Raw genomic sequence first — 72,089 nt, 5'->3', positions numbered from 1 at the left:
AAAATGATAGAAAAAGGGAGAAAAAAGAAATGAGAAAATGATTGAAGCAGAGAATGACAGGAAAGAGAAAGAGAGAGAGAAGTGACTCTTGGTGATGACATATGACGTCATCGGGTGGGAAAAACCGTGGTATAGAAAAAAAACCACGGAGTATTTTTTAATTAATATTTTTTGAAAAACCGTGGTATAGCGTTTCGCGAAGTTTGAACCCGCGAAAATCGAGGGATCACTGTACAGTATACTGCTTTTATACGTGATAAGCCACCCCAAGTCTTCGAAGAGGGGTGGCATATAAATTATTATTATTATTATTATTATTATTATTATTATTATTATCATTATCATCATTAATATTAATATTAATATTAATATTAATATTAATATTAATTAATAATAATAATAATAATTAATTAATAATAATTAATAATAATAATAATAATAATAATAATAATAATAATAATAATAATAATAATAATAATACCTGTCTGGGAAAATCTTGTATGTGAATTACCAGAGAATTCAATGAGGAAGTTACCAGTGGTTGGGAGAAGAGATGCAAGGCAAAAAGGTTAAAACCCAGGGAAGTTAAATTAGTCTGTTTGCTCTGCAAATGCAGTTTTTTCCCCAAATCACCCAGTTTTTGCATTTCATTTCAGACCCAAGCAAAGGTTCTTTGCCAAGGTAGATGCCATCTCAGGGCAGGGTCTTTCTGCTCACCTTTCTGCCTTCCCTTTCTTTCATTTTCTTCCTCTCTTCTCTCCTCCCTCCCTCCCCTCCCTTCCATTCTCATCTCTCTCTCCTCCTGTCACCTCCCATCTCTTTCCATTCTTTTCTCCTTCCTTTCCTTTTTCTTTTTTTGATTCATCTTTTCTTTCCCCTTTCCCTTTCTCCTTCTCAACTGTCTCCTTACGCTTTTCTTTTCCCTCTTTCATTTCCTTTGTTTTACATATTTTTTCCTTTTCTTTCTAATATATCCTGTTGTTTCCACTCCATTTCTCTTACCCCATTTAAGTGAAGAAATCCAAGATTTAAGGGAGCAAAATCTGGACTTTGTGGGTAGACCCACAAAGTGGCCCTGGCCCACCTAGCCTAGGCAGGCAATTCCCCTGTGTGTGTGTATAGGGGGCAATGTTGAACTGGTCATATCCACCCAGCTACAATCACCTGGCCACTATGAGTCATCATATGTCTTACATGTAACTGGCCCTTTGAGGGCAACCATAATGCTGATGAAACTGAGTTTGATACTCCTATTTTAGAAAGTCATTGAGGTCACCTGGAAGTTTATCTGTCTTCAGGGTCACCTGAGTGGTTAAAATGGCTGTGGAGCATTCTTGGAACTGTTGGAAGGACTGTATTGTAGTCTGGAGATATATGATATTGCATCCCTCCCCCTCTGTTGAGACAGGGCTATTCAGTTTTGACTAGATTGCCGTTTCGACCCCCTCTTTCAAACCAGCGGTCCTCTCTGTCCAAAATGTGGCCTTTGCCGTCTTCCAAAGAATGGACTTTGTCTTTTAAATGTGAATGGACTGCTGAATTTTGCCATGATGAGTTTGTTCTCCTATGTCATGCCATGCATTTATGCATTTATGGCACAACATAGGGAGAAAAATGGGATGAGAAGTGAAAGGTCTTCAAATGAAAGCCAGAAAGTCCAGTTGCCCCCTGAAAAAGCACCTGTGGGATATTTTGTTTGTTTGTTTGTGAAACATGTACAGGAAAGTAGTTTGTGTAAACATAAGGGGCGTGTATAAGTGCACTAATGTGCCTTCCAACCCCTGTCCTATTGTCTCTCCTATATCTTCTCTTCTATATCTATATCTTTTCATCTATTCTCCAATTGATATACTGTATTTTTTATTCCTATACTCTCTCCTCTTTTTCAGTAACTGAATTTAAACATGCCTGGGATGATTACTATATATATACTGTATATACTATATATATATTTACTTGAAGGTATCCTCTATTACCTACATTGTGTATTATTGTGTATTATTGTGTATTGGACAAAATAAATAAATAAAATAAAAAGTAATGAGGACAGTAGGACAGGGATGGTAGCACAGTTCCCTCTAAGCTGAGCAGTGAGCTCACTTAAAAATCATCATCAACTCAGAGTTTTCCAAACCTGTCCAGAAGCCGAGAGGGAAAAAGTGAGAGGGAAGGAGACAGAGAGGAAGAGAGGAAGAGAGAGAAACAGATAGAAAAAAGAGAGGAAGGAAAAGAGGGGAAAAAATGGGAGTAAGGAAGAGAGAAAGAAAATCAAAATCTAGTTTGAAACTAGCTCAACTATTTAAGTGGCATTTTGATATTGATAGAGTTGCCCTATTATGAGCTCACTGTTATAGACACACAGTACAGTATTTTATTTTGAAATTCTCTGAGGCAAAACAGGGTGGTTTTTTTTTTGTTTATTTATTTATTTGTTTATTTATTTATTTATTATTTCTGTGCCGCCCAGTCCTGAAGGGACTGCCGCTCAGACACTATACTTTTCTCCCCGCCCCCCCCCCCAAAAAAAAATTAGACGGAACACTGGATGGTAGGCACAATGGTACACTTATGCATGCCCCTTACAGACCTCTTAGAAACCTGGAGAGGTCGATTGTAGACAATCGAAACATAGAAACGTAGAAGATTGACGGCAGAAAAAGACCTCATGGTCCATCTAGTCTGCCCTTATACTATTTCCTGTCGAAGGTTGAAGATTTTGGGTTTTGGGAAGAAACCACAGAGTCAGGTAGCGCGTGTCAGGTAGTGCATATAGATAGGACCTTTCGGATAAAGCTACGTCTATGAAACGAGCTGTCAGAAACTTAGACACGGCCTTTGTGAGCATGCCCGGCTACCAAACGGGCGCCTCTGCCACTTCCATCGGGCTCTGGCGCTCCCGTTTGCGGCAGCGTCGGCAGCCGAACTGGGCGTCGCTCGTGGGTGGGGACGTGTTTGTGTGTGGGCTCTGGGGCGTGGTCTGGGCTTGGCCTTCTCTGCCCAGCAGCACCCTCGTGCAGGAGCCCAGGGCAAAGGAGGGGGCACCGAGAGGTGGGGGGAGGGGAAGGCGTCCCCGGCCGCAGCCCAGGAATTGCTCCGCTAGACACCCAGGCGAGCCATCATGGGGCTGGAGAAAGAGAAAGCGGACACCAAAATCTTCATGGATGAAGACGGCTTCAATCGGAACCATAGCCCCGCGCCGTCGGAGACTGACAATAACCCGGAGAAAGCGCCCGACCGGGATCCGCGCGGGCTTAACAGCCACCTGAAGGTGAGGGCGCCCCGATTCCCCGTGCAGGCTCCTCACATTTTTTGAAAGTCGCCTTCGAGCCCCCTTTGAGGAAGTGGAGCGTTATCTCTTTATGCCATTTAAGGCGAATTTCAGCGCGTGGGATTCCTCCCCCCTCCCCGTCCCGATTCCAGCCCGGTCTGTCATTTGGGGTGCCGGTTTCCCCGCTCGCTCCTTCCCTCCCTTTGCTCCTCGGGAAAGGAAAACCCCTTTATTTAGGCTCAAGAGTAGTTTCTGAGGTTCTCGGTTGTCCTCTTGAATCCACCAACTTCTAACTCAGGTCTTCAAACTTGGCAATTTTAAGACTTGTGGACTTCAATTCCCAGAATTCTCCAGCCAGCTATGCTGGCTGGAGAATTCTGGGAGTTGAAGTCCACAAGTCTTAAAGTTGCCAAGTTTTGAGGACCCCTGTTCTAACCTTCCATGCTAATCAGCCGGAGTCTTTCAAAACAATAACAAAAGCAAACCAGTTGTTACCGCTGCCTGTTGTCAGGCGCTTTCCCCCTCCCCGTGAAGACCTCACTCTGCATTTCAGAAGAGGAGCTGTGTTTTTGCGGTGCTCATGCTTGTTTCCCTCTGTTCCAGCTGGGGTTTGAGGACGTGATAGCGGAGCCTTCGTCCACTCACTCTTTCGATAAAGTCTGGGTCTGCAGCCATGCTCTCTTTGAGCTCAGCAAGTACCTGATGTATAAGCTCCTGACCCTTGTCCTTGCCATTCCCTTGGCCCTGATTGCAGGGATTCTCTTTGCTGTGCTCAGTTGCCTACACATCTGGTAAGAATTTCTACTGAAATCTTAAGAGTTTCCCCTTGCAAGTAATGTGAAAGATGTAATCAGTCATCTCTGGTGATCCCAAATATTGCAAACAGTAATGTTAGAGTGATTTATTTGAAAGGTAGCAGGCTTACAATCTATGTCAGGGGTCCCCAAACTTGGCAACTTAAAGACTTGTGGACTCAAAACTCCCAGAAGTCTATGCTATGCTGGCTGGAGAATTTTGGGAATTGAAGTCCACAAGTTTTAAAGTTGCAAAGTTTGGACCTCTGATCTAGGCATTTGCATTGCATTTACTGCAGATAAAATCTACTGAGTTGGCATGCTTAATTTATATAATGAATGTCAATTAGGTGGAATTTAGCATTACAGGGTGCCAACTTACCCTGTACCCAGCTGGCTGCAGATTGGAAGGCTAAAAAAGAAGACCCCAGACCTGGAGGACTGGGGAGAGAGATTGCATCTATTTCCTGACTGACTGTTGGTTGGTTGGTTTCCTTTTCTCTTTAAAACAAAGACATCTTTATCTTCCTCTGCTTACAATGAGAATATTTTTAGAACAGGTCTCATATCATTCTCTGGCCAAACATATGGAATAATGGCAGGATTGCTTAATTCCCAAAGTATCCTTTGGGAAGGGGTTTTTTTTTTTGAGGATGGGATTTCCCAACCTCAAAAATGTTAATGACTCAACAATTTAAAAAAAAATCTGCAGTAGATCTAAACATGGGACATCAACCCATATTGAATTTTTCATCCAGCAAAATAGTCGGTGCTCTTTTTCTCACTGTAGAGAGGTTCTCAGATCAGTTCTGTAGTATCTCAGGACCAGTGCAGCTTTGATTTGCAAAATGCTTTAAAGTAATTCTTTATGACATTATTGTAGCTGGGGTTTAATTTAGGACATGTTCATACATGCCTGTCCCATTTTTGCTTTTCCTTCCAATGGTTGATGTTTGAATGTGGATATGTGCACTATTATGAAACATTGTATTTGAGATATCATTGAGGGTGGCATTCATTTGCACATGCACATTCTTTCAACTACAGTCATGGGGAATATACACATGTGGAGCAGAAATTGTTTTAAGCAATATTGGGGCCCTGTTTCCCAGAAAGCTTAATTGAACCCTGACTCCCAAGGATCCCTTATTTATTTATCAATGTACTTAAGGTACATATTTACTTAACAATATGTGTAGAACACCCTACCTTCTTAAGGAATGACACAATTTTTCCATATTCACATATGTGTCCAGGGTAAAGAGACATCTTGCCATAATCCATAAGGCAAGCTGATTGTGGCATGAGTTTGTTAACTGTGAACCTCCAACTTTTCAGTCTGTATGTATGTGAAAGATACAGAAAGTGTAGGTATGTTATTTGTTGCAAGATGCACAACAATGACAATACTGTCAGAAGGAATTATTGATAAATGCTTTTAGTGAGTATTGAACCCCTGCATTTCAAAGTAGGCTGTAAATATCTCACTGAAAATGTATCTCCTTATTAGGCATTACTATGGCACAAGTATAGGAACGTAGGTTTCTGCATTTGTGAGCAGAAACCCTTCCAAGACTGCATTCAGGATATTAACTATTTCAGAAGGGATGTGTTCATTAAACCAGAAAGTGGAAATATTTCATTAATGAGGTTTATAACATCTACTCTTACTTAGGGCTTTTTATGCTATGGTTTAACTATAATTCATTTATAGATTCTATACTATCAAGCAAGTTGATTTGCTATGGTTGATAATTTCAAAAATTCTCTGATCACTGAAGAAAGGTGATACTTGGCACATTGCATAAGTTCTTGGCCAATTGCTAATCCATCCCATCAAGTTTATCAAGTTTTTTATTATGGTTTTTGGAATTGCATTATCTTTCTTTGTTTTATGGAACCTAAAAACAGAACTGCCTTATTCTAATTAAAATAGTGATATTTTACCCTGGAACCTGTTGAACATTCTTCATGATTTGCAGTCAACATTGTTCAAATTCATAAATCATAGCCAAAATCTACGTTGTATTTTTGAAGTAGATTTTTAAATAAGGCTTTCTGAGGCAATTTTTCAGTAAATGTAAGAAATATCCAATATTACCTCTTCCCCGAAATTGATCTGCATTGCTGTGGACTATACATGGTCAGCCTTGAAGATTGGTCAAAGTGATAAAAAGACAGAATACGCAGGAATTCATCTTTGTGTTTTATGCTTATGCAGGAGCAAAAAGACATCTGCGTCAATTGTAGAGATTGCTAATAGGAACAATGAAGATAATATTCTTTCTATAAGACTCTGTCAGTAGCATTATAAAATACAGGTGGCCTTGACTTATGATTGGTCCCTCAGCAACTACTCCACCTTCCCAGAGCTCCTTACCAGTTTTGAAGTTCTGTCAGCTGGTGCTACCTGCAGTCATGTGATTGTATTTTGAGCACTTGACAACTGGTCCACATTTATGGTCAATTATACATCCCACAGTTATTTGACTATGATTTATGGGGATTTTTTTTCATGAAGCTGGAATTTACTTCTGGTTTTCTGGCAAAAGGTGTCCATTGATTACAATGGGCTCACTTAAGAATTAAGATGCTCATTTAACAACTGCAATATTGACTTAACAGCAGACCCCCCCCAAAAGGTTATAAAATAGGGCACCTGCTTAATGACTTATCAGGACTTAATTACAGTCATTAGTAGAGAACTGCATCTATAGGGAAATTTATTTTATTTATTTATTTATTTTATTCATTCAATTTTTATGCCATCCTCCTTAGACTCAGGGCGGCTTACAACACGTTAACAATAGCACTTTTTAACAGAGCCAGCATATTGCCCCCACAATCCGGCTCCTCACTTTACCCACCTCGGAAGGATGGAAGGCTGAGTCAGCCTTGAGCCGGTGATGAGATTTGAACTGCTGACCTGCAGATCTAGCAGTCAGCTTCAGTGGCCTGCAGTACTGCAATCTACCTGCTGCGCCACGCCGGCTCAATCACCAGTGTGTGTGTGTATGTGTATATCACACACACACACACACACACACATACACACACACAAATGGCATACTGACAAATCTCAAAAGTGTTGGTGATATTATGGAGGCCACTTTGGAGAGGAAAATTCGTAAGTGGGGTATTACCATTGAGAAGCTCCTTCTGTAATAAAACAGTAAGATCCTCCCCTTTAAGTTGTCCCAATCTAGGTCCTGTTTTAGTATTAAAAAATAAGAGAATCCAATGTAGGTTTCATAACTGAATTCCCCTGGGAAAGTGAAAAGGCTGTATCAAGCAAGTCTGCTTTTATAGCCCCTACCCATAGAAATAGAGCATTTAAGGTCATTCACTGTTTAATAGGACTTTTTAGGACTCCCCAAAGGGTGATTTCCAATTCCAGTAAGACTTGCCCAAAAATCTGAAGGCTGAATCAGGTGAACAGACACGTGAGGCCATTGTTCTGTCTTCCTGTGGAATCCCTTTGGTTAAGGAGTGTGCAACTGTTGCTTGTTTTGAGGGCAGGGTAGTGAATTCTTCTCAAATGCTCCCAATGTCCTTTGGGAAAGAGCCAAAGTAACTCCAAATTGTGGATAATTAGATTAGAATCACAGATGCACAACACACAGAGAGACAGTCAAAAATACACACCTTGCTTCATGCAATTTCATGAGGGACTGCAATTCTAGCTCCACGTTTTGTTTTTTCACCTTCAAAACAGGGGTTTTATTATTTACCCACTTTAAGACAATAGCTGTTGAAGGTTGAATACCACCATGGGTAGAGAAGCAATTTCGAAACCATCACTCAGAAAGCATTGCTGACATGCCAACAGAGAGGAGTTGTTACACTGTTAGCCTGCCAAAAATTTAAAGAAGAACTTGACCTCGCATTCTTTCTGCACCCAGAACGCACCCTGAGTGGAGAAACAATTACACACCCACATTGGAGGACAGAGTTTCACCTCTCTATGAACTGAATTAAGAGCATGCACAAAAAAATAATTTCATCAGGCTTGGAGGATAATTGAAGGGTTTTCTAAAATGAATCGTAATTATGAGAATACAGTACAGGGGCACCTCTACTTAAGAACTTAATTCGTTCCGTGACCAGGTTCTTAAGTAGAAACGTTCTTAAGTAGAAGCAATTTTTCCCATAGGAATCAATGTAAAAGCAAATAATGTGTGTAAACCCATTAGGAAAGAAATAAAAACTTGGAATTTGGGTGGGAGGAGGAGTAAGAAGAGGAGGAGGACAGTCGCTGCTGAAGGAAGAAGGTGAGGAGAGGGGAATCAAAAAAATCTAAAACTTTAAGGCTTAAAAAAAAAAGAGGGACTCTGAGGCAGTTCCCAGAGAAAGGAAAACGCTCCGTTCGCTCTGCGCTGCCCAGAGCAAAGGGAGCGTTTCTTTTCTCTGGGCGCTGGCAGAGGTTTATTCCCTCTCCAGGCTCCCAGAGAAAGGGAAATTCTTTGTTCGCTCTAGACTGCCAAAGCCTACTTAAGCTTCACCGAAAGGCTCCTCTGGCAGCCCAGAAAAGCCCGAGATGGCCAGGATTAAAGGAGGAATGGCAGGAAACTGCTTTCAAATTTCCTGGGAAATTTTTCCGGGCTCGGGTTCTTAAATAGAAAATGGTTCTTAAGTAGAGGCAAAAAATCTTGAATACCCGGTTCTTATCTAGAAAATTCGTTCTTAAGTAGAGGTACCACTGTAATTTGTTTTTTTTAAAGCTATGGTTGCTATTTGAATTTAATTTGGACCTTTAACTTATTGTACCGTTTTGTAGGTTTTGTTATACAGGTAGCCATAGCTACATTATCTGTTAAGCCTAAAATAATAATCTGAACCTGTGCCAATACCAAACACTTTGAGCTATTTGCAAGCATGATCTAGAAAAGTTGCCACTCTGCATTCTTCTGTTGCCTACATAGGTCTTTCTCCTTTCCTTTGGCTGCAGATTTAAATTGAGGAAGAAATGTCAACAAGTACATTGGAAGTCCTGTATGACTATTTACATATTCTTTAAAATAGATCTTTGTGGTATATGCTTGGTGGTAATTATGTGATCTATTGATTCATTATCAATGTTTCCAGTAAAAGATGCCAAATTATGTCTGTAATTATAGGAATAAGATGGAAACCTAAACTATTAAAATGAAAACAAGAATTTTAATATATGCAATTCACTGCAGATTTATTATTTTCTTTTTGTTTCCCGGGAGGATTGAATGACATTTCCTAGATCTTTCTCACTTGTATGGATTGCTATTGTAACCAAGGCAAAGGTAAATCATATTTGTGATTAGTTGCTTGCCTGTTTGGATTCCATTAAAGGACCTAAGCAGAAGTTAAAAAAGAAAATTCTGTTTTTAAATGAAAAGCCCCAATTAACTGACATCAATATGTAAATGGAAATAGCAAGCAAGATGCTCTATGGAAAACTCCAATATTAGCAGAATTTATTTGTTATTTATAGATATGGTTTAAGAACAAGAATGGGCAGGGCCAAGCAGGCATCAGGCTCCAATTGTAGATACAAAACCGGGGGACGTTTTTGCCCTTCCCAGGCTCCGAAGGCTTTCCTCAAGGGCAAGAACGACCTCCCTAGGTTATGTAGGCCAGTAAGGAGCCCATTTCTGGACTTCCCAAACTTCTGGTAGGCCCATTTTTTGCCCTGTCCAAGCCTCCAAAATTAGTGAAATACATTAAGCATAACATGATGTGGGTCTTCCTACAGCTTGCCCTTAGCAGATTAGCATTGAGTACAGTGCAGGGAGAAAAGGTAAGACAGTGTAAGGATAAGGAATTTTTTTTAAAAAATAGCACAGTGGCATGGCTCAGGAAGGTAGAGTGAAAACCAAGAAAAAAGACTAGAACAGTGGTTCTCAACCTGAAGGTCGGGACTCTTTGGGGGGGTCAAATAACTGTTTCATAGGGGTCACCTAAGACCATGGGGGAAAAACAAATTTCCCATGGTGTTAGGAACTAAAGCTTCTATTCTGGCGCCTTGGAACATATTTTTACAATCCAACCAATCAGGTGTTTACAGTAGAGGTGTCCCTCTGCTCTTTCTGCCAATCAGGTTAAAGTTCTGTTGGGAGAATTGGCATTAGAGTCTTTGGAGAGGGGTGGCATACAAATCTAATTAATTATTATTATTATTGTTGTTGTTGTTGTTGTTATGGTTGGGGGTCACCACAACAAGAGGAAGTGTATTAAGTGGTCACAGCATTAGAAAGATTGAGAACCACTAGACTAGAGGTTCCCCCAAATACGGATTTACCTATCAAGTCCCAATCCTAATAGTATCAGTGCTGCTTTTATTGAGCATAATAAGCTTGAACATATCCAGGTTTTTAGTAGTTGCAAGAAAGTTGTATGAATGTGTAGAACATAGCAAGATGATATCTAGCATCTGCTATGATATGAAAATAACTTTATCATGCAAACAGGGAACCTTGGAGCAGAAAGAACTTTCTCTTGGGCCCTTGTTCTGTAGGTAGAAAAAAAGTGGGGGTGGGCATTTCTTTATTAGTTCTTCAATAACTGAGACAGTAATAATGTTATTTGAAATCTAACTAGAATTGATTGACCTATCAGATTAGGGCAGGGCTTGGCTACTGCCCGGACGACAGGGTGGGGGGGATGCAGTGAGGTAGTGAAAATGAAGCTCCACCCCAGAGCACCCAATTTGCACTGAAAGATTTTGAAAGAAAATACAGGACATCCTGCATAAACCAAGTCCACAGTGTGATAGTAACAATTTTGGTAGACTTTCACTGGATTAGGGCTACACAAATGTAAATAACTATGAACTGGGAGGAAAAAATACAGAAAACTCTTTTCTACCATTTAGTGATTAGCAGATTTTTGGAGCATCACTTACGGGAGAACTGAATGCAGGAGAACTTTTTTCTCCCTTTTTAATGTGATTAGAAAAGACTGTTTCACTTTCATACAACCAAAGAGCAAATGACAAAATAATTAAATATTACTCAAAAGCAAAGTAAGTTAACACAATTCTGTACATATTTATTAAAATAGAGACGCAGAATGTTCTATGGTGTTCATTCAAATTATGTGTTAGTATGATTGCAGGCTAAAATCAAACAATATCCAGATTTATTGATCATGCCATTGTGATTTTAATTCATGACTTATTGAGTAAAACATAGTACAGTTCCAAGATCCACATATCATATTCAGAGGTGGATTCTACTTACCTTCCCCACCAGTACACATTGTGATGGAAGTGCACATTTCCCGGAAATTACCGTCTGCACATGCACAGTTCTCAAAAAAAAGCTTCTGCCCATGTGCAGAAGCAAAAAACAAGATGGCACCACCTACGGTGCCACAGAGAGAACCGGCTTGGGACATGGCAGGCCTGGATTGCTGCCAATTGCAGCGACCCAGACCACTCCATTACTAATGGTTCTATAGAACCGCCCACTTCTGATCATACTACATGGTAAACCAAGTTTCGTAAAAGCTAAAAAATGAAACTAATTAGATAATTGTTGAACATAATGAGTGAATCTGGCCAGTGTCCTTTCCATAACTTGTCATACTTATAAAAATATGTTAATCTTTATTACATCAAGGTGCACATGTGAATAAAACCTATTTTGACTATAAACATCATGAGATTGTCAGTACTTTATCAGACCCATTTAATGTAATAAGGCTTGAGTAAATATTATGTAGATTAAGGTGGATGTACTCTCTTCCTGCTTGGGTTTGTACTGTGTTTTTAATTTTAATCGTTTTAATGTTGATTTTTCTTTTTTATTTTTAAATGTATGTTTTTATACATGTATTGTTCTTTACCAATTATTGTACAACACCCAAAATCACTTTTCATGAGATGGGTAGTTATATAAATTTAATTAATAAATAAAGAGATATTAATTGTACCAAATTGCAACACAGATGCTTCTATGCTAATTTAAAAAAAATTGTAGGCATCTATAACTTACAGTAAGACCAATTCTATCCTGCTACTTATGTACTAAAATTATGTCTTATGCAGGATGTTTCAGATCTAGTCATCTTCATTGCAAAGGTAATGAAATTTAAGAAATTATTACTAACAAGTCTCTTTTTTTGACCAGGATTGTGATGCCATTCATAAGGTCTATCCTTTTGATCTTGCCATCCGTGCAATCTGTATGGAAGAGCTTGACAGATGTTTTCATTGCACCAGTGTGTCACAGCATGGGGCAGAGCTTTTCAGCAATCAACATACGTCTTGACCAAGAGTGAACAATTTGGATCCAATGCTATTTTAGTCTTAAGTGCTATTAAAGTCTCCTTATTGGTAAAATATGGAGAAACATAAGCATTCATTCCAAAGCTACTGCCATTTAAAGGGATGACATTTCCGCCCTTCAGCTGGGTTGCACTTTTTATGAGGAGAAAAGCTTGCATTGGGGACAGGGAAAATACCTATATTGTAACTAAAAGATAACAAGTGACATTTAATAATGTTAAGGTAATGGTACTTTTAATTCTTGGTTTCCATACATATGTTGTGGATAACTAAGGGAGATCCTCTTGAGGTATATTAATCAAATTTACATCTACTGTATTACTCAAATTTCCTAGAAATCATTCTACAAATAGATTTGGCCTATTTATTGATGTTAGGCTATACAGCTGTTAGAAATAAGAATAGAATGAAGAGTTTTCTTATCTTGAAATATGCTGCGAAGCATTTCTAGCTAGCTCTGTTTGTATATAGATTGTATAATCTATCAGCTTCTTGAACTGTAGAACCAGTGAAGGGCTACCAAAATTTTTACTACCACATTGTGGGCGTGGCTTATGCAGGATGCCCTGCATTTTCTTTCAACATTTTTCAGTGCAAATTGGGTGTTCTGGGGCGGAGCTCCATTTTCACTACCCCACTGCATTCCCCCCCCCCATCCGAGCAGCAGCCCACCCCTGTGTATAACCTCTTAGTATACAGGTAGTCCTCAACTTACGACCATGATGGAGCCCAAAATTGCTGTTGCTAAATAAAACATTTCTTAATTTTGCCATGTTTTGCAATCTTTCTTGCCATAGTTGTTAAATGAATCACTGAGTTGTTAAATTAGTGACACGATTGTTAAGTGAATCTGGCTTCTCCATTGACTTTGTTGTTAGAAGGTCACAAAAGGTCAGGACACTGCAGATATCATAAATATGACTCAGTTGCCAAGAATCTTACTTTCGATCACATGACTATGGGGATGTTGCAACGGTCACAAGTGTGAAAAATGATCGTAAGTCACTTTTTTCAGTGCCATTATAACTTTGAACAATCACTAAGTGAGTGACTGAGTCACTATGTCGAGGACTACCTGTAATTCATATTTCAAGTGAAATTTTTATGATTGCTTAGAGAGCAACAGGTCAGAATTGTGTATAATACAGCACAAGCCAAAACAGGTAAATGCTTATGTGGGCACAGTCATTTGAGAAGTTTAATATGGTATTGCCTGCAAGTCATTGAGGCCTTTCTCCCCATTTTTATGCTTTAAAATATTTTGGAATATATATACACATATCATTGGATCACTGATTAGTTCCAACCTCACATAATGAAATCCCCATTTCCAAAGTTGACAGTGAGTGCTCAGCTGTCCAATGTGCTCCAAGTGCAATTTCCAAATAACAGAAGAATTTGTGCAATCAATTTATTTTTCATTTGTATGAATGTCTATAGGAAAGCTCTTGCAGGATTTCAGTGAATTAGATTAGCATGTAAGGACTCCAAGCTGGGTAACCAACTACATGCCTCATGAGAGGAGGGAGGCTATAAGATATATCTTTTAACAGGATTTGAGGGTTTCCAAAATTCTGTAAAAGTTGTGAATTGAAAAGAGATGTATAGCAAGTAGACACAAAGCTTAATAGATAAAGGATATAGGCTGAATACTTTTTGTATTGCCCTCTGTGCATATTCCTAAGTATCAAAAGAAAAAAAAACTTTCCAAATTCACTCTTTAAAATGAGGTGTTGATCTGAGAGGAGAGAAAATATTTATGCTATATTTAATTAAACTTTTGACTTTTTTGTATATATTGTGTTTTGTATGTAAATTACAAAATAAAATGTTATCTTGAAGTATTATTTCTTATGATCTTGCCAGTTATTCTAAAAACATGGACTACTTCAGTCAATGGTCTGCTCTAAAGACCTGCCTTGCATGGAAAGACAATTTAATGCATGCAAGATAGAAAGAGCAGGCTGTCCAATGAGATTGAATTCTATACAAAGAACCAAGCACAGCACTTACTAGGCCTGGGAACTAGGCATCTGACATGGAAGTAAGAAATTTGTAGATAGTCCTTTCTACCCCAGGATGTGCAGCTGTGCTCTTATTTTGTGCAATAGTTATATATATATTAAACACACAAGTGTTCAATTAGCTGTATTAATCAAAGAGCCTTTGATTAAGTTATATAAAACTTCCATTGAAATGCACAGGCTCAATTCAAAACATACACAAGACCTCCTTTAATGCTAGACAACAATTCTATAATATGTATTTTGAAGATTATTTTTATTAAAGTGGTTGATACAACATTTGATTTTTTCTCTTTATGATTGAATATAAATACTGTACTTATAATAAATATATTACTGATCTAGAGTTAGAAGGATGTTCTCTTGCAAATAATATTTATTTGGTTAAAGTTGATTATAGTCATAGACAAAGATTGCAGAAATATGTATGTCAATACAATTGCCAAGTGGACTCATTTTTAACAAAGTCAATAGGCAATATAATGTCCACGACCACCTTTATTATCAGTAGAATGCTGGGCGTCTGCCAGGAACCTTTTTACATCTGACTTAGAACAAAACAAAAAAGTGAATGGCTGGGAGAAAAAGACAAAATTTATGAAATTTTATTTTAATGTATACTGATTAGTGTACATTCAAAGTGACAATAAGGTGACTAAGTCTAAGACAGTGAGGTATGGTATGACAGGCCAGTCCATGCCCACGTAGCATATATTAGCACAAGGATGTAGATATCCAGACAGTCAGGTTTCATGCTTGCAACATGGATTGTTCATTCTTTTAGGCACTTCAGTGTCCTGGACAATCTTGTCCAGTCCTAGGTTATAGTTATAGTTGTTATAGTTATAATTCCTTTTACTGTCACTTGACATCTACTTTGCCTGTGTCACATTGAATTAGCTGACTGTTGATAAAAGCACAGTATAGGCCAGTGATGGTGAACCTATGGCACGGGTGCCACAGGTGGCATGCAGAGCTATATCTGCTGGCACTTGAGTTGTTGCCCTAGCTCAGCTCCAACATGCATGTGTACGCTGACCAGATGGTTTTTGGCTCATACAGAGGCTCTGGGAGGACATTTTTGGCTTCCAGAGAGCCTCCAGGGATAGGGGAGGGCATTTTTACCCTCCCCCAGCTCCAGATAAGCCTTTAGAGCCTGGAAAGGATGAAACAAGAGCCTACTGGGCCCATCAGAAGTTGGGAAACAGGTCATTTCCAGACTCCAAAGGACTTCCAGGGGCCAGGGAAAGCTGTTTTTGCCCTCTCCAGACATTTAATTATGGGTGTGGACACTCATGCATATGTGATAACATGTGTCCATGCTCTTTCAGCACCTGAGGAAAAAAAGGTTCACCATTACTGGTATAGGCCAAAGGCACCTTGTTATGTAAATGCTCACAGATACCCGCATTTATACCTGCATTTACTAATCAAACTCTTGGCACTGAAATCATTTTAAGATCTTTTAGCACCTGAATCTCCAAGTACCACTCCTTAAGAATAAATAATAATAATACAGGAAATGGATGAGGTATATAGGTTACATATCAATTATGCCCGTAGGCATAAATTTCCCAGGGAAGTTCATATAAGGTTTATTTAAAAAACAAAACAAAAGATAAAAGATTAAAGAGACAATATCTCAAGGGAGAGCTCACTTACTTTTAAAAGGAAAGAAATAATCATTCTTAGACAGATCCCTTGGAGAATAAGAAATAAAAGAAGAGCATATAATATTTTGTCCTCACAACTAATAAGATAGAAAATAACATTCAGGTGTCAATTCCTGAGGGGCTGTTGATCTCGCACCGGGTGTATGGGAGGTGTGAGCTCCTCCTTGCTGCCTCAGAGTCCCTCTTTTAAAAAAAAAAAACTTTAAAGTTTTGGATTTTTTTGATTCACCTCACCTCACCTTCCTTTGGCAGCGACAGTCTTCCTCCTCTTCTTCCTCCTCTGTTCTGCCAGCTCCCGGCACGAGCCCCCAATTAATTGCAAAGGTAGACAAAGCAGACACATACACGTGAAAAGGCAAGAACACTGTCTTTATCCAAAGCAAAGTAGCAAAACACCCTTTTGGTAGTCAAAGGGCTCACCTTCAAAATAACAGACTTGAATGTGGTGAAAAACAATAAACAAACACAAAGCAATTAACAAGTAGCTGTGAAGACATCACAGCCACTCTCCTTCAAACGTTTTCAAACTCACACGTTTGACTGGTTTAGGTTCAGAGTCCTGGTATCAAAGCAAAGAGAGTCCTTGGAGAATCCTGAGACAAAAACCACTTCCATTGTCACTGAATGGATAAACTTCCACACTCTGAAGCCAAAACGCTGCCAATTTAATGGCAGTCCCAATTAGTTGAACCACACCCAACCACAGGTGAAACTCTCTTATCTCCTGAAGTATTTCCGCAGCTGCTCTTTCTTAGTCATTGCCCTGCGGCTGCGTACATCAATGAATGCTTCTTCATCTGAGTCCAGCAAAGATAAGGAGGAGGATGAATTGCTCCCTAATTGGCTGTCTGCCATGACTCCCTCTGAGGGTCCCATTTCACAGTCACTCCCTGCTTCTGACACTTCGCTGACCAAAGCAGTCGGCAATAAAACAGGCCTCTGACACTGGGAGGATTCACCCACATCCACCCCCACAGTCCTTGGGGCAGGAGCTGGCCCAGAGCCAACCACAATATCCTCCCACCCAAGTTCCGAGCTTTTATTTCTTTCCTAATGGGTTTGCACACATTATTTGCTTTTACATTGATTCCTATGGGAAAAATTGCTTCTACTTACAAACTTTTCGACTTAAGAACCTGGTCACAGAATGAATTAAGTTCTTAAGTAGAGGTACCACTGTATATGAATCCATCTGCCAAATTTTAGTAAATAAGGACCTAAAAGAAAAGATAAATATAATGAAAGGAGTATTCCAAGGATGTCCCCTCCCCCCCCACCATTTATACTAGCATTAGAAACACTGTTAAGATATAATCAAGACATAAAAGGTTTAAAAATAAGGAAGGAGGAATATAAAGTGCAGGTTTTTGCCCACAAGGTGGCATACATTAAATTTCAGGTTATTGGATAGGGCCCATTATTCAAGTCTGCCAATTTTTTTTAATTTTGTTATCCTGAGCTTGTCTTCTGGGGTGTTGGCTATTCCTGCCAGCTTAGTGTCATCTGCCAATTTCATGAGTTCCTATTGTATAGTGTATGTGTGTATGTGTAGAGTTTCCCCGAAAATAAGACCCCGTTATATTTTTTTTTAAATAAGCACTTGGCCTTATTGCCATGCACTCAAAAACCTGATTGGGCTTATTATTAGGGGATGTTTTATTTGGGGGAAAACAGAGTGTATATATAAACTTATTAAGTGATTTACCCTTGCCTTTCATGGCACATTAAATTGGTGTTTGAGCAAGAATAATTGGGCAAAAGGACTATGATTCTAGAAAAAAACAATTTGTGTGGATATCACAAAGCAGTGTATCACAAGATCTGCTTTGTTCATACACTGCCAAACCCCAGCACCACCTATACAGAACATTTTAAAAGGCTTTAGAAAATCAATCAGTTTGTATTTGATCTCCAGTTCTAGTATAGCTGTGAAATGTGGAGTAATTTTGTTTTCAGAATCCTTGTAATAAGAATATAAAGTTCTCATTAACTGCAAAAGAAGGTTTTATTTTGTGTTTGACAAAGCAGACACCAAGTGAAGTTACATTTTTAACACAGGACATTTATATCCTATGCATACTCTCTATGTGTTTGAATAATGTATATCACCTTCTTTGGTTTCTGGGATAATAATTTGGGAAATTATGGCATGTCTTCAGAATCATCCCTTTTTGTCAAACTAATCTCTGTCATACAATGATATAAAAGGAGACATAACCCCTTTAGGAAAAGTCAAATTGAAAAAAATACATTTTTAAAAAAATCAGTTGTTGGCATCATTTCTACTTATAGCCCTCTGAATGCTGCTGAATTACAGTTCTACAACCCCAGCTAGCAAAGACTACAGTAGGGAATTGAGGGAGATGTTGTTTACCCATCTCAGGATAGTTTTACATTCTCCAATCCTTTGAAGCCCTAAAATATCACTAAGAGTGACACTTTCCTACAGCATGGTGGCAGTGTAAAGAGATCTGGAGAAATATGGGCATCTGGTATAACAAGTTGTCTCCAGGCCATGAGAGGTACAAAATATATTAGTGTAAATTTGCTATTTCAACAATGCTGACAGGTTGCAGAGGCTGGATATCATTCAGTTGAAGCAAGAGGACACTTTCACTTAGCCAATGTTGCTGGCCTCTTCCTGTCCACCATCTACTAATGCACTTGCCAACATGCCACATACGCAGTGTTCCCTCTAATTTTTTTGGGGGGTGGGCAGAAAAGTATAGTATCTGAGCGGCAGTCCGTTTGGGACAGGGCGGCACAGAAATAATAAATAAACAAACAAATAAATAAATAAACAAACAAACAAATAAAAAACCCACCCTGTTTTGCCTCAGAGAATTTCAAAATAAAATACTGTACTGTGTGTCTATAACAGGGAGCTCATAATAGGGCAACTCTATCAATATCAAAATGCCACTTAAATAGTTGAGCTAGTTTCAAACTAGATTTTGATTTTCTTTCTCTCTTCCTTACTCCCATTCTTTTTCTTTCTCTTTTCCTTCCTCTCTTTTTTCTATCTGTTTCTCTCTCTTCCTCTCTTCCTCTCTCTCTCCTTCCCTCTCACTCTTTCCCTCTCGGCTTCTGGGCAGGTTTGGAAAACTCTGAGTTGATGATGATTTTTAAGTGAGCGATTGCTCACTGCTCAGCTTAGAGGGAACTATGCACATACGGAATCTAATATTGTAGCTTCCTTCCAAATCTTCTATGTAACTAGTTGACTTGATAGAGTTTCTGAATCTCAGTAAGGTATGCTTTAACAATATCAAGTGAAAGTGAAGTTAATTTCTGTATTTAGATCTGTATTTATTTATTTCTGTGTTTCTGTGTTTGCTTGCTCGCTTGCTTCAAATAGAATAACTGGATTAGCTATGAAAGCATCCTGCAGCAGACAGAATGGAAATGAAGGGCAATTGCATCCTTACCACCATTCCCTTCATAAGGCTTTTTTCTTATTTGAAACTCTTCATTTAATTACTAGCTGGATCCAGTGTTTTCTCTGTTCTAATTTAGTATTATTTTACTAGCCATACCTGTCTGTTGAAAGAATGATATTCATCAGAGAAGAGAAAAGTTGGGGGGGGGGGACGACCTGTAAGTGATTTGTTACAGTCTTTTTCTAGAAAATTATTTGCACTCCAGTCTACTTTATTCTCCTGATACTTCTTGTTGCTCTCCCATCCAGCATAACCAGTGCTAATTGTGCTATCTCCAAAGCCCAGATTGGATAATCCAGAATCTGTTACATGTTGCAGCTTTATTTAATAGTCAGTGCTATTAGGACTTTATTAAGATCATGACCAAAAATGTTTGCCACACCACCTCTACAAGATTCCTAGGCCCAAATCACTGTTACTGGACTATCTTCTAAGTGAATGGTGATGTAGAAATGTGATAAACAAACAAACAAATATGGTACCTCATGACTCTATTGTGCTCTCTAGTAAAACAATTCTGTTAACTGCGTCTCACAACTCTGTGCAACATACAGAAAAGGGCCCCAGATATGGACTTACTATATTGTAGAAATTGTTTGACTTTGTTGGTTCCAAAGAAGCTGACACACAGTTTATTAAAAAAAAGAACAGTCCATACTCTTAGTCATATTTTATTCTCTTTTCAAGGACATGTTATATATCTAATATTTTTCCTTCAGTAAATAATTGCTAGAAAAGAATGGAGGCATTTTCATAAAGGTAGCTTTACAGGCTGTCAGTTCAGAGGCATTCCACCCATTGTATTTGGACATAAATTGAAATTTGGTCCAGTAAGCATTCTGTTGGACAGTGATACATGCAAGCTAAATTCATATTATGGTGTCTGCTCTGCTCCATAAATAAGGAAGCTGAAAGGTATCATTTATTTCAGAAGGGAATCTGCTCTGCTTCCTAGATATAAAAATGTTGGTTAGTTCAACTATAACTGCAAATTCCAGCTCCAGTGGTCCTTGGAAGAAGCCAATTATCTAGGCCCTAAGCAGTCGGGATTCAGAGCCAGCTAAAGTACAGAAACTGCTTTGGTCGCGCTGATGGAGGATCTCTGGCGGGCCTGGGACAGGGGCTTGTCCTCTGTCCTGGTGCTTCTTGACCTCTCAGCGGCTTTTGATACCATCGATCATGGTATCCTTCTATGACGAGTGGAGGGGTTGGGAGTGGGAGGCACTGTTTTACGGTGGTTCTCCTACTACCTCTCTGGTCGGTGTTAGCGGGGGGTCAGAGATCGACTCCGAGGTCCCTACCTTGTGGTGTTCCTCAGGGGTCAGTCCTCTCCTCCCTGCGGTCTAATATCTACATGAAACCGTTGGGTGAGATCATCCAAGGGCACAAGAGATGGTAACAAGAGTTATCATCAGTATGCTGACGATACTCAGCTGTACATCTCCACCCCATGTCCACTCAGTGAAGCAGTGGAAGTGATGTACTAGTGTCTGGAGGCTGTCAGGGTCTGGATGGGCGCCAACAGGCTCAGGCTCAATTCAGACAAGACGGAGTGGTTGTGGGTACTGCCTCCCAAGGATACGTCCATCTGTCCGTCCATTATCCTGGGGGGGGAAACTATTGACCCCCTCAGAGAGGGTTCGCAACTTGGGCGTCCTCCACGATCCACAGCTGACTTTAGAACATCATCTTTCAGCTGTAGCGAGGGGGACGTTTGCCCAAGTCCGCCTGATGCACCAGTTGCATCCCTATTTAGACAGGGAGTCTTTGCTCATGGTCACTCATGCCCTTATCACCTCGAGGTTTGACTACTGCAATGGTCTCTACATGGGGCTACCTTTGAAGACTGTTGGAAACTTCAGATCATCCAAAATGCAGCCGCGCGAGTGGTTTTGGGCCTCTCAAGACATGCCCATATCTCGTCATCACTCCGTGGACTGCATTGGCTGCCTATCTGTTTCTGGACACAATTCAAAGTGTTGGTTATGACCTATAAAGCCCTACATGTCATAAGACCAGACTATCTCCGAGACCCCCTTCTGCTGCACGAATCCCAGCGACCAGTGAGGTCCCACAGAGTTAGTCTCTTTAGGGTCCCATTGACCAAACTATGTCCACTGGTGGGACCTAGGGGAAGAGCGTTCTCTGTGGCAGCCCCAGCCCTCTGGAATCAGCTCCCCCTGGATATTTGCACTGCCCCCACCCTCCTTGCCTTCCGAAAAAGCCTAAAAACATATCTTTATTGCCAGGCCTGGGGCTGATAGATCTTCCCCATGACCAACGAATGTTTTTAGTATGATTGCTGAGTGAATGTTAATGGAAGTTTTTTAAAACCAAAATTTTAAGGATTGCTTTTTTTATGTATATTAATTGGATTGTTTCATTATTGTTCTTGTGTATGTTGTGAGCTGCCCTGAGTCCTTGGAGGGGGGCTGCATACATATCCAATTAAACCATAAAGCATAACCAAATGCTTTTTTAGATCTTAGTGATGTATTTCATTTATCACAAATTGTTTCAAATATCTGAATTTCTTTTATATCCATATTTCACAACTGACTTTAAGTAGCTATATTTGACCACTTTACCAGACATGACAATTCCTCCTAGCATGTCCTGGAATTCATCTTACCAAATATAAACTGTGCCAGCATGGAACATTCCATGAACTGTGTCTTGCAATCTTGCATGGTTATTACAAAAAAACACCACCCCAAAACAATACACCAAACAAAAAACAATTTTTAAAAGTTCTGATAAATATTAATGTTTCTTGAAGAAACAGACAAAATGTTTATGCCTAGTGCAAATAGCAAATAATTAGGAAGGGAGGGGGGGAAGGAAGAAGGAAGGAAGGGAGAGAGGGAGGGAAGGAAGGAAGGAAGGAAGGAAGTAAATTCAATGATTTGAGATTAGGAGGGATGAAGGTTTGCCTGCCATCACATTTTGCCAGTGACACATCAAGCTCTTCAAGGAAAGCAATCTTCAATCTTCCATCACTCGGCAGTTCCTCTGGACTGGCACAGGAGTTCATGGCCACCATGACAGCCATGGACCTGACTCAAGTAGTTCAGGGTCCGACTCACGAGGGTGGACACGCACCCGATATGATATTCCTCTCTGAGCAATTGAGTAATGGTCTGAGACTAAGAGGCTTGGAAGTGTTGCCTTTGTCATGGTCAGATCATTTCCTACTGTGGCTTAACTTCCTGGCTCCAATCCTTCCCCGCAGGGAGGCGGAACCGATTAAGGTGTTCTGCCCCAGACGCCTGATGGATCCAGAAGGTTTTCAGAGGGTGCTTGGGGTTATTCCAGATACACTCGTTCACAGTTCGGTGGAGTCTCTTGCTGAGGCCTGGAACAAGGCTGCAGTGGGGGCCCTTGACCGGATTGCGCTGTTGCGACCTCTCCGCGGCACTAGACCCCGTAGAGCTCCATGGTTCAATGAGGAGCTCCGGGAGTTGAAACGCCAGAAGAGACGTCTGGAGAAGCGATGGAGGAAGAGTAAGTCTGAATCCGATCGAACACTTGTAAGAGCTCATATTAAGACTTACAAAGTGGCGCTCAAGGTGGCAAGATGCCCGTATCATGCCGCTTTGATTGCATCAGCAGAATCCCGCCCAGCCGCTCTATTTAGCGTAACCCGCTCCCTTCTTAATCAGGGGGGAGTTGGGAGCCCTTGCAGAGTAGTGCTGAGGATTTTAACATGTTTTTCGCTGATAAAATTGCTTGGATCCGGGCGGACCTCGACTCCAATTGTAAAACAGAGTCGACTGACAACGAGTCAGTCGAGGTGACTGGGGCTAAACATCTTTGTCCATCTGTCTGGGCGGAGTTTGACTTGGTGACACCTGATGAAGTGGACAAGGCCATTGGAGCTGTGAGTTCCGCCACCTGTTTACTGGATCCGTGTCCCTCTTGGCTGGTTTCGGCCAGTCGAGAGGTGACACGGAGCTGGGTCCAGGAGATTGTCAACGCCTCCTTGGGAAGGGGGTCCTTTCCGGCCCTTTATAAGGAGGCACTCGTGTGCCCCCTCCTCAAGAAGCCTTCCCTGGACCCAGCCGTGCTTAATAACTACCGTCCAGTCTCCAACCTTCCCTTTATGGGGAAGGTTGTTGAGAAGGTGGTGGCACTTCAACTCCAGCAATCCTTGGAAGAAGCCGATTATCTAAGTCCTCAACAGTCTGGATTCAGGGCCGGCTACAGCACGGAAACTGCTTTGGTCACGTTGATGGATGATCTCCTGCGGGCCTGGGACAGCGGCTTGTCCTCTGTCCTGGTGCTCCTTGACCTCTCAGCGGCTTTTGATACCATCGACCATGGTATCCTTCTGCACCGGCTGGAGGGGTTGGGAGTGGGAGGCACTGTTCTCCAATGGTTCTCCTCCTACCTCTCCGGTCGGTTGCAGTCGGTGTTAGTGGGGGGACAGAGGTCGACCTTGAGGTCTCTCCCTTGTGGGGTGCCTCAGGAGTCGGTCCTCTCCACCCTGCTATTTAATATCTACATGAAACCGCTGGGCGAGACCATCCAAGGGCATGGGGTGAGGTATCATCAATATGCCGATGATACCCAGTTATACATCTCCACCCCATGTCCAGTCAACGAAGCAGTGGAAGTGATGTGCCGGTGCCTGGAGGCTGTTGGGGCCTGGATGGGTGTCAACAAACTCAAACTCAATCCAGACAAGACGGAGTGGCTGTGGGTCTTGCCTCCCAAGGACAATTCTACTTGTCCATCCATTACCCTGGGGGGGAATTATTGACCCCCTCAGAGAGGGTCCGCAATTTGGGTGTCCTCCTCGATACACAGCTCACATTAGAGAAACATCTTTCAGCTGTGGCGAGGGGGGCGTTTGCCCAGGTTTGCCTGGTGCACCAGTTGCGGCCCTATCTGGATCGGGAGTCATTGCTCACAGTCACTTATGCCCTCATCACCTCGAGGTTCAACTACTGTAACACTCTCTACATGGGGCTACCTTCAGATCGTGCAGAATGCTACCTTCAGATCGTGCAGAATTCAGATCGTGCAGAATGCAGCTGCGAGAACAATTATGGGCTTCTCTAAGTATGCCCATATTACTCCAACACTCCGCAGTCTTGCATTGGTTTCCGGTCACAATTCAAAGTGTTGGTTATGACCTATAAGGCCCTTCATGGCACCGGGCCAGAATACCTTCAGGACCGCCTTCTGCCGCACGAATCCCAGCGACCGGTTCGGTCCCACAGAGTTGGCCTTCTTCGGGTCCCGTCGACTAAACAATGTCATCTGGCGGGACCCAGGGGAAGAGCCTTCTCTGTGGCGGCTCCAACCCTCTGGAACCAGCTCCCCCCTGAGATTAGGATTGCCCCCACCCTCCTTGCCTTTCGCAAACTCCTTAAAACCCACCTCTGCTGTCAGGCATGTGGGAACTGAAACATCTCCCCATTGCCCATGTTGTTTTGGTGTTGGATTGATTGTGTGCTTGTTTTTTAATATTCTGGGGTTGTTTTTATGAATTTTTTAGCTTAAAATTGTAATTGGATTGGTGGGTATTGGATTTGTTACTATGTACTGTTTTGTCATTGTTGTGAGCCGCCCCGAGTCTGCGGAGAGGGGCGGCATATAAATCCAATAAATCTAAATCTAAATCTAAAGCACTGCTTCAGATATTCCCTGATCAGGTAACTTTTAGGGAGGAAAAAGATATTTAAATACCAATATTATTTTCATAAAGAGCTTGTCTGACAGCAACTTTCTGGGACCAAATTTTGGGCATTTCATCCGCTCCGAGTCCTTGGAGAGGGGCAGCATACAAATCTAATAAATGAACGAATGAATGAACGAACAAACAAACAAACAAACAAATAAATCCTCCAAGCTCTTGGTTTTTACTATGGTAGATTATTTCATAGAGCTCTTTTAAGAAACTTTGCTATTCCTGGATTCAATGTAGGTCTTTTAAAGATATCCTTGCCCATGGGAAAGGGTTTTAAATAGTTATGATAAACGATTTTCCATATTTATTACTGAATATTTGAATCTGAGGTGTGGCAAAATTTTCCTGCTTAGGAGCCTGGAAGAGATTAAGTTATCATAAACAAAGGCGCTGTCCTCTGGACAATTCCGGTAACTTTTTGGGCTAAAACTCTTCAAGTATGAGCCTGCCCTTAGAAGTTATTTAAAGATTACCAGAAAGGCTCTGCAAACCCAGTTTTACTCCCTGCTCCCATGATTTATGCAGCCTTATCCTTTGGGGGTGGGTGGGAAGGATGAGCATAGCAGGGCTGGGTTCAATTGAGGTTGGCTACTGTTGAAAATACTGTAATTCACAATCCTTCTGTATCCACTCACTGGATTCAATCTTGACACAAAGAAAACGGCAGCAGTGAATCTGAAATACATAGGAAAGGGAGTGGTCTCCCAAAGAATGAGAGTTCTGGAATACATTGAACTAATGAAATAAGAGTTTGTAAAATAATTAATGAGATCTAATGTCAGTCTTATTATCAGCAGACCATTGAAGTCAAGTTTGTACGTGCATGTTGTTTTGTATGATTTCTATTCAGTTTTGACTCGTTGTGACTACAAGTGTATCCATGTAGTTTTCTTGACAACCTTTTCAGACATTATCTTTTTCCTGGGATTGAAAGAGAAGGGATTGGCCCCCAAATCACCCAGCTGGCTTCTCCATGCAGGACTAGAACCCAGTCTCTCATTTTTAGTCCAATGCCTTTAAGGCCTGCACCAACTTGGCTCTCATTACAGCCAATAGAATGACTGAATCCTGAGCAGCTTGTTTATCCTAAGCAAGATCAAATCATAGTCCAATGTACAGTATGTGCTGGATTTTGCTGGAGGATTGGACCCAGTGTCCCAACTGTCCCATTCTAAGTTTCTTATTTATTTTGGCTCTCAGCATACTTGATTGATTGATTGATTGATTGATTGGACTTGTATGCCGCCCATAACATATCTAATCCAATTAATATAAATAGCTAAACTAAAAAACCAATTCTAAAAATACTAAAACATTATAAAATCATTCTTCCAGATTCTAATGACCCCAAGCCTGGCGGCATAAATAGGTTTTCAGAGTCTTGTGGAAGGCAAGGACAGTGGAGGCAGTACCAATCTCCAGGGGGAGCTGATTCCAGAGAGCCGGGGCCACCACAGAGAAGGCTCTTCCTCTAGGTCCCACCAAGTGACATTGTCTAGTTGACAGGACCTGGACAAGGCCGACTCCATGAGACCTAACCGGACGCTGGGATTCATGTGGCAAAAAGCGGGTAGGTAATCTGGTCTGATACCATTAGCCAACACTTTGAATTGTGTCCGGAAACCAATTCGCAGCCAATGCAGTCTGCAGAGTGCGGAAGAAACATGGGCATACCTTGGGCATACCATGACTGCTCATGTGGCTACATTTTGCACAATTTAAGTAGCTATATATTTTAGTTTCTTAAAGCTCCTTCTTACACTTTTTATTTTGCTGCCAGCAACCACACCCTGGATTCCATGCTTTCAATATGAGCAAAAACAGTTTGGAGATTCTCTGCCTCTCTCCCTATCCCTCCCTCTCTACTGTGCCACTCAAGCCCTTTAAAATGCCTGTGCATTACCAGCCAACCCCCATATGCCCTTTAAATGATCGTTTCCAGTGCCAAAACAATCCAGGTGGCAATACAATTACCTTTGTAGGCAACACATTAGCCATTTCTGCTGTTTAGGGTACCATCAATAGGTTATGTTCCATAAAGCACCACAAGGAACAGAGCAGCTCTTTAATATAATCATATGCATACTGTACTAATTATGGAGGCAGATTTTTGGCAGGGGAGGGGATGGGGAGGGAGTGAGAGAGAGCCAAGCAAATAAAAACATTAGTTTTGTTTTACAGTTGTTTTAATAATGTAAATGTGTTTATTATTTTTACTTTCTTAAATATTTTGAAGTATGTAATAAATAAAATCTAGTATTTACAATTGGGGGGGGGGCAATATAGCCTGCATGATAAATCATTGAAGTATATATGAAAATAATTTGTTAATGGAAAAAATGTACTCATTTGTGTACTTGGTGTGGTTATGACCTACAAAGTCCTACATGGCATCGGACCAGAATACCTCCGAGACCGCCTTCTGCCGCACGAATCCCAGTGGCCGATTAGGTCCCACAGAGTTGGCCTTCTTGGGGTCCCGTCAACTAAACAATGTTGTCTAGCGGGACCCAGAGGAAGAGCCTTCCCTGTGGCGGCCCCGACCCTCTGGAACCAACTCCCCCCAGAAATTAGGACTGCCCCCACCCTCCTCGCCTTTCGGAAGTTATTAAAAACTCATTTTTGCCGCCAGGCATGGGGAAACTAACACACACCCCAATTGTTAAGGCTGGTGTATGGTTTGATTGGTTGTGTGATTATTTTATTTTATTATAAGGGTTTTAAATTGTATTTTAAAATTGGATTTGTACACTGTTTATGTTGTTGTGAGCCGCCCCGAGTCCTCGGAGAGGGGCGGCATACAAATCTAATATATTATTATTATTATTATTATTATTATTATTATTATTATTATTATTATAATACTTGAGACAAATTATAGTCTGGTGTATAATTAATATAATATAAATGTAGTGACTTTAATGCTAATATAATGCTCATATATGTATATACTATTATTAATTTAATTTTCTCTGATTTTCTTCTGTACTTACTATTGTGTTTTCTTTTTTTAAAGGGGGAAATTAATAAAAATATTTTTAAAAGAAAAGAAAAAACTTTTTGACATGTAGCAGCCATGAACTAAAAGTCCTCACGTCGCGCAGAGAGAGAAGCCCAAGTTTCCAAAAGCTTGGGAAATTTTTTTCTTCTTCTTCCCCGTGCAGAAGCTTCCCTCTTTAATCCGGCTCCACGGCCAACTCTTTTCAATCGTTCCGCGTGATTCCTCGTCTCGGCGCAGAAACCCCAAGGCGGCCCCGTGACTTTTGCGCCACAGTTTTGACAGTAGGGCGAGAGAGGCAGAACAGTTAGAGAAGACGCGCTCTCTTTTTGATTTATCTAAAAGAAAAGGACCGCAATCCCAGCCACGGCGAGCAGTTGCAAACAAGGCAACCGGTGTTCGGGGGGGGGGGGGGGGGCGAGTGCGCCTTTTTTTCTTTTAAGCCGGAGCAGCAAGAGCACTCAAGAGATAGCGCCAATGCGTGGACCCGGGGACTTTCCTGGTTGCTGGTCTAAAAACGGACATCGCCTCCGCCTTTCAATTGATGAACAAAAAGGAGGGCGGGGGAGGATCTATTGGATGTGATTAGGGTTTCTTGTAGCGCAGGGGTCTCCAACCTTGGTAACTTTAACACTTAGGGACTTCAACTCCCAGAGTTCCTCAGCCAGCAAAGGAGTTAAAGTCCCCAAGTCTTAAAGTTGCCAAGGTTGGGGACCTCTACTGTAGCGGGTGGCATTCCCCCGCCCCTCGCGTCCCCCGCATCCTTAGGGATGCGCCTCACGACCTATCAACTCTGCTTCCGAGGTAGCAGCTAGAAGGAAACTCTGGCGAGGTGCCACCCGGCCAACTTGGAGATACCTCCCACTCGGCAGCCGTGTCTCTCTGTGTGTGCGTGCGGGTGCGGGTGCGGGGGGTGGGGAATCGTGGGCGCTGCCAGAGTCGGGTCCCGTCTGTAATTTATCCCTCAGAAAGATTTCTGCAGCGCCTCAAGCCGGCATGTCTGGGAGCAAATACGTAGATTCGGAGGTAGGAGCTCCTTTGCATTTTTTTTTAAACCGCTTGACATTCCTGGCAGCCGGTACCTGCTCCGGCCGTCTCGCGAATCCTCTTTGGCTCGTCTCCTTATCTCGTTCCTTCCACCCTCGGAGCCCCTTCTCGGGAGAGGGGAGGGGATCCGGACTTGTCCGGACTAGGGGAGGTTTATTCTCTCGGCGGTGGCCCGGTAACTCGATCTCCTTGGCTGGGCACTTCTCTTTCCTTCCCCCTTCCCCTCCCCCCCACCCTCCGCCCCGAGCTGGGTTGCTCAGTTTCTTTCGGCCCGCAGCAGTCGAAAGACCGCACCAGTTCGGGCGTCTCCACCCTGAGGCCAAGCAGGCGAACGGCTCTCGGCGCGTAAGTGCGGGACGGGAGTGGTTGTGGTGGTGGGGAGGCTTTGCGCGCTGCGATCCCAGTCTCTCTCACACACAAACACAAACACACACACACACACAAATCGAGTTGTGGTTATTAATCAAGGCAGGAGATAAGCTTTCTAGAGGACGCTGTCCCGTGTCTAGCGGGCCACCCGTTCGTAAAGGGGGGGTCTTTCGCTCTTGGGAGCAGCAGATCTGTTGCGCCCATCCAAAAGAGGGAAGCGAGGTTGGGATTGCCTTAGCAGAACGCCTCGGCTGGGGCCTCCGCCCGAGAGTTTTCATGGCTGACTACTGAAGTTTCCAAACTTGGTTTGTTTGTTGTTTGTTTTTTTTAAAAAAACCATTTGAAGTAAAACCGACCGGGCATCGGGAAAGATCGATTTCCCGTTCATTTTAGGAGCATCTCTCCAAAACGCAGCGAGGTTTGCAAAACTGCTTTCCTTTTTTTCCCACCCCGGGCACCAGGCAGCCTTTCCGACGAGGTCCAAATCTGAGCTGCAGTGACCATGCTTGGCTGGGTGTTGGGTCTTAAAGGGTGCCAAAGATTTTTTGACAGGCTCCGAGTTGGGAGAGGCTTGCAACTCTTTTCATTGTCGCTTTACTTCAGATCAAATCTTTTGAAGTCTCGTTCATCATTCCATACGATTTCATAGTAAGGAATAGTTAGCTATCGCCCTCTTCATTCCAAGCCTGCCTTGCCGGAAAATCGGACCAAAACGTTTGCGCTTTTAATGATCGCTTCGTGGCCTCTTTTCCACCCACCCCAATTCCTTGAGACGCTCGAATGAGGCAGGCGTAGAGCTGTTATGCCAACCTCAGCTCCTTGCCTGGATAGTCTAAGGAGCTCTTTTTCTAGCAGATCTTAAGAGCGAAATAAAATGAGGCTTTGAGCCGTTTCCTCGAGCGCAACTCTCTGAAAGGGGAATTCATGCAGTGCGCAAAATAATCGTGGGCGCTAAAGTCTCGAAGCTCCGTCTGAGCGAAGGATCTGTGAAGTTTGTCTGGTTTTCTCCCACGGAGGGTGGGTCAGTTCTGGCAGCGATGACATTTATCGGCGATTTCGCCGCCCGGAGCTGGAAGCGCCGGAATTCAAGGGCGAGGTAGCCGCTCCCTGCCCCGCGGAGCTCGCCTCGCCCGGCTTCTGCCTGTAGAGGCCCCCTGGCGGCGCGAGGCGGAATTGCATCTCAGGTCGGTTCCCAGAGGGGTGTGTATTGGATGTACTTTTTCAAAAGCCCAGCCTTGAGGAACAGTGGCCGGATTCAGATCCTCCAGGCTTGATCTGCTCCCCAATTCAGCCAGCGGCTCGGAATCGTCGCGGGAAATCTTTTTTTCCCCAGCCCTCCCTCCCTCCGTGCCTCCCTTTTCCTTTCTCAGGGACGTTAATTTCGGGCAGCGCAGCGGACTGATCGTTTTCCCACCCATCCCCGTTTCCCTCTCTAGGGTTTTCTCTACACGGGGCCTATCCGGGAGCAAGGCAACATCTACAAGCCCAACAACAAGGTCATGGCTGACGAATTTAGCGAGAAGGAATTCCAGGACGTCCACACCAAAGAAATCGACTTAGTTAACCGGGACCCCAAGCATCTCAACGACGAAGTGGTGAAGGTAAGAGTCGGAGATCCATTTCTAGGTTCACCCCACCACCACCCCGGTGTCCAAATGGACTGAGGGAGTAAGAAAATCCACGGAAGGTGGGCAGGGATTTCCACAGGGAAACTCACCACAGTTTCTTTTTTAAAGCTCGAATTTTCCTACAGTGCTAGAAGTTTGCATAATGTCACCCAGTGCTCACTTTCTAGAGGCCGGTGGGTAAAATCTGATGCATGACCCAGCTGAGAGATGCAGGATGTACACCTTTGTCCCGGTTAAGCAATTTTGATGGCCCAATGGATCATTTAGATTAGAATGAGAAAAGCACTCTACTGCCCACATGAAACTTTTTAACGTTTACCTTCCGTAAACCGCCATGGGGAAAAAGTGCATGCCGCTGAATGTGGGTCTTTGTTTATTTTTTAATATAAATAAATTATAAATTTCATTTATTTATTGGTTCACATTTATATGCTGCCCTTCTCCGTGAGAACTCTAGGTGGGGAATAACAATAAAATGGATACAAAGTTAAAAAGCCCCACAATAAAAGCATTCATCCATCATTCATTCATCAGTAGGCCGGAGCAGAGGTGTTGATGTTAAATGACCTTCCCAGGCCTACGGGCAAAGCTGTGTTTTTAGGGCCTTCTGGGAGGCCAGGAGAGTGGGGGTGGTGTGAATCTCCAGGGGAAGCTGGTTCCAGAGTGCTGGAGCCACCACAGAGAAGGCCTTCCCCATGACCCCACCAGTTGGCATTGTTTGGCTGAAGGGATTCGGAGGAGGCCGACTCTGTGGGATCTGAGTGGCCATTGTGATGTGTGAGGCAGAAGACATTCCCATAAGTAATCTGGTCCTAAGCTATGTGGGGCTTTACGTTTTTAAGCCATGTTTTCCAGCAAGTTAATATTTAAATCACTTGTTGATCACCTGTAAAATGGGACAAGAGCACTAAAACTGAAAAAGTAAAGTATCATAAGATACATAAAAATGAAGAACAGTAGAATTTGTAGAAAGATGTTTTGGCTTTGGAGTTTTGAAAGGTTGGGGTGGCCATCCTCCATAAAGTTTTTGGTGTTCTACAATATTTTATATTGTATCTTATATTTAAGATGCCATGCGATCCTGTTGTTTTTTGATTGTTTGTTTGTTTTAATACTGGTCAATTATAATCCTGCACTCACTTCTCAGGGATTACTGTTGAATAACCACTGCATTATTTTGCAATATCTGTTCATAGAAGAGAAAACAAGTTGCTACCTAGAATACATTTGGGAGATTGTGTGATTAAGAGGAAACATGCATTTGAATATTTTGTCATTAAACATAACACTGTTCATAAGAACCTGCCTTCAGAAGAGTTACAAAAGGGAGGGGGAGGGGAGAACCATGAACCATTAATTGGTAAACTAAAGAAATAGAAAATGTTTAATCTCTTTTGGATTATTTAATTCTAAAATGATGGAATTGGGCAAGTTGTTTTTTAAATAGATATGTATTTTCAACAACTGCAAATATGAAGTGCCGCTTTATAAACTCATTCCCCTTTTTCTGTGTCTCAGAAGGAAATGTCAGTTCTAAGATGAGGTTTATTAACAGAGGGAAAGCAGGGATGTTCGGAAGTGTATGTAGACTTTTATTTATTTATGAAATTTCTGTACTGCCCATCACACTTGCATAAAAGAGCAGTTTACAAATAAAACAATAAAATCATACAAAAACCACAGTCAAAAACAAAGAGAAAAGCAAGATAAAAACAGGCATTAAAAAGAACAATTGAAAAATTGAAAGGCACACTTTGAGATGTGTACTGGATATCTATACCTCTCAAGGTGTGTACTTTGAGATGTGTACTGGAGGCCACACATAAAGTAGACAGGGCCTGCCAAGACAAAAACAGAATTTGAATTACCGGTAAGTTAATTCACAGGCCACCTTTCACTTCTGCACCCTTTCCATCCAGTGGCAACTTCTAGATATGGTCTAGAAGTTTTGGGGATTGCATGTGGCCTCACATTGAAAGCCATAAATATAACAGTAGTGACATTTTGTTCTGAACCATTGCCCAGTACAAGTAAATTTAGAATGTAATTGCATGCAGATTGGCCTTAGAATATAACTCACCAATTCTGAATGCACAGTACTGGACTCCGATTCAGAGTTTTCAAAAGGTTTTCTTTAAAAACTTCTTTCAAATGCAGTTAGCAACAACCATATTAAATTTTCTTTAAGTATAAAGAAAGGGTGACTTATATACCCACCAAAAAAATGCCATGGCTTCCATTTTGTGCTCACAGATTTCAGTATGTTTGCTAATGATTAAGAGCTTCTGCAGTTTTAAAAAATGGCAAACACATTCTCTAAATCATTAAAGGATGGTCCAGATTTCTGTAACTGGAAAAAAAATTAGAAAATTTATATGATGTGGATTCATGGTTAACAAAAAGAAAAAATAATTATTTTACTCTATTTTCTAGCTTCAAGTCTCAGTATTTCTGCCTATGCAGGGACTGCAGCATCACAGATCACAGATCATCTAGTGTGGGATGGCAGAATTAGAATTTGTGGAAGTACAGAAAAGGGCAAAGCCAAACTAAAATAGTGGAGGGTGGGTAAAAACAATGAGAGAAGCAGGGTTCTATATCAGGGGTGTCAAATTGGCAGCTCGTGGACCAGATGCATGTATACCCAAAGCTTCAGGGCTTTCATTTCACAGTTGTGACCTCCATCTTGACTTCTTTGACTCATCCCTGCAATCAGTGGTGGGATTCAATTTTTTTACTACCAATTCTGTGGGCGTGGCTTGGTGGGCATGGCAGTGGAAGGATACTGCAACATCTCCATTCCCTCCCAATCAGCTGGGACTCAGGAGGCAGAGAATAGATGGGAGTTGGGCCAGTCAGAGGTGATATTTACCGGTTCTCTGAACTACTCAAAATTTCCATTACTGATTCTCCAGAACTGGTCAGAACCTGCTGAAACCCACCTCTGCTGCAAACACTCCTGATGCCTCGGTGGAACATCCATTACAATTGAATAAACAGATGGTATATATTTGGGATATATGACTAGAGCTTTCAAAGTAGGTTTTTTTCAACTGAGGTTCTAAACCTAGTATACTCATAAGCTTGAAGTAGCTCTTAAGCTACTTCATATCCTGAAAGGAAATTATATCATTCACAGTGTTTTGCTTACAGTGTTTTGCTCACAATGTCTTGCTTGCATTATTAACATTTCTTTTGTCTCAAAACTAATTCAGATGTTTCCTTCTATAGCACAAGTCATTCAGTGAATTGGTTAGGAACATATATTACTTAAGAGATTATACTGTGTATTTGGGTGTTTCTGCCTGTTGTATGTTTTCTAATGCCAGTACTCACTTCCCCTGAGATTCTCTCAAGGGTTTTCTTTTAATGGATTGTCAAATGAGCAATCACACTGTCTAATATATCTGTATTCTAGATATATACTAAAATGAGCATTGCCACATTTCTCCTCTGGTTTTCCATTAGTTCTTAATTTTTATCAAAAGGATAGGAAACTTTCACTTTCCCCATCGAGGAATCATTGTTAGGATAGGCCAAAGGGCCTTCTAATCTAGACCCTTCCACCACTCACTACCATATAGGTACTTCTTCTAAACCCAACACTCATCCAGCAGAATTTTCCCCACAAGTCAAATATTCTGATTTCAGCCATTGCAAATCCAACTTGAGGGGTAGACTTAAATTTGAAACTCTATTCTAATATACTTTTAGGTAGCACAAGGCACCACTAAATACTGAATTTCTTTTGAGGAATGACACACTGAATTTGGATTTGGGTTTTTCACTATAAGGCAATATTATCCCACAGTACATAAAGATTTCTTGCAGAACAATGCATGAGAAAGTAGCTTAATATGGCAACATAACTTTTTTTAAAAAAATTCGGAAGAGAAAATAGTCTTGGGAAGAAGGGAGCATTTGGGGAATTCAGAGGACATACATAGCTTGTTCTTCAGAGCAGCTGAAGGTTTCAAAGCAACAACATCTTACAAGGCTTAGTTGCAGAGGTCCACAAAGCTGGCTGGAGAATTCTGGGAGTTGAAGTCCACAAATCTTAAAGTTGCCAAGTTTGAAGACCTTTGGCTTAGTGATATAAAGAAGGCGGGATGGAATCTACATTGCTCTCTAACAATGTATCCAAACTGAAAGAAATGGATACTACTGGGAATAAAAGGCAGCTCACAAGAAAGAAAAATAAGGGCAAAAATGCATATTTTAGAGGAAATATTTGCAAACTTTTCTATAGAGAGAAATCAAACATGTCAGTTACATCCAGAGTCCTAAAAGAAAAATGGGACTGTTACATTGCTACAAACAGGTTCAAATTATGGACTCACTGAATCAAAAAAAAATTCTCTCCCATCTCCATGTACCCACATGCTGAGGCATTTCAAAAGTATAATCTCATCTGCTGCTTTAAAAAAATACAAGCATGGAGGTTTGCAGCATTTTACTTTGAAGATAATTGTTGTTCTTTCATTCAGATAAAATAGCAGGCAACTTTTCATCACTTCCAAGAATACGTTAGAGCCAGATACAAGTTACAAGTATAGGTAATATTATATAAAGCTTATTTCAGACTGCAGTGATTCATACATGCACAGCAATGCAACTGGTTCTGCACAAGCAATTGATAAATTATGGCTAGACATAAGATTTGCAGGTTGTATTTTAACTTTTTCTAAATTTTAAGTCCTTCTAGTCAGAATCTGGTGCAAATAATTCCCATATAAAATTAAATGCTGGATCTCTTCAGAATCCATTGAATTGAATCTTTCTTACATTAAAAAAAAAGATTGCAGTTTTCCTTTGTTGATTTGCATTTTTGTTGCTTCTTTTAGGAAGATACTTGCTAATTTAGAACAGATCACCAAAGATCTACAGGTGGTTGCAGATTTACTTTCTGCCCATTACATTAGGGATCTTAGAGTAAATGTTACTTTTAAACTGCAATTGTTTAGAACACTGATAAATATTTTCAGTCCCTGTGTGAAGGACAGAGAAAAAGTTATCATACCAAAGTCTGGAAATTTGCTTTCTTTTCAAATGTAATTCAATTTCTCAATCTGGCCATGGCTATGGTGTTTTCTGGTTGTCTCCTATCCTACCAGCAGATGCCATCTCTAAATATTTACCCTCTTTATCTCATGCTGTAACTGACCAGGCCCAATCCTGCTTAGCTTTCAAGCCCAAACAAGGTTAGTTGGGTGTGGCCCATAGCCAAGTAGTTGAATGTGTGTAATTTTCTGCAAAGGAATAAGCTTTTGTGAAATGAGTTCCTGTTTTAAATAAGCATGTATGGGAATGTTAATTAAGCTAAATGATAATAAAATACATACTTTTCAAAAAATAATTGAATCGTACCCTTCAAATCAATAAGATACTGCATGTGACAATTGCTAGAACTTTATTTTTAAAAAATTCTTTTCTCTCCCCCCCCCCCTCTGGGCTATGGGTATATTTTTCTTATCACAGTAAATGAGGTTGAATGTGTATAACTTAAGAACTGTGTGTGCATGTGTGTATGTGTACATACACATACAGTTTATATAGTAGATAATATATATTTTTGTGTGCCTGTGTGTAATATGTATGTACACATATGGCATATATACATAGAATTAAATAGTATATTTGGATGTTCGGTAATAGTAAATAGATAAGGAAATTGTATTTCTTTGAGGTGAGGAGGGGCCAGGCACCTAACCCTAACCCAAACTCTTCACGTGAATGATGTCAAGTTGATCACCTTTAAGCCAGTCACATGACTCTTAAGCCACCCCCTGGCCACATGATCTTCAAGCCACTCCCATCTGGTCACATGACTGGCAAGACCCACCCACAAAATCAGCTGCACCCACAGAGTGGTAGTAAATTTTTTACAGCCCGTCACTGGTCACCAAACTTGGCAACTTTAAGACTTGTGGACTTCAACTCCCAGAATTCCTCAGCCAGCAAAGCAAATTCCTAGACAATTCTAGGAGTTGAAGTCCACAGGTCTTAAAGTTGCCAAGTTTGGCCCCCCTGCTGTAGAGCAAAACCATATTAGTCCAGAGTCGCTTTGTAGGGAACATGGACAGCATAGACATGTAGACATCAGTTTGGTCTGCAAGGAGGTAACTTGGTCTAGCAATTAAGGCAGCAGTCTATAAAACAGGAGACTGGTTGAAACATGACAGCCAGCTGGGTGATTTTAGGCCTGCCAGTGTCTCTCAACTCTCAACCCACCTCACAGGGATGTTGTAGCAAAAATAAGAGAAAGTTATGTTTGCCACTTAAAATTATTTATAAAAATAATAAAAGTGGGATAATATTCTGTGCATTGTTGCTATTGTTTAGGATTTTTGCATTGTGTTTCCCTAATGCCAACATCTACACAGAAGCACAGCCAAACACAGATAGATGATTAAGCAGAGGCCCGGGAATCTGCCCTGTAAGCAATTCTTTGCATGGCTCCAGTATTGTTTCACAAAGTGCCTCATAATGTTATGTATTTGTTCATTATTTGTGGGTGTCAGTGTGCCATGTGCCAAGTGCCCAAACTTCATACCAAAGGGGACAGAGATATTTACAAGGCAGAAAGTAACAACCATGCAGAGGGAAATCTCAGAAGGAACTAAATTTCAAGTTGCTGGATAAATGTTGCTAGTTTGCAGGGACAATATTGTGTTTCTGATACTTCCTTAAGCTCCTTGGCCCTCCAGTGGATTAACACAAGAACAATTCATGCAAAATAAAACAAGTAAGCAATTCTTCAGATGATGTCAGTATTGTTTCCAAAATTGTTTTGCAATCCGTGAAAAACAATGGGTTTTTATAATTTTATTATTTGCATCCTCTGAATAAATAGTACAGATTTTGGATATTACATTTTGTTATGGTAAACTAGCAAAAAGAAATTTAAAATCAAGTCAGAAGATACTTTGGGTAGTTTATGGTAAAATCACTGTCTTGGACTTAGAATTGTATTAATTTACTATATCTAAGCTATAAAAGTCCAGACATACATTCCGTGGTAGTGGAGTTAGAATTTTCTGTTTCACTTGGTTGCTATCTAGCACTTATCTGGATTCTTACAGATCTCATTAAGCCTGAATTGGGAATGTTTCAATGACAAATTGAGAAATGCTAACATAGATAATTGGCATTGGAGTGTGAAGTCTGAGGCAGTGGCGGGCTCCTCTTGTTTCCATACCAGTGCGCTGCCCGTGCATCGCAATGTTTTGCACGTGCAGTTTGCTACACTCGCATGTGTGCATCCCCTCACACGATTTTGCTTCCACGCATGTGCAGAAGCAAAAAAGCACTGAAAAATAGTTAAAAAAAATGGTGCTGTGCACAGACCAGGAAAGGCAGCACTGGAGCTATTGCGCACAAATTGCCCAATCAGCTGGCTGCTACCAGACTATTGCATCAGGGCATACCAGTAGAAACTCACCTCTAGTCTGAGGTTGAAAAGAGAAATTTGAACTGCATGCAGCCCTTAAATCTTAGATTTCCATATACCACATTTTTCGAAGTATAAGACACACCTCCCCGCTCAAAAGCGGGTGGAAATGGGCCCATTTTTCACAAAAACGGGGACAGAGGGCCTGGGAAGCCTGCAGAGACTGGGGCAAGACAAAAATGCCCCTGTTTTCACGGGGAAAAATGGATGAAGAATGGCCCATTTTTTGAAAAAATGGAGGCAATTTTGCCATCCCCCCGTATCCAGGAGCTCTCTGCAGGCTTCCCAAACCCTTTACCCACCCCATTTTTGCAAAACACTGGGTGAAAAATGGGCCATTTTTCGCACACATGGAGGTGTTTTTTCCTTCTAATTACCTCATCTAGCATGACTGGAGGAGGAATTCTGGGAGCTGAAGTCTACTAGTCTTAAAGCTGTCAAGTTTGAAGTTTTTTAAAAGTGTACATGGTTGTAAAAAGTATTCTGCTGCACTGGCATTTTATGAAATAATACTGTATATTACTACATCATTTGGTTCAGAATACTTTTTTCCTTGTTTTCCTCCTCTAAAATCTATGTGCATCTTATACTCCAGTGCATTTTATATGCTGAAAAATATGGTATGTACTAAGCTGTATTTTAATAAGAAACCATTTGATCTGTACAGTATTTTGCATTTATCAAAATGTCAAAGCAAATTGGCATTTTAATCCTACTTTTTATGGACACTTACGTTTAACAAATTATACAGGCATGAATATAATTGGAGAAAGCAGCTTGGAGAAATCAAAAGGCAATGAATTAAGCCATTTTTCCAATATTCCCTCTCCTTTATTGCTTTTCCATATTACCAATGAATGTTATCGAATTCACACTTAAAGATGCTCTTTGAAAAAGTTAGACAACTACAGAAGGGTCTTTCTCAATCTTAGCAACTTCAAGAAATATGGAGTTCAACTTGTAGAATTCCCCAGGTGGCTGGAGAATTCTGGGAGTCAAAGTTCACACATTTCACAGTTTCTTTGAGACACACTTGCTTTAGAAGAGAGGCTTATCACAACTAGGCTGTAATAACTTAGTATAGCCCAAATGGAATCCAGGGTCTAAGACAGCTACTTGTATACAATCAGAAATTTCAGATAGAGGGTAAGAAAGGCTGTTAATTTTAAGCAATTTTTGGAAACCCTGGAATGATCTGGCTGACAGGGTTGAAAGCAGGTATTTGATCAATCACTGTACAAATACTGTAGCTCATGCTGAGAAGTTTTCCTTTGCTGTTCAAAGCTCCAACAGAATTTGAAAGCTTGCTCAGTTATTAGATGATGGTTAGTTCTCCCATAAACAAGTCTATTGCCAGTGCATTTGCCTATAAAGCAGCATAGCCACTTCACTTTTTATGTATCTTACACAATCATAATATAGTCCCTAGAACCCACAGAACTGCTTCAGAATGGGAGAAAATAAATATTTGTTTATTTTTGTCTGAACTTTTTAGCATCAATGCCAGCATGAATAGTTGAAAGCTGCTATTTTTTAAAAAAAAATCTAAAACAGACATAATCTAATGAGAAACATGGGAATTCTTTTTAAAAACAACAATCTTAAAATTGTAGTATGAAACATGTAAAGAATACACAGCAGGCAGAGAGAGAGAGAGAATCAGAGAGAGAGTTAGTTAGTTAGTTAGTTAGTTAGTTAGTTAGTTAGTTAGTTAGTTAGTTAGTTAGTTAGTTAGTTGCTGGAAGAATCTCATTACACAAAGTCCAGAAACCATCTTATACGTATAAAACAGTTGTGAACTTTATGCACATAATTCTATATGTTAGGGTGGATGAATTCAACCTTTTTCCCAAAGCTTTTTTTGTTTCTCCCCCAAGTGCAGCCTCTCTTTACACCCACTCATGGCCTTTCTCTGAATTGGTAAATATTGCCACAGATGCACTAACGGATTATTGTTTTCAGCCTGCTTGAGCACAGCCAGTAAAATTATGCTGCCTCCTGAAAGGGTGCGGCTGAGAGAAAAAAGCCCTTGTATATGTGTGTGCCCTTTGCCAACTCCTACTCAGAGTTGCCTATAACTTGTTTCCTCTTAGTTGCTTTTTAAACTAAAGTTATAATCCTGTGCATGCTTTCTGAGAAATAAATGCCTTGCCAACTGGTTAATATTAACTTCCAAAGAAGATCTGGATCTGGCTATTAGACCCTTCACACATTTGTTTACATCAGAAGCAATCAAGCCATTAAAAGCCTGTGTGGAATGGCTTGGTATTACTGATCAAAGATGAGCAACATTAAGTCATTGCACAAGAGCAGTTTTGTTATTCAGGTCGTCCACTTCAGCAACTCTTTCAGCAGTCTGGTATTAACTCTCCTCAGGATTAAACATAGTCCAGATACTTAGTTTGGAGATTAGCAAACTCTTGCCAGCCTCGGCTAGGTATGTTGGCTTCTGGAATCGATGATATTAGTTATACTTCAGTGCTGATCAGAAATGTTGGGTTACGCCTTTTAAGAGAGTAACTGCTGAAGATGAGTAAGGACAGGCCAAATGGTTCAACTGAAGCCATTACTCACATTAAAATAGCTCTGGCCTTACATATGTGCTAATAAAACTAATCTGTCGCACCAAGAGTCATTCAGTTTCAAACTCCTTTGCAAAGCCCTGTAAATCCAGCCTGCTTTTCCTTCCCTTTGCCATCATCTACTGCAGATCACAAAACCTTTCAGGGTCCTGCGTGCCACTGACTAAATGACAATCAAATCAAGTTAAATCTTAATTACATTCAGACATGACATAAGTAACTAGGAATCACGAACTGGGCAGGCATGGATGTGGCAGGTAGGCAGTGATTCCTATGAAAAACAGCATACTGGAAAAATATACTGGGATGTGCATTCCATCTGTCACAGCAGCATGGGATAGAATAGAATAGAATAGAATTTATTGGATTGGGCACGCAAGGAATTTGTTTTGGTGCATATGCTTTCAGTATACATAAAAGAAAAGATACATTTGTCAAGAATCATGAGATACAACACTTAATGATAGACCAGGTACAAATAAGCAATCCAATTATATTAGGAACCAGTCAATATAAATTGTAAGGATACAGACAACAAAGTTACAGTCATACAGGAGATGGATGATGGGAATGATAAAAAGATTAATAGTAGTGCAGACTTAGGAAATAGTTTGACAGTGTTGAGGGAATTATTTGTTTAGCAGAGTGGTGGCATTCTGGAGAAAACTATCCTTGTGTCTAGCTGTTGTGGTGTGCAGTGCTCTATAGCATCGTTTTGAGGGTAGGAGTTGAAACAGTTTGTATCCAGGATGTGAGGTGTCTGTAAATATTTTCACAGCCCTCTTTTTGACACGTGAAGTATACAGATCCTCAGTGGAAGGCAGCTTGATGGGAATTGTTTTCTCTGCAGTTCTGATTATCCTCTGAAGTCTGTGTTGGTCTTGTTGGGTTACAGAACCAAACCAGACAGTTATAGAGGTGCAGATGACAGACTCAATGATTCCTCTGTAGAACTGTATCAGCAGCTCCTTGGGCAGTTTGAGCTTCCGGAGTTGACACAGAAAGAACATTCTTGTGCTTTTTTTGATGACATTTTTGTTGTTAGGGGTCCATTTTAGATGGATGGAGGAAAATACAGTTTCCCATAATAATAGAGCAAGCTATTTATTTATTTGCTACTTGCATTGTGCCAGTGTTAGAACACTGTTGCACTATCATTGATGAAACATATCTTGCAGTAAATAAGGTATAATCCTACAAGGGAAAGACATATTTCAGTACCTGGCTTCCCCCTTCAGTCAGGTTTTTTGTATCCTAAAGCTTCAATTTTAATGATAGAATGCATCATCCATTTTATATACCATAACTCCAAACCAACAACATTGAAGTAAGTTAGTCCTCTACTTACAACAACCATAATCAAGCCCAACATTTCTATTGCTAAGCAAGACTATTATTAAGTGAATTTTGTCCATTTTACCTTTCTTGCCACAGTTAAGTGAAACATTCCAGATGTTAAATTAAAGTCTTTCCCATTGACTTTGTTAGTAACAAGGTTGCAAAATGTGATCACATGACCCCAGGTCATTGCAACTGTCATAAATATCAGCCAGCTGCCACCTATCCTCTGCCTCAAAATGCCTGTTAGACTTACAGTAAAATAGTGGCAAGGGAAAAGGGAACTGTGCAGCTTATACACATCTGTTTCTCTGGGATATCAGTACTTTCCTCCAATCAGATTCTGGATTGTATAGATGAAAATGTATACAGCTGAGCCTGTACTTTTTCCAACCCTGGGAGTGAAGGTAATCCCCATTCGGTTAAAGACCTTGGTATACTAGTAACAAAAGATTTAAGTGCCAAAGCCCACTGCAACAATATAGCCAAGAAGGCTTCAAGAGTTGTAAACCTAATCCTACGTAGCTTCTGCTCTGGCAATCTCACACTACTTACCAGAGCTTACAAAACTTTTGCCAGACCCATCCTCGAATACAGCTCATCTGTTTGGAACCCATATCGCATCTCAGACATTAACACCCTTGAAAATGTCCAAAGATACTTCACCAGAAGAGCCCTTCACTCCTCCACTCGAAATAGAATACCCTATGAGACTAGACTTTCAATCCTGGGCCTTGAAAGTGTACAACTAAGACGCCTTAAACAAGATCTAAGTATTGCCCACAAGATCATATGTGGCAATGTCCTGCCTGTCGGTGACTACTTCACCTTCAACCACAACAACACAAGAGCACACAACAGATTTAAACTTAATATTAACCGCTCCAAACTTGACTGTAAAAAATATGACTTCAGTAACCGACTTGTCAAAGCATGGAACTCATTACCGGACTCCATAGTGTCATCCCTAACCCCCCAACACTTTACCCTTAGATTATCTATGGTTGACCTATCCAGATTCCTAAGAGGTCAATAAGGGGCAAGTACAAGTGCACTAGAGTGCCCTCCATCCCCTGTCCTATTGCTCTCCTATATCTCCTATACCTTTCTTCTATTCCTATATCTCTTTTTCTATTCTTTTATTGATATGTTCTATTACTATATCTTCTTTTCTATTATTTCATAGATATATTTTACTATGAGTATCTCCTCTATAATCTTCATCATGTATTTTACTATGTGTATATAGATATATACCCACTAAAACCCTCATTGTGTATTGGACAAAATAAATAAACAAACAAACAAATAAATAAATAAATAAATAAATTTACATTTCCTTCTCTACATTCAATTTGCCATCTTTCAAAAATACAGGCTCACCAACCTCATTTAAACTGACATAGACAACAAGGGTGGGTTCTACTTACCTTGCTGCTGGTTTTCTTCCTTTTGCACCATGTTGCCATGCCTCATGGATGCATGCATGCTTCATGCGCAGGTGCAGTGTCAATTTTTAAAAAGAAATCCTCCCAAAATAAACTGAAAAGAAGAAGGTGATGCATGCACAGTGCCAGAAAGTAAAAACAAATTAAAAAAAACTTTAAAGAAATTCAAATAAAAGATGGCAGTACCCACGGACTTGCACCGACCGAACCAGTTCTGTGAAATCATCATGACATCACCAGCGGTTTGTTATTTGTTCAGCCGAACCGGGAGGAATCCACCTCTGATAGCAGTGTACTTCAGTTTGCTCTTCCTTTGTGGACATTTCTGTTCACAGCTGTAAACTGTGATTTTGCTTGAGTAAAGGACAACATTCATTCAGGTTGGAGAATTCCATGGGCTTGGTAAGAATTACATGAGAGATGAAAATGATCCAAAGCTCTATTTATATCGGATGCACTTACTTCATTTTCAACAAAGTGGGACTGATAAGAACAGTTCCTCAAATAGGAAAGAGAAAGATTCCATAATAGCTAAGAGTGAAATTGCTGCATTCTTTGGTAAGCTTGCTTCCTACATAAGCAAAGATCTTTTTTCCAAAAAGTTTTTTATTTTTTTCTCCATCACTCCATACATAAATCAGTATACCTTAAAGTATTACAATGAGATACACAGTTATACATTTTAATAAATCATTCATAAATTCTTTATATATAACACTTTATTCCAGGTATATTTTACTAAAATAATACTGCTTCCAAAAAAAGAAGAAAAAAATAATTTTGTCTTCTGGGATCTCCACCAATTAATTTTTTTAAAAAAATCCCCAAATTGATCACTATTAGCTTAATTTACCAAGATAGTTATTATTTCTCTTGCCTTTTAATTTTAAGCCATATTGCTTCCTCACTTTTCTTAATCTTTTTATTCATCATTTATTTTTATTGTCCCCTATTTTATCATAACTAAATGCCTTATAAGGATCAAAACTTCATTTATATAATTTTTCTTAAGATCTCATAATACTTCTCATGTTAGTATCATTATGTTATTCTAAGTCATTGAATTCTTCAAGTCTCAATGTAACAGATTTTTCAAATACATTTAAACCAATCTCGGGGTGGCGCAGCAGGTAGAGTGCTGTACTGCAGGCCACTGAAGCTGACTGTAGATCTGAAGATTAGCGGTTCAAATCTCATCACCGGCTCAAGGTTGACTCAGCCTTCCATCCTTCTGAGGTGGATAAAATGAGGACCTGGATTGTGGGGGCAATAGCCTAGCTCTGTTAAAAGTGCTACTGCTAACATGTTGTAAGCCGCCCTGAGTCTAAGGAGAAAGGCGGCATAAAAATCGAATATATATATATATATATATATATATATATATATATATATATATATATATATATAATAAACAATCATAATATCCCTTTTTATTTGATCAGATTCTAAACAATTAACATTCTTATCACAGTTAAATCTAAGGTAGTAATCATAATAAAGGGAAATACAACAACAAGAAGAAAACACATTTCTATAACATTCCAACCATTCCAACCACCTCAACCATTTCCTTTTAATTTTTCAACTACTTCTTTTATATATACTGTATATGTATATATAGTCTCCATCCCCGTTTCCATAACTTCTTCCCTTTTTTTCTTTCACCTTTATACCAAGAAGTTCTCTTTCCCCACACTCTTTTTTTCCTTCTTAAATCTGTTTTATATTTATATCTAAATCATCATCAGTCTGGACATAATCATTTTTAATATGTTTTTCTCTTTTATCATTGTAAACCCCAGTGGAATCATAAGTTTCAATATATTCATCAGCATAATCATGTCAGTATTTCATTATCAATATTCTTTCCCTTTGTTGAGGATAGAAAACAGTTTCTAAAACACTTCACTTCTCTCTCTCTTCAGAGAGAGAAAAAATGAGAAAAGCAGGGAAAGGGAAGATTGCTTCCCTAGCAAGCAAAGATCTCTTCACTTGTTAGCACCTCATTAGGGCTAAAAAAAAAGGCTCAGTTGATTGTCAGAGGAAACAGCAATGAAAATAATCAGGCAATGGGAAGATCGCTTGACTAGCAAAGCATGGAAGATCACATTAGCATCTTGTTAGGGCTGGGGGGGGGGAGAAAGTTATATTCAGAGGATAGGACGCACACAACTTTTCAGGCTCTTTTATGAGAAGAAAATGTGTGTCTTATACTCTGAAAAATACGGTGTACTGGAAAAAAGCAGTGGCTTTTGTACTGTTGCTAAGAAACGAGGTGGACGTGTCCATGAAGTAACCAAGCATAAGCCTCAGTTGGAAGGAATTTATTTACTTACTTTATTTACAGAAGAAAATAAGAGAAAGAAAGCATTGACATACAGTTCCTGAATGGAACCCTATCCTCAAATTTGACCTAAGATCTTTTTGTAATGTGTTTATGACTGCTGTGGTGGCTTCTGATTTAACACTGCCCATCAACTGAAGCTAGTATAGTCTCATTGTTTGTAAAAATGAGATTAAAAGGACAGGAAAAAGGCTAGTGATGTAATAAGATGTCTATAAAGCAATTTTGGTGGTTTATGGTGGTTAAAACATTTTAATAGTAAATCATTACTCAGGAAAGAAATGTCCACATAATGAAAACTAGAGAGTGAAAATTGGATGTAGGATAATCCATTTTCTCTGTTGTGACCTTCCAAATCCAACTTAATATTATGATTTGTTCCTTTTTAGCTTAATGTGTTGTGCATACAAAACTAGAATCTATAATAGTGTAATGTGCCAATTATACCATTCAAACTTTGATTTAAAAATCCTACTCAACAGTATAATGTGCCAATAGAACAGAATAGAACACAACAGAACATAAAAGAACAGAATACTTTATTGAACAAGTGTGATTAGATACACAAGGAATTTGTCTTTGGTGCATATGCTGTCAGTGTACATAAAAAAATCAAGAATCATAAGATACAACACTTAATGATACTCATAGCATACTAAATAAGCAATCAAATCATACTAGGAAACTAAATAGAACAATGTAAATCATAAAGATACAAGCAACAAGATAATAGTCATAAATGGGAGGAGATAGGTTATAGGAAGGATGAGAAGAATTATAGTAATACAGTCTTAGTAAATAGTTTGACATTGTTGTGGGAATTAGTTGTTTAGCAGAGTGTTGGCATTCAGGGGAAAACTGTCCTTGTGTCTAGTTGTTCTGGTGTACAATGCCCTATAGCATTGTTTTGAGGGTAGAAGTTGAAACTATTTATGACCTAAATTAGTAAATATTTTCACAGCCCTCTTTTTGACTTGTGCAGTATACAGATCCTCAATGGAAGGTAGGTTGATAGCAGTGAAGGGCTACCGAAATTTTTACTACCACACTGTGGGCATTGCTTACGCAGGATGCCCTGTATTTTCTTTCAATGTCTTTCAGTGAAAATTGGGTGCTCTGGGGTGGTGCTCCATTTTCACTACCCCACTGTGTCTCCCCCCTCCTGGTTCAGGCAGTAGCCCACCTCTGGTTGATAGCAATTGTTTTTTCTAATGTTCTAATTATCCATTGAAGTCTATGTCTGTCTTGTTTGGTTGCAGAGCCAAACCAGATAGTTATAGAGGTGCAGATGACAGACCCAATAATTCCTCTGTAGAATTGAATCAGTTCTACAATTTGGGCAGTTTAAGCTTTCTGAGTTGGCACAAAAAGAATATTATTTGTTGCGTTATTTTGATGACCTTTTTGATGATAAGTGTCCATTTTAAGTCTTGAGATCAGTGGTGGGTTCCTACCAGGCTGTCCAGAGTGCCATACCAGTAGAAACCCAATGATGTGTCTTAATCTGACCTTTATTCTTTGTCCGAAGCATAGCTGAGAAGCTCTTTCTCAGGAGATGTTGGGGAAAAAATTGCTGAAAATTGTGTCATCAGTGGGTTTCTACCAGTGCATCTCCCTGGAGCGCACTGGTAGGAACACATCACAGCTTGAGATATGATAGAACACAAAAACTTGAAGATCTCTACTGTTGATACTGTGTTGTCTAGTATTGCAAGAGGTGTTAGTATAGGAGGGTTTCTCCAAAACTCTACCACAATTTATATGATTTTGAGTGTGTTTAGTTCAAGATTGTGCTGGTCGCATGACAAGGCTAGTTATTCAAACTCCCATCTGTATGCAGATTCATTGTTATATTGAATGAAACCAATCACTGTTGTATCATCTGCAAATTTTTGTACTTTAACAGAGGGACCTTTTGAGATGTAGTCATTGGTATATAGAGGGAAGAGAAGTGAACAGAGCACACAGCCTTGGGGCCCCTGTGGTAGTTGTACAGGTATCTAATGTGATTTTGCCTACTTCTTGTCTGTTAAAAAGTTTATGATCCACTTACAAGGGTAGTCAAGCATGGCTAGCTGATTTAGTTTAGTTAGAAAAATATCTGGAATGATGGTATTGAATACTGAACTGAAGTCTACAAAGAGAACCACTGCATAGGTCCTTGGACATTCAAGATGTTGTAGGATGTAGTGAAGAACCATATTATCAGCATCATTTGTTTATCTATTTGCTCAGTAGGCAAATTGCAAGGGGTCTAACAGTAGATCCATGACAGTTTTTAGGTGGGCCAGCACTAACCTTTCAAAGATTTTCATAAGTATGGATGTCAGAGCAACCGTTAGAGCAAGTCATTAGGTTCCTTGATGGGGGATGTTTTTGGCACTGGGATGATAGAAGAGTGTTTTAAAGCAAAAGGAACATAATACATCTCTAGTGATTTATTAAAGATGCAGACCAGTTGGTCAGCACAAGCTTTTTAAGCAAGAAGGAGTTATATTTATGGGGCCTGGTGCTTTTCCTGGCATTTGTCTGTGAAATTGTTCCATTTGCTAAACAGGTGAAGCACATTATGTTTAACATTTATTGCCCACAAGGCTAACAGTGACTTCTAACAGTGGCTTGCTCCGTTCGCTAACAGTTTGGAGATTGAGCAAGATTCTGAGGCACTGACACTCTTTTATACTTAGTTATCGGAGGCTGGACCAATCAGGGAGTGTTATTGTCCCGCTGGCTGTGTTTGTCAGCGGTGATCAATAGGAATGCTTCTTCAGGCCCCAGTGCTTGCCATGCAGATGTAACAGAAATAGGTCTTGCACCTCATTTTCTGTAATCACCAGAGATGGTGGACCCAATGAGATGGGGTCAGTTGTAGGAGGCTTGGCTGTTGTTGGTGTGTCTGAGATGGGGATTGTACAGATAGATGGCAGTAGTTTTCTTTCAAATCTGCAGTAAAAAACATTCAGGTGATCTGCCAGTTGTTGATTTCCTTCTGAGTGGGAAGGAGATTTGCTGTAACCAATGATATCTTTAAGAGTTTTCCACATGTTTGCTGGTTCATTTATTGAGAACTGCTTAGCTTTTCAGAGTAGCTTATTTTTGCTGCTCTAATCTCCCTTGTTAATACATTTCTGGCCTGATTGTACAGCATTTTATCACCTTTTCTATAGGCTTCCTCTTTGAAATGGTGTAGCAGCTCAAGTTTAGTTATGAACCAAGGTTTGTTGTTACTGTATATTCACAGGTTTCTGGTCAACACACATAGGTCTTCACAAAATCTGACATATGATGGTACAGTATCTGCGATCAGTTAATATCAGGAGCAACTATGACTGGGATCAAGAATATTTAGATATGGCTGCTCAGTGTGTTGAGTTCCTAAAACAATATTTCCCAGCTTGACAATTTTAAGATGGGTGGACTTCCACTCCCAGAATTCCCCAGCCAGCCTTTCATGTCCTCCTATTGGTTAATATTATATCAACTGTATCCATCCACGTAGAGTACACAAGGGTACAAAAAGGTTCCTTGTGCAAGAAAATTTTCATGGCCTCATTCTTTCTATCTTAATCCCTTGAATCTGTTCCTGGCACTGCTTCAGCTTCATGATACTGAGAGTTGTCTGTACAACTTCACATCCACTTCTAAAAGATAAAGGAATTCAAATAGACTCTTGTCTTTTTTTGTTAGCCACTGAACTATAGAGTAGTTTAGAGAAGGAGAGGGAGAGCTGTGTGTGTGTGTGTGTGTGTGTGTGTGTGTGCTTGCGCGCAAGTATATCTACTTGCTTACAGATACATAGAGAGAGAAATGTATTGTGCAGAGATTTACAAAGCTCGGTAATATTTGCCTGTCCCAAATTATTTTCATCAGATAGTTTAGCACTAAATATTTAGACACAATCAGACCCACATGTTTGTCCTAAATTTTATCTCTTGCAGCCATGTGGACAGTGACCTATCATAGTTTTCCTCTTTAAATGCAATGCTCTTTGATAAGTGGAGTGAATGTCCGGACGTCTGTGGGTTACATGTATATTCCAAAGGAAGTGGAAAAGTGCTGGTCAGAGAAACTTTGCTGGCCCTGTATTCCTCTGTAGCTTTTTGAAAATTGTTTTACAAGTTAGGTCCAACTTGGAAGGTTCTCCAAATATTTTAATATCATCAGATATACACAAAATAGTATAAGGGCAGACTAGATGGACCATGAGGTCTTTTTCTGCCGTCAGTCTTCTATGTTTCTATCATCAACTCATCATCATCACCATCATCTCAGAGTTTATGGCTGAATGTAGTGTCTGTTAGCCCCCTTTAACCTGGCAAAATTAATTGTTTGGCAGCGTTGTATATTTGGTGTTTTCCTCTCCTCTCCAAATGTAGATTTGTAGGAGTTACTCATGATCATTTTATGAGCATTGTGCATTTGAACCCTTTTAATTGTTAAAAATAGGGCTATATGAGAACATGACTTCTTTGTCTATTGTGATAAACCTTTTTGTTTTCAGCTGTACAGTTGGGACATTAAGCATTCAAAGATATCGGCTTTGACATGACCAATGTGTATGATTTCCAAAAACAAGTTTGTGTTACGTCTTCAGATAGATTCTCATCTATACAAAAAAAAACCTTAAACAATGTAAATGATCATGTCAGTAAAGAGTGGGATACTCATTTATGAAAAATGTCAGTAATCTGAACATGAATTTTTAATCCACAGCACTGCTTATTAAGAACTTTCCTATAGAAGCTATATGGACTTCACAAGGGAGCTAAAATTTTGCATAATATGTTCAAAAGATTATAATTTTAGCCAGATCATTTGGGCTTAATTGAGATCTATAGAATGATTTATGATCCATTTATTCATTTTATTTCTGTTTACACACACACACACATGCGCGCGCACACACACACGCACACACACACAGAGAGAGTTTTAGAGACCAGAGTATATCTTTCTATGATTGGGGTCTTGATGAGGTGAAGGAGCTTGTCTGGGTAAATGAACTAAGGTACTATGACATCAGACATATATAGGTACAGAAGGGTTTCCTAAAATGAACAGACCATGATGGCTAACCCAGACTAACACTGATCCCAGCTACCAACCCTCATTGGACCAGCATGGCAGATTATGGTCTATTTCTTCCACATGCCAATACAACCTCAAAACTGGCCCACATTCTCCAGAGGCCCACTAGAGCAACTTTCCACAGCAGTGGGAAGACCTGCCTGAAGGCAGAGGTTGCTAAGAATCACTGGCTTAAATCAGGTTTCCTTTGGACTTTTGACATAGTAACGGCTAACATTTGAACAATGAAAGCAGATGCTTCACTACAAGATCTGCTGGTTGAGCTCAACAGTATGCATTGGGATATAGTAAATATAAATGTGAGCTGGTGCAAGCACCTAAATTGTGACCACATAACCATGGGATGCTGTGGCCTTGATACATGTAAGGACTGGACTTCTTTTAGCACCATTCAAACAGTCATTAAATGAATGATTCTAAGTCAATAACTACCTATAGCAGTGATGGCGAACCTTTTCGGAACTGAGTGCTGAAAAGCGATAGAGGGTGCATATGTGTGTGTGCACTCATCTGGGCCATGACCCAGAAGAGGAGCTGCCCATGCGCATGCATGCATGCTCATCTGAGATACAACTCAGAAGAGCTGCCCAGGGGGCATGCGCATGCCAGAAAATGAACTTCTGGTTTTCAGCATGCCAGCAAGTCTTCCAGGTACTGCCCCGCATGTGCACGCACCAATCAGCTGGCTGGCGCACATGCTCATAACAGAAAACAGAAGACCGGCTCTTCCAGTTTCCGGCACTGCCACACGCACAAAGGCCAGCTGATTGGCACATGCATATGCACACCAGAAATCCAGAAGAGAAACAGTCGACGCCATGCTTGCCGGGCGACATGGCTCCACATGCCACTTCAGGGTGTATGCCATAGGTTTGTCATCACAGATCTGTAGCATACCAATGTTCTTCTGGCACACTTATCTCAGGCAAAACCAAAGCAATTTACTGGTTGTATCAGAAAATGACAACAAAATATGTTTTAATATTTACTTTATTGAGAGATAGAGACCTTGTGGTAAGGCAGGTTTTTGTGGATTTACTGTCTCTCTGTGCTACATTCCAGCCTTTGGAGCCTTCTACGTTACCCAGTCATTGGATATTTTGACTGTTACTACTGAATGCCAAGATAGCCTATAATAAATGCCCCTTCATCCAGCTCTTAACAATGGATAAGAGGGCTGACTTGATACACATCATCAAGATCTAGTCAAAAACAAAGAGGATTTCACTCAAATGTGGCACCAAGCATTTTCAGGAAGGGTGAGGTGTGGCTATATTCTTATTAGAGTGGTTTTCAGAGGCATTTTTCTTCAAAGAACTAGATGTGAGACTCTGTGATGTTAGGTAAAGGAAGCGATCAGATGGGTTAGCAGCTATTGTATCAGCTTCCTTCTTGACGTGCTTCATGCTGTTGCTTTTTGGTAGTGGAATTCTAATTTATTTTCTCTAGAGGCAGTGGTGGCTCAGGAATTCATGGCTACTATGGCAACCATGGACCTGATGTTCTACACTTGTGTGGGCAGGAAAGAGGTATAACTCCCCTTTATTGATCCAACTGTTCACCAAATGTCCCCACTTTTACTACAAGTCCTGGAGCAAAGCTTTCACATGTGCCTTCAGCAGCCTCTGAATGCGAGTAGTCCAGTAAGCAAGGTTAGCCAAACACTAACCAGGGCCAGCAGTCCAATAAGACAGATTAGCCAAATAGGCTTTGGCAAGTGCACACAAGACTCCATGGATTCAATACTTGTTCCCAACAAATGACCCTCCCACCAGCACCTCCTTACATCTCAGTCCCCAGGTGTGTGTTGTGAAGGTGGATGGGGCACTCTCTTCCCTCATAGCCTGCTCAGTCTACATCATTCTCACTTTCTCTCAGGAGGGAATGGTCCTTGCTCTTCACCTGAGCTCTGTCTCTCCTGCTTCTCCTTGTCTGCAAGCCTTTTTAATCCTGAAAAGCTATCCCTGTACTGACTGTGCCATTCTTCAGTTTCCTCCAAGGTCAACAGAAGTGCCCGCTCACATGACAAGTTTGGTGATGTCATCATTACAGTATTTTTCAGATTATAAACTACTCCAGACTATAAAACGCACCTAGCTTTTGGGGAGGAAAACAAGAAAAAAATTCTGCTTCTGCCTCTGGCTCCCAGCAATTTGCCTCCTTGCAGCAAACAGCAAACAGCTTGGTCAGCTGATTGGTGATTGAATCTGTTTCCTGGAATACCGTCTATCAGCTGTTCCAAGCTGTCAGCGCCACTCATCGTCGCCACCACCTATCACCACCTCCACGCATCTCATTTTTGGCCTCCATTTGTCCCATTTTTGGTCTCCACGTGCCCAATTTTCGGTTTCCATGTGCCCCATTTTCAGTTCATTCCAGGCAGCGGGGATAGCCATTGGCACCTCTCCTTGCCGCCTGGACTGGGCCAAAAATGGGATGGGCGGAGGCTGAAAATGGTACGTATGGAGGCTGAAAATGGGGCACACAGAGGTGCCGATAAGTGGCAGCAGTAAAAGGTGGCGATGGCAGTGGCAGCAATCCCCGCAGCTTGGATCAGCTGATAGGAGGCAAATCCAATGGCAGATCAGCCACTTGTGCTAAATCAGGCTATGCTGATCCTGACCAGGCTATTTGCTGTTTGCTGCAAGGAGGCAAATTGCTGGGAGGCAGAGGCTGAAGGATGGGGGGCAGCAGGTGGGTGGAGAATCAACATTAACTGTATAAGATGCACAGCCATTTCCACCCACTTTGAGAGTGGGTGGGAAGGGCGTCTTATATGCTGAAAAATATGGTAGTTAATATCAGACATTGTCATGGTCAGCTCACCTTCTGGTAGTGTGGGAATTTTCTGTAATTGCTCCGTGCCACCCAGGGAAGAATGGTGGCTAGGACTGGTACTCAGAGTTCTAGTCATTGCAGCCCCTCCCCCATCACATGATTGTTATCAGGTTGCTTGGCAACTCATTAGTTCTTAGAAAAAGTTGCCAAACTCCTCATGGTCATGTGATTGCTGTTTGGAACCTTCTCTATTGGTTATAATGATATGTGGAGATGATCTCAGGAGATGGGAAAGAGATGCTACTTTGGGAACGATCAGATAATGAGAAATACACCTTCCTTGGCCCTCCTTTGTGCCCTCCCCTGACTCTATTTTCCATCCATAGCAGCCATGTACTTGCTTGTAGATCAGAGAATGAGGGTAACCAGGACTACAGGAACTGCTATCAATGAGGTTACACTTTATGACCACATCACTTAGTGACAGAAATTCAAGTCCCAATTGCCTATAAGTTGCAGTCTAGCTGAATTTAACTAGGTGATGGCCCCCAAATGAATGCTACATGTTGTAAATTAGGTTTTTGTTTTATATTTTTATGGTTCTTACTCTCAGTTTTTGAATGCAGGAATCTTTGCAGAGTTTGTAGTCTACAAATGCTTTTGATAAATACATAAGCTGCATTTTCAAACTGTCCCATCATGTGATATTACATGAGGGCTAGTAATCTCATTTATTTAACAGTGTGCACTGCAGTGTGATCGCTAAAACTGTAGATTGCCAATCAAAATGCCTTGTTAATTGATTTTCTTGAAGGAGAAATGATTATCTTTGTGACAAAATTGTGCATAGCCACAGATATTCTTCTGACCATCTACTTTGGTGATATGCACTGTCACCAGTAAGGTATCTATTTAGCTAGAAACATATTTTGACATCAAATCCCTGTTTTCTACACAAAGTTCTTGGCTGAAAGTCTAAATTTCAATTTTCGCACAAGAATGCTTATGTTTGAAACTGCCCTCATTAAAATACCAGAATTCACTGCATCTATTTTTTAAAAGGTAAATCATGACCCAAATGCAACGCTAGCTTTTAGTATTTTCATAGCAAAAATGAACAAAAGACATTGTAAAAATAACATGCCCAATTTGAATACTAGGAAACAAAGAAGCACTAAGATCAGGATGTGGGTTGCAAATGAAAAGGGGAAGCTGTTGTAGTTTAAAACCTTTGGCCCCAAACAAATAATTTTACAAAGCTTATTGGCTGTAGTCAAAATATATTTTGTTTGCTTGTTTGTTTGTTCGGTTTATGTGCCACTCCTCTCCGAGGACTCGGGGTCATAGTTCCCTCTAAGCTGAGCAGTGAGCAATCGCTCACTTAAAAATCATCATCAACTCAGAGTTTTCCAAACCTGCCCAGAAGCCGAGAGGGAAAGAGTGAGAGGGAAGGAGAGAGAGAGGAAGAGAGGAAGAGAGAGAAACAGATAGAAAAAAGAGAGGAAGGAAAATAAAAAGAAAAAGAATGGGAGTAAGGAAGAGAGAAAGAAAATCAAAATCTAGTTTGAAACTAGCTCAACTATTTAAGTGGCATTTTGATATTGATAGAGTTGCCCTATTATGAGCTCACTGTTATAGACACACAGTACAGTATTTTATTTTGAAATTCTCTGAGGCAAAACAGGGTGGGTTTTTTGTTTGTTTGTTTGTTTGTTTGTTTGTTTGTTTGTTTGTTTATTATTTCTCTGCCGCCCAGTCTCAAAGGGACTGCCGCTCAGACACTATACTTTTCCGCCCACCCCCAAAAAAAATTAGAGGGAACACTGCTCGGGGTGGCTTACAACATATAAAAAAACAATACTTATAATTTACTATAGTATCATTAGCATTTTAAATGTCAGGGTCACTTCACAACATGCCTTGATACCTTATATAATAGTTGTGTAGCTTATACAGGTTGTATATAATTTATATATTATAGGAATCAGACCATTTAAGAGTTTAATCAGGGTGTATCATATTGGAAAATCTGAATATTATTGACTGTTTCATTCTAAATTTGCCTCCTTTCTAGTCCTATAACCCAAAATGGTACATATGTAGCCTGACCTATATTTCCCAATGTATACTTACTTACTTACTTACTTACTTACTTACTTACCTACCTACCTGCCTACTTATTTATTTGTTTGTTTGTTTGTTTGTTTGACTTATATATGCCACCCTTCTCCGAAGACTCAGAGTGGCTCACAACATAAAAAATACAAAATAGTTCAAAAGTCCAGTTTTAAAAGTGATCTAAAAACCCAAGTTAAAAACCATGCAACCACATCCATACACAACACAATCATACTGACAACCAGAGCAAGATGTTAAAGCTCAACGGCCCCAAGCCTGCCAGCATAGATAAGATTTTAAAGCCTTCCGGAAGACCAGGAGAGTGGGGGCAATGCAAATCTAGGGGGGGAGCTGGTTCCAGAGGATTGGAGCTGCCACAGAAAAGGCTCTTCCTCTAGGTCCCGCCAGATGGCACTGCTTGGCTGACAGGACCTGGAGAAAGCCGACTCTGTGGGCTCTAACTAGTCACTGGGATACATGAGGTTGGTGATGGTCCCGTAAGTAACCTGGTCCTAAGCCACGTAGGGCTTTATAGGTAATGACTAACACTTTGAATTGTGTTCGGAGACCAATGGGCAGCCAATGCAGCTCTCAGAGTGATGTAGATACATGGGCAAACTTAGATAAGCCAATGACAGCTCATGAGGCTGTATTTTGGACCAGCTGTAGTCTCCAAATGTTCTTCAAAGGTAGCCTCATATAGAGAGCATTGCAGTAATTGATCCTTGATATGATAAGTGCATGAGCGACTATGAGGAGAGACTCCCTGTCCAAATAGGGTTGTAACTGGTGCACCAGTGAACTTGTGCAAATGCTCCCCTCACCACAGCCGAGAGATGGTGTTCTAAGCTCAGCTGTGGATTGAGGAGGACGCCCAAGTTGTGGACTCTCGCCAAGGGGGTCAAAAACTCCCACCAGGGTAATGGACAGACAGGTGGGAATGTCTTTGGGAGGCAGAACCCACAGCCATAGTTCCCTCTAAGCTGAGCAGTGAGCAATTGCTCACTTAAAAATCATCATCAACTCAGAGTTTTCCAAACCTACCTAGAAGCCAAGAGGGAAAGAGTGAGAGGGAAGGAGACAGAGAGGAAGAGAGGAAGAGAGAGAAACAGATAGAAAAAAGAGAGGAAGGACAAGAGAAAGAAAAAGAATGGGAGTAAGGAAGAGAGAAAGAAAATCAAAATCTAGTTTGAAACTAGCTCAACTATTTAAGTGGCATTTTGATATTGATAGAGTTGCCCTATTATGAGCTCACTGTTATAGACACACAGTACAGTATTTTATTTTGAAATTCTCTGAGGCAAAACAGGGTGGGTTTTTTATTTGTTTGTTTGTTTGTTTGTTTGTTTGTTTGTTTGTTTGCTTGCTTGCTTGCTTGCTTGCTTGCTTGCTTGCTTGCTTGTTTGTTTGTTTATTTATTATTTCTGTGCCGCCCAGTCCCGAAGGGACTGCCGCTCAGGCACTATAATTTTCCGCCCACCCCCCAAAAAAATTAGAGGGAACACTGCCCACAGCTACTCCATTTTGTCAAGGTTGAGCTTGAGCTTATATCTATCCTTATACATATAAGGAGAGATATAATATAAGAGGAAATCAGACACATACAAAAAGAAATGTAATATATTATTCTATTAGACAGAAGAAAGGAGAGGCCACCTCCCTCTATCACAACATTATGATAAATCACTGATTGATTATGCCACCATGTTGGTGTTGACCCTTAGCAACCACATAGATATCATCCATAAAAATACATACACAACATATCTCAAAAATATGTACTCAATATATCCCATACAATGTATAGTAGGGTAATTGTTAAATTAAATAACTTAAATTGCAGATTTCTTTGTGAAGTCATCCTTTTTTTAACCAAAGAAGTCTTGATTTTCCCTACACAAGTAATAGATTTTACATAATGCAAGCCTAAAAAATATTTTTACCAAATTCAGCAGATTGATAGTCTGCTTGAACCTAAGAAATGTCAAACCTATCAACAAAAGATACAAAACAAAATCTATGAGATTGTGGTTCAAGCTGTATCTTTTAAATTTATCAAAATGTTTTAGAAACTTGTGTACTACATCAAAGTATTCATTCTTATTTATGATTCATCTCAAAGTATAAACTTTTCATTGCTAGCAGATTGCCAGAGGAAACCCTTTGATGGATTACATTTTTATTTGAATGTTCAGTACAAAAGGAATAAGACTCTTGCAACCTGAGCATCCTGTCCCTTACATTAGTTTTACATTTTAAAATATGTTTCCAAAAGTTCAAAATTTTCAGAAATGTCAAGACTAAGTTTGCCCAACTTTAAGAAATTTTGCTGGAAATCCTGAGCAAATGTTTTTCACTGACATACAAAGCAAATTCAGTGATCACTAAGTCCCCAGCTAAAAGTGACAAGTACTCCCAGCATTCCAGTGAACAAATACAGTATATAGAAAGAGAGACTATAAAAGCATCACCAAGATGTCACAAATAACTAATTTATGACTGATGGAGGCAATGTGGTATTATGGGGCAAACTCAATCAGAAGACATTGGCACCTCTGCATCTGACTACTTCTTCTCTGCCCATATCTTTACACCCGCAACACAGTGTGCTTCTCAATTAACTAAACTTTATTATGGCAGTAAATATGTTCTTTACTTTTGTCCCATGAAATGCTGAATGATATCTGTCTCCTCAACCATTACTCAGAATAACTGATTCAGTAGAAGCCTAATACCCAGCATTCCTATAGGAAATATTACAGAAGTCATTAGCAAACTAATAGGGGTGTCAAACTCAAGGCCTGCAGGCTAGATCTGGCCTGTGGGGTTCTTAAATCTGGCCCATAGGGTCATCCTGGAAACAGCAAAGGACCAACCTGCAGTGCCTCTGCCAGTGAAAATAGAGTGGAGGGCATGCATCGGACCCTTTTGTGCTCTGTTTTTCCACTGGCAGAGGGTTGCAGGAAGCCATCCCAGCTGAAAACGGAGCTTGGGAGCCCATTTTTGCTGGCAGAGCACTTGGGCCACAGGTACTCCCGACATGAGTGATGTCAAGTTGGCCATGCCCACACTAGCTACACCCAGCCCAGTCCCCCAAGGTCAAATAAACCCTGATGCATCAAATTTGATGCATCAGGGTTAATATATTTAAAAAAATATGGCCAGTACTAAAAGGTCACAGAATACAAAAGGTATCTTAATATAAATAAAACAAATGTAGTCATACAAATCAAGACATCTCTTATTCTTTATCTTGTCAATGGCTGCAGGTTTCTCGTAGTTTAGAACCAGAAGTTTCAGATCCCTTCCAACTATGTTATGCTGTTCTGTTCTGTTGTGCTTACATTTCCATCTTACTAGTTTTACTAGTTTTAATGTTTCCCATTTTAATATTGCGATTGTATATCTACTTATTTGTGAAAAACTGTATTAAAGATGGTAGGAATTATCACTGACTTCACATAGAACTTAGAAAATTGAATTACAGAAAGTAATTCATTAATGTACTTAGTCTAAGAATATGTCTACCTTGAGTGGAAATTATTTTACAGAATACAAGCAAAGAGCATTTTACCCCAGTGTAAAGATATAGAATAGTTTGTTGCAGTATTGGTCTTTCAATAACACTCCTATTTCCAATTGAGTTTCTGAAAACTAGAAGATTTTTTTCACTTGTTCTAATTTGTAGAGAATGTTGAATGTAAGCTATTCCAAGGAAACCTGTCCCTTCCCTTCTCTTCAATTCTCTCCTCTCCTCTCTTCTCCCCTCCCCTCCTCTTCTCTTCTTCTCTTTTCTCTTCCCATGTAATGTTATCAGTGAAGGGCTACCAAAAATTTTACTACCACACTGTGGGTGTGGTTTATGCATTTTCTTTCAACATTTTTCAGTGCAAACTGGGTGCTCTGGGGTGGAGCTCCATTTTCGCTACCCCATTGCGTTTCCCCCGGTCCATTTTCGCTACCCCATTGCGTTTCCCCCGGTCCCCCGGTCCAGGTGTCCAGGCAGTAGCCCACCCCTGAATGTTATGCTATGCTATGTATTATAATATGTATTATAATTTTATAATGTTATAACATAATTTTATAAATTCATATAATATTGAAATTTGCAATTGATTAATCTGCCTTCTATAAAAATATTTCTCTAAGGAAAAAATTACCTACTGTAATTCTATGGTATATTGTTGAAATATCTAAGTATCAGGCAACATGTGGATGGAAAAGAAAAGTGATAAAGCAAGTGCAGTAAATAATTCCAGAATTATTGGTTCAGGTCATTTAGGGCAATTTTTGATGACATGCATAATTCCAAAGAGAGGCTTCCTAAAAACATTTGCTACAGAAAATCCTATCTTTAACAGTCACAGTTATAGGTTGGTAGCCTGAAAAGCAGAGGTGGGCTGCTGCCTGGATGGGGGGGGACGCAGTGGGGTAGCAAAAATAGAGCTCCACCCCAGAGCACTCAATTTGCACTGAAAGATGTTGAAAGAAAATGCATAAACCACACCCACAGTGTGGTAGTAAAATTTTTGGTAGCCCTTCACTGCTGACAAGCATTATCTATTATAGGCAAAGACATTCTCTGATCCACGTGGTATGCATAATAAGGCATTCTGTTTGTAGCATGATACTGCTGGGCCTTATACGAAAAGTTATATAGTGTAAAACTGAACAATATCCTTATATGAAAGTACTTGTCATCTTCTTTCTAATTACTGAGAAGAAACTTAACCTCATAGATTTGTTTCACACACATTCATATCTTGACAAATTTAATTGAAGCTTATTTGAGTATTGAAAAAGAACCATCAGTACTGTACTATAATAATGATGTCAGGATCCATCTTGAATCTCCCTCTCTTTTTGAAGAAAAGTAAAAGATCATCAGTTGACACACAAAATTTGAGAAAACATCATATAATTCTAGTGCTGGTGTATCTGATATCTATTCTTTCCCTGAGTCAGTTTTACTGTTAAACATATTAAAAATGCTTTCTGAGAATGTGGAAGATGATATGAAGCAATATAGAACAGGGGTCCCCAACTTCCTGTCCACAGAACCAGGCCCACAAGCGATGGATGAGCACAAGACGAAGCTCTACTTGCACAAGCAGCAGGTGTACGTGTGAAACCATCCCCTCCCTCTACCATCGGCACCAGTTTCCGAACTGGAATGGTTGGGGACCACTGATGTAGAATGTTTCAGACAAATGTAAACTATTATACCACTTATAAAGAACAATAAAACAATCTGGTGAATTCCAGAATAATCTTAATCAAGAATAACAGATTGTGAGAATTGTCATGTTCTCAAACAGCTACTATTCTATTGTCTTATTTAATTGCAGTAGGTTCCCTAGCGATCCGGAATCTGAGAAATTTTGACTGAAGAGTTTCTCAGAAGGACTATTGTGCACATTTAGTGTATAACTCATTAAATTCAAGATTCTGTGTTGTGTTTTTCCTGTGGACTTCACACATCTCTATTATTTGGTTATTTTAGTTGCAATAAATATCCTGTTCTGTGGATTGTATCAAAGACATGGTCATATGATATATAGAGGAGCTCTTTTGTCTCAAGTTGTTTCTGTTCATTTTCTATTTTGAAATGTTATGACAAACCTCCGGGGTATTTTGGCATTTTATTTCAATAAATATGTATTTCCTTGGATAACATTTTCCCTTTTATGGGATACCAACATTCAAACTCCAAAAATTAAAAAAACCCAGATATTTCTTCTTAATAGTCAAATAATAATAAGTTAGCCTTTCAAATAAAGATCCATCATTGCATATAGAAATACATTAATAAAAACATGAATCACACAATTATTTAGATTATTTTTATGCATGACATTTATTTCACAGATAATGCTATAATAGTAACAGAGTTTCTAAAAGGGTTATTTAGAAATCTTCTGTCTCTTCTTTCCACTTGTAGGTTCTTGACAGGTGCCTCGACTTGATTAGGGTCCAGAAATTAAAATTGAATGCAGATAAGAAAGGGGTGGTGTAAGATGGGTGGTTATCAGCCTAACAGGTGGCTGGGTGTATAATAAGTGGGTAATGCTAGGGTTCTACCTGTCTCCAGTGTATCATTAGAGTCAGGGGTTTACTCTGTGGCAAGAAAAGTCTTGAGCTGCTTCACTGAAGTTGTGCATATTCAGATATGAAATAGTAAAGTGCTTCAGAATTGTGATGGACCTGCCAGCAGCTCCGTAAAGAAGTCTTACTTTTTAAAGATATTCACAGTATCTATACAGATTTAGGAAAAGAATTGTCTGGTTTTAGAAGGCATTTATGGTTTATCATACCAAGATAATTCATTAAAAGAATTCTTGGGGAATGTCTTCAAAATTGTACTTTAACCATGTTAACTAGTAATGCGCTACAGCTGCCAAAAAAGCCAACACAGTTCTAGGCTGCATAAATAGAGGGATAGAATCAAGTTCACGCGAAGTGTTAATACCACTTTATAATGCCTTGGTAAGGACATACTTGGAATACTGCATCTAGTTTTGGTCACCAGGATGTAAAAAAGATGTTGAGACTCTAGAAAGAGTGCAGAGAAGACCAACAAATGTGATAAAGGGGACTGGAGGCTAAAATGATTGCTGGAACTGGATATGTCTAGTCTTATGAAAATAAGGACTGGGGTGACATGATAGTGTTCCAATATCTCAGGGGCTGCCACAAAGAAGAAGGAGTCAAACTGTTTTCCAAAGCACCTAAGGGCAGGACAAGAAGCAGTGCATGGAAACTAATCAAGGAGAGAAGCAATCTAGAACTAAGGAGAAATTTCCTGACAGTTAGAACAATTAATCAGTGGAACAACTTGTCTCTAGAAGTTGTAAATGCTCCAACAGTGAAAGTTTTAAAGAAGAGATTGGATAGCCATTTGTCTGAAGTGGTTAGGGCAGCAATGGTGAACCTATGGCACGGGTGCTGCAGGTGGCACGCAGAGTCGTGTTTGCTGGCACATGAGCTGTTGCCCTAGCTCAGCTCCAATGTGCATGTGTGTGCCAGCCAGCTGATTTTTGGATCACACTGGGCTCTGGGGGGGGGGTTGACTTTCAGAGAGCCTTTTGGGGATGGGGGAGGGTGTTTTTACCCTCCTCCATCTCCAGGAAAGCCTTTGGAGCCTGGGGAGTGTGAAACATAAGCCTACTGGCCCCACCAGAAGTTGGAAAACAGGCTGTTTCTGGCCTCCAGAGGGCCTCCAGGGGGCGGGGGAAGCTGTTTTCACCCTCCCCAGGCATTGAATTATGGGTATGGGCACTCCTGCAAGCACGATAGTGTGCATGCACGCTCTTTCGGAACCTGAGGGAAAAAAGATTTGCCATCACTGGGTTAGGGTATCCTGCCTAAGCAGGGAATTGGACTAGAAGACCTGCAAGGTCTCTTCCAACTCTCCTATCCTATCCTATCCTATCCCATCCTATTGTCTTTTAACAATTAGTAGAAGAATCCTCCTCTGCCATCTTTACTAGCTTGGCAGAACTTCTGATGGCCACCCACCACTATGGTTTAGATCAGTGTTTCCCAACCTTTTTGGAGCCGCGGCACATTTTTCATATTTTCAAAATCCTGGGGAACATGGAGGGGGGGGGCGCTAAAAAAAGTTTGGACAAAAAAAATATCTCTTCCTCCCTTTCGCTCTATTTCTCTCTCCCTCCCTCTTTCTCTCTCTTCCTTCCTTTCTCTCTCCATCCCTCTTTCTTTCTCTCTTCCTTCCTTCCTCTCTTTCTGTCTCCTCCTTCCTCTCTCATCTCTCTTTCCTTCCTCTCCCTCCCTTTCTCTCTTTCCTTTCTCTCCCTTTCTGTCTATCCTTTCTATCTTTCACCCCTTCTCCCTCTTTCATTCCCTTTCTCTCCCTCCCTTTCTCTCTCATTCCTTTCTCTCCCTCTTTCCTTCCTATCTCTCTTTCTTTTTCTCCCTCCTTCATATCTTCTTTCTCTCCCCCCTTCCTCCCTCTTTCCTTTCTCCCCCTCCCTTTCTCTTCCTTTTTCTCTATCCTTTCTACTTCTTACTCTTTCTTTCTCTCCCTCCTTCATTCAATTTTCTCTCCCTCCCTTTCTCTCTCTTTCCTTTCTCTCCCTCCCCTTCTCTTCCTTTTTCTCTATCCTTTCTACTTCTTACTCTTTCTTTCCCTCCCTCCTTCATTCAATTTTCTCTCCCTCCCTTTCTCTCTCTTTCCTTTCTCTCCCTCCCTTGTTCTCCCCTGGGGCTGCCTGTGCCTGCCCTGCACCACCCAACATGGACGGACAGCCCCCGGTCGTCGGTTCATCGCCCCCCCCCCCCCACGGAGGGAGATCAGGCTGGCGAGGGCGGTAGATCTGCGTCATCAGCCAATGGAGGGAGATCGGGCTGGCGGGGGCGGCGAATCCACCTCCCCAGCCGCGCGGAGGGAAATCCGGCAGGCGGGCGGGTGGCCGTGGCTCCCTGCGCGCCCCTGGAAAAGCCTACAGGGAACGGTGCCTGGGGCCGCTGCAGCCGCCACCCCCGCCCCCACCATCTCCCCGCGACTGCCTGCGCCGCTGCAGCGCCCCCCCACTCCCACCGCCAGTGCCCTCCCGCCGGGCCCCAAAGGACACTTGCCGACGACGACACGGCCAGGTGTGCCGACGACGACAGGGAAACTCCAGCTGGGCGGGGCGCTGCCGTGCCGGTGCCTCCGACCTCCCGGTTACTGCTCGATGCCGCGGTTTCTGGCGCTCTCCTGCTGGGCCCCAAAGAAGGAAGGCGGGAAAAAGGCGCGAAGAATGAAGCTCTCCTTCTTCCTGCCTTCCTTCTTTGGGGCCCAGCAGGAGAGCGCCAGAAACCATGGCATCGGGCAGGAGCCGCGGCACACCTGGCGGTGTCTCGCGGCACACTAGTGTGCCGCGGCACACCGGTTGGGAAACGCTGGTTTAGATGACCAAATTTTGGGGACTCATCAATCAGCTTGCTTTTACAGTGTTTTACAGTATTCCGCAAGTTATATGACCAGTGTTTGCAATGTTTTGCCAAAAATTAGCATTTACTTCCAGTTTTCAGCAAAAAAAAGCCCCAGAGTGAATAATTCACTTTATAATTAAGTATAGATGGCCCTCAAGTTATGACCACAGTTTTGGACCACATACCCAAAATTATATTGCTAAATGAAACATTTGTTAAGTGTGTTTGCCCCATTTTACGAGTTTTCTTGCAACAATTGTTAAGCGACTCATTGAATTTGTTAAGTTAGTAATATGGTTGTTAAGTGAATCTGGCTTCCCCATTGATTTGGCTTGTCAGAAGGTTTCTGATCACATGATCCAGGACACTGCAACCATTATAAATATGAAGCGGTTGGCAAGCATCTGAATTTTGATCATGAAAAATAGTCCTAAGTCACTTTTTCAGTATTTTAACTCTGAATGGTCACTAAATGAACTGTTGTAAATCAAGGATTACCTGTATTTGCTTTACACCTGCTGAAAATAATATATTGTAAAATTGGGTCAGTTATGTGATGACCAATTTTATGACCTAATTGGCTAGCTTTGTTACTATTGAAGAATACTTATATTTTTTTGGTCGGCCTGCTGAGCTCACAGAATTATATTCTAAGCATGTTCTTGGCGCCTGCTGGTATTGAGATTCAAGATGCCTTTATAAATCCAGCAGGTCTTCCTCTTCAGAACCATTTTAAAAGCTCTAAAAAGGTTTCAGTGGAGGATCTGTTTTTCTCCATAGAATTGTCAATGCAGAAATCTAAGCTGTGTAGCACTCTATTCACCCTCTTATTCCTTGCTGATATAGTGTATACAAATTTTGCTGAAAAGCATAATTGAACTTACTGGTTTGATCTTTCTACTATAGTTCCATCCCTTCAGCATTTCAAGTATAAAAAGTGTGAATAACGCATGATTGCTATTTTGCTCTGCAGGCTGCAGAAGATGTAAATGTAATTAGCTTTTAGGATGTAGGTAAAAATTCTGGTGTGGAAATCAGATTTGAAAGGGAATGTGGAATGTGGCTTTCTTTTTCATATGTAGCATTGAAATATTTGTCCATTTATTTAGCTTGTGGCCAGGGGCAACCTCAGCAGAGCTGAAAAATGTCCGTATTATGCAACATTCATAAAAAAGAAATGGGATTTCAATCTCATGCTGGGAGTGCCACCTTGATGTTTTTGGTCTCCACTTGGGGATACCACTGATTGTGACTGAAAAGTGAATGTGTCGGAGCAACTGCTATGAGTTTCATTCTAACTTATGTCATCTTTTGTGTATAGATTGACTTTGAAGATGTGATTGCCGAACCTGCAGGAACACACAGTTTCGATGGAATCTGGAAGGCCAGTTTCACCACCTTCACTGTAACAAAATACTGGTTTTATCGCTTATTGGCTGCAATCTTTGGCATCCCCATGGCTCTTATCTGGGGCATCTTTTTTGCCATTTTGTCATTCTTCCACATCTGGGCTGTGGTGCCTTGTATCAGAAGTTACCTAATTGAGATCCAGTGCATTGGTCGAGTTTATTCTATCTTTATTCATACCTTCTGTGACCCATTTTATGAGGCTGTTGGCAAAATATTTAGCTCTATCAAAGCAACAGTACGAAAGGAAGCATAAATGACATTTGAAGGAGCTGAAGAATGAGGTTTTTTCCCCCTTCCTTCATAGTTTGGTGCCAGTCTCAAGGCTGCCATAAATTAATAAAGTGACCGGCACTTAACAGCATCACTCAAAAAAACCAACCAACTTGAATGCAGCAAATAATTCCTTTTTAACCTTCTTTGCTACTTAGGTTCTCCTGGATTTATGCTATTTACTCTTTTCAGGAGAAAAGTCAATTTGCATTAATAAAACACAAACAAATTAAATAGTCCATTTCACCAGCTTGTTGTTTTGCTGACCTTTAGTAAATTGACTTCTGCTTACCCTTCCATTCATTTGTAAAAAAATTAAACTCACATTGATTATAATGCAGCACTGCAAATACACTTTCCAGCACTATCCCACTGCTCTTCATTTTACTGTGAGTAAAAAGAGGTATAAAAGCTACTGCAGCATAATGCACATGGCAACAAGCTGGCAGATGTCAACAGAATGTTCCTTTTATAGATGTATTGTCAGATGACTGTAACACTGTACTGTAATGACCATATCTAATTGCCACACACAGATTGAAAGAAATGACTACTGTAACATATGTGCTGAGAAAAGGAGATCAAGTCTCTTTTAAAAGACAAAGCTTTCAATTGAAATAACTGGGCACGTTGACAAAAAGTTACTAGTACTGCTTCTGTCTTATTTTGTAATCCCCATGAGAGAGTATTTGGATTATAAATATATATGGTAATATATGATAATAAGAGAAAATGTTAGACAGAGGTCTTCAAACTTGGCAACTTTAAGACTTGTGGGCTTCAACTCCCAGAATTCTCCAGCCAGCATAGCTAGCTAGAGAATTCTGGGATTTGAAGTCCACAAGTCTTAAAGTTGCCAAGTTTGAGGACCCCTAATATAAGGGGTCACCTCAGTGCTTTCCTTTAACCAAATAATTTATTAAACCCTGATGATACTTTCATGCAAAGATTCATACTAAGAATGGACCCTTTTCCTTAAAATCAGCTTAAGGCTCTGAACAAACAACTTTTTAGAAATACAACATAATTTTATCTCTGAACAAAGACTTCTAAAAATTTCAATATATAAATCAAAACTCAAGATAGGAATATGGTTGGGTTTCGTTTCTAAAAATGCTTCCATCATGAAAATCCTTATGGCGTGCACATATTGAAAGTTAATTTATCCCTAAATTAAAATAACAAGGATGCTATTGTGTTTAATATTTTTAGCATCATTCTTAAGAACAGATGTTCTAATTAATTTAAATAAAAGTTACTGCAAAGAGACTAATTATTCCCTTAAAAGTAGATAGCAAGGTTTGTACAAATTGTGTTGAATCATGCCAACTATATACTGGGTTTTAAGAATGATTTTGCTGTTTTTATGAGAACAACTTTAAGAATCTTTAAAACAAATTCATTAAACCCAACCAGGTTCCCCAGTCTGCCAGTCCTTTTTACACATTGCAAACTTTTCCCTAATCATCCATATAAGTGGTTTAGGCAGCACAGTACTATGTTTTGGTTCGCCTTTTTCTCCCCTCCTAAACTGAACTATACATAATTCAAGGAGCTTTCCAGGTGCATAAAAATGTATGAAAGATACAGAAATAAAGCATTTATAGTGTTATTTAATAGTGTTTGTAGAATCTTTACTGTCACTACTGTGACAATGAAGTGAGGGAATAGTATCATTGGTTTGTATGAATGTGCTGCTTTCCTTTATAGCTACTATACAAGATCAGCTTTTTAAAAGTGAAGAATTTCACAGTGTGTTCTGCTTTTATTAATAACTAGTTACAAGGATGGCTTACTTTGATCTTGTGTATTTAGAATAGATTCCAGGTTCAGGTCTAGCATAATTAATAATAATGCCTTGGCTAGTTTTTTGAAACTCTCCGATTGCTTCAATCAATATTTTTTAGTATAAGCCTATGCATATTCACTAAAAGATTGGCAAGTGCTGATCCCCAAAATGTTGCTTATCTGAACTGGAGCTCAAATGGCACTTCTCTTCTCCTACACCAACCTAAAGTTGCTTCTGTAAAATAGAAATAAAAATCCACTCATATATCCTCAACACTTCATCCTGCCATATGACAGAACCAGTCCTTTGTGATAATTAAAACTAATGTTATGCCAAAAGTGCTGCGATGGTCTGTAAATGCCTTGCTTTTTGCAAATGCAGGTTTTACTAGACTAATCTTGGTGGCCTTCACTAAATTACATTTCTACTACATTAGATAATTATTTTCATGTCCACATGCATTGACACATAGAAGCTCATTGTTTTGAATAAAAGATGAGCATTTTATTGACAATAGGCAATGGTTGCAGTAGATCCAAGTGGGAAATGTTTTTTTTCTTTTATTACTTTTCTATGCTAATTGTGTATTTGTGTGTATGTGTGTCTACAAACACACACACACAAAATGCAAGCAGATAAATAGGTATCACTTTGTGATGTCATGCTGGTGACATGACTGTGGAAATGTCTTCAGACAATGCTGGTTCAATGGTCTTGAATCGTAGATGAACACCACCCCCATAATCAGCAATGACTAGCAGAGTAAAATCCATAGGGACTCCTTCACTTATGCTAATAGTATAATAAAATACTAAACTGAGAGGCTGAAAAAATCCAGAAGACAACAATTACATATCCCATTATTGTCCAGAAAACTATGTGGACATATGAAGCTGAACTTCAGAATGTCTTTATTTTTACTATATAAGACATACATTCGACTGTATTTTGACTAATATCTTATTGCTTGAAAAGTGCAATGCACTAAAGATTGCATTTATTTATTGGCTTCATAGGGGACAAAAGTCTGTCCCATCTTTTGGATTACCTTTTCAGAAATCACATTAATTTACTACAAGTAGCTATTGACAACAGTAGACAAGGAAACAAATAGTAAGCACAGCAGACTGACCTTCATTGTCCTTGTGATTTCATTTATGTTTGATTTCACAATGCTTTTGTCCAGGGGTCTCCAACCTTGGCAACTTTAAAATTTGTAGACTTCAACACCCAAAACTAAAGAACTCTAGGAGTTGAAGTCCACAAGTCTTAAAGTTGCCAAGGTTAGAGACCCCTGCTTTAAACAGTTCTTTCTACTGTGTAATTTACACTTAACAAATTTTATCTCCCAACTAAACTTTGTGGGGAGTGGAATAATCTTTCTCAAATAAGTACACTCCATATGTTTTGAACTCTACTTCCCATAAATTCCATCCCCTGGAATGCTGGTTAGGAATTATGGAAACTAAAGTCCAGGAGTTGAGGACATCAAGCTATGGAATGCTGGTATGGAATATGGAAGTAGTGTTATTCATATATTTTGTTCAAAAATTGTTAATATAAAACGTATTCATTTCATGACAGAGAAAAACGATGTGGTTGAATATGTAGTCCATACTATTGAGATGAGCTTGAAATCACATGAAGTAATGAGATTGTAGTTATATTCAGTTTTCTCAATAAATGTAAAATTGCAAAACTTTTGTTGGCCAAGAAATTAGGAGCCCTGGTAGTGCAGTGCTTAAATATCAGTATTGCAAGCAAACTTTGCTCAACGCCTAGAGTTCGATCCTGATGGTGCTCAAGGTTGTCTCAGCCTTCCATCTGACTTCCAAGTCATAAAATGAAGACCCAGATTGTTGGGGCTAATATGCTGACATTATAAACTGCCCAAAAAGTGCTGTAAAGCACTATGGTGTGGTATATAAGTCTAAGTGCTATTGCTACAAGCGCTATAGAATATTACCCACAAATATCAGTTTTATTAGGGAGCAAATCCCTATAAAATTTCAATCAGCTTTCAGTACTGTAACTCTAAACACTAAAAGTAAATATTTTATAAAAGTGCTTTTTGTGTTTTGAACACCAGTTTTTGAAATATAAATAACTTTATATGTTTTCCTTTTGCATTTAAAACATACACTGGTTTAGCATAATTTTTATAATGTATATAAATAAGATATATTATTTAGATATATATATATATCTATATAAGTTGTAACACAGCAACAACAAACTTTTGTGAGAATGTAAACAAATTTTAGTTTTGTATAATTAAAAAAACACTTTGAAATATATTGGTATATTCAGAAAGTGCATCCCAAAGCAAATAACATTATTGATACAAGATATTCACATATGCTTACAAGATGTAACTGCCATTTTTTTTATTCTGCATGTTCAATAGCCATGGTTACAATCTGCACAATAAAAACAATTTTAATACAAACACTGGTCTAAATCATTGTTATCTTTTAAAATAAGTTCTAGCCACTAGTACAAGATTTGGGATAGTTTCGAGAAACTATAGTCTGTTCACTGCATCTTCCCTTTGGTAGTTTGTCAAAGTCTGAATATCTATACAGATTCACACTTCAATGTAGAATGTCCAGGTTCACATAAGCCATGGTCTGTTTAGCTATAGTATACTCCATAAGCCATACTTATCTGATTGACCCAACATACAACAATTGCTGATTTCATACAACATTAACCTAAAATCAACCACATCACATTGTGACTTAAGACAGTTGCTCAATTTCCCAATTTTGGAGATCTTTTAGCAGCTTTCAATACCACCAACCATGATATATTCTGGAATGATTGGTTTGTGGTGCAGTGATTCTCATTCCTCTATGGCCAGTTGCAGTTGGCATTGACATGAAAGATGATGTCAAGTCTGCACTCCTTCATCTATGACAGAGGTTTTAAAGTCACTGTGTCACATTGCTGTCAAATGATGTATCATGATTCCCCCCCCCATTCTTGGAGCTGGGTGGGTGTGGCCTGTGTGTGATGAATTTGGCCTGTGGGCCACCAGCTTGACACCCCTGATTTTTGGGGGTCTTAGGGCTCAATGTTCTCCTCCCTCTTGTTTACCATCTGCATGCAATTGTAGAATGAGGTCTTCTGTCCATTTGGAGTCCTCTATCATCAATATAAAGAAGATACCTCAAAATACATCTAGGGCTGTCTAGGTAATATTGTGAACATCCTGATTTGGTATATGAAAGTTTTATGGGTCTGGATGGGAAGAAACAAACATGGGATTTATGTTGACAACACAAAGTGGCTCTGTATGGCCTTTCCATTTGGCCAGTCCATCTTTGCTTTTGGAT

General features: G+C 40.2%; 2 protein-coding genes across 4 annotated transcripts; both read left to right on the top strand.

Annotated features, from left to right (window-relative positions):
* The first annotated feature begins 2,960 nt into the window (after positions 1 to 2,960).
* CAV2 (caveolin 2) lies at positions 2,961 to 14,172 on the top strand. Its single transcript, XM_070755482.1, has 3 exons — positions 2,961 to 3,268; positions 3,872 to 4,059; positions 12,168 to 14,172. The coding sequence occupies exons 1-3, from the start codon at positions 3,119 to 3,121 to the stop codon at positions 12,316 to 12,318; spliced, it is 489 nt and encodes a 162-aa protein (XP_070611583.1). The 5' UTR covers positions 2,961 to 3,118; the 3' UTR covers positions 12,319 to 14,172.
* A 14,899-nt stretch (positions 14,173 to 29,071) lies between these two features.
* Positions 29,072 to 71,200, top strand: CAV1 (caveolin 1). 3 transcript variants are annotated; one of them, XM_070755476.1, is made up of 3 exons: positions 29,072 to 29,181; positions 31,008 to 31,172; positions 66,604 to 71,200. In XM_070755476.1, exons 1-3 carry the CDS (start codon positions 29,152 to 29,154, stop codon positions 66,943 to 66,945), a joined length of 537 nt encoding a protein of 178 aa, XP_070611577.1. In that variant the 5' UTR covers positions 29,072 to 29,151; the 3' UTR covers positions 66,946 to 71,200. The 3 variants fall into 3 exon arrangements, with proteins under 3 accessions (XP_070611577.1, XP_070611578.1, XP_070611579.1); XM_070755477.1 differs by lacking the exon at positions 29,072 to 29,181 and adding an exon at positions 29,468 to 29,547; XM_070755478.1 differs by lacking the exon at positions 29,072 to 29,181 and adding an exon at positions 30,200 to 30,219.
* The last annotated feature ends 889 nt before the right edge of the window (positions 71,201 to 72,089 follow it).

This window comes from Erythrolamprus reginae, chromosome 6 (genome assembly GCF_031021105.1).
Source record: "Erythrolamprus reginae isolate rEryReg1 chromosome 6, rEryReg1.hap1, whole genome shotgun sequence".
Classification (NCBI taxonomy): domain Eukaryota; kingdom Metazoa; phylum Chordata; class Lepidosauria; order Squamata; family Dipsadidae; genus Erythrolamprus; species Erythrolamprus reginae.
Note: the sequence above shows the minus strand (reverse complement) of the source record. Positions and strands in the feature narration are given on the sequence as shown.

Bases quoted from the DNA above. Each gene is read 5' to 3' on its own strand.
- CAV2 (XM_070755482.1), top strand. From the start codon at position 3,119: ATGGGGCTGGAGAAAGAGAAAGCGGACACCAAAATCTTCATGGATGAA. The intron at 3,269-3,871 runs GTGAGGGCGCCC...CCTCTGTTCCAG, and splicing joins GGCTTAACAGCCACCTGAAG to CTGGGGTTTGAGGACGTGAT. The intron at 4,060-12,167 runs GTAAGAATTTCT...TTTTTTGACCAG, and splicing joins CTCAGTTGCCTACACATCTG to GATTGTGATGCCATTCATAA.
- CAV1 (XM_070755476.1), top strand. From the start codon at position 29,152: ATGTCTGGGAGCAAATACGTAGATTCGGAG. The intron at 29,182-31,007 runs GTAGGAGCTCCT...TTCCCTCTCTAG, and splicing joins GCAAATACGTAGATTCGGAG to GGTTTTCTCTACACGGGGCC. The intron at 31,173-66,603 runs GTAAGAGTCGGA...TTTTGTGTATAG, and splicing joins TCAACGACGAAGTGGTGAAG to ATTGACTTTGAAGATGTGAT.